This window comes from Podarcis vaucheri (genome assembly GCF_965113315.1).
Source record: "Podarcis vaucheri genome assembly, chromosome: 3".
In the NCBI taxonomy this organism is placed as follows: domain Eukaryota; kingdom Metazoa; phylum Chordata; class Lepidosauria; order Squamata; family Lacertidae; genus Podarcis; species Podarcis vaucheri.
Genome location: NC_138761.1, coordinates 50,656,739 through 50,713,098, shown reverse-complemented (window position 1 = coordinate 50,713,098; position 56,360 = coordinate 50,656,739). Strand labels below are relative to the sequence as shown.

At 42.7% G+C, this 56,360-nt stretch overlaps 1 protein-coding gene and 1 long non-coding RNA gene across 4 annotated transcripts; both read left to right on the top strand.

Moving 5' to 3' along the window:
- The first annotated feature begins 6,887 nt into the window (after positions 1-6,887).
- FAM120B (family with sequence similarity 120 member B) lies at positions 6,888-45,195 on the top strand. 3 transcript variants are annotated; one of them, XM_082217095.1, is made up of 11 exons: positions 6,888-6,949; positions 10,178-11,234; positions 11,502-11,679; positions 14,408-14,503; positions 19,359-19,531; positions 21,411-21,503; positions 35,783-35,989; positions 37,207-37,315; positions 37,709-37,849; positions 40,750-40,839; positions 42,019-45,195. In XM_082217095.1, the coding sequence occupies exons 2-10, from the start codon at positions 10,215-10,217 to the stop codon at positions 40,797-40,799; spliced, it is 2,067 nt and encodes a 688-aa protein (XP_082073221.1). In that variant the 5' UTR covers positions 6,888-6,949; positions 10,178-10,214; the 3' UTR covers positions 40,800-40,839; positions 42,019-45,195. The 3 variants fall into 3 exon arrangements, with proteins under 3 accessions (XP_082073221.1, XP_082073222.1, XP_082073220.1); XM_082217096.1 differs by having other exon boundaries at positions 6,930-6,949; positions 40,750-40,799; XM_082217094.1 differs by lacking the exon at positions 6,888-6,949 and adding an exon at positions 7,147-7,264 and having other exon boundaries at positions 40,750-40,799.
- An 8,609-nt stretch (positions 45,196-53,804) lies between these two features.
- On the top strand, positions 53,805-55,600 carry LOC309528619. The gene is made up of 2 exons (XR_014217851.1): positions 53,805-54,868; positions 54,907-55,600. It is a non-coding gene; the product is annotated as an uncharacterized lncRNA (long non-coding RNA).
- The last annotated feature ends 760 nt before the right edge of the window (positions 55,601-56,360 follow it).

The following is a 56,360-nucleotide window of genomic DNA, read 5'->3' as shown; positions in this document are numbered from 1 at the left end:
AGTTTATGTACACTAGTTTGGTACATATGTCAAAAGAAGTACATAAATCTTTTAGTAAGTAAAATGTCTAGGAATATTTTCTTAAGTAATAAAACGTCTCCGTCTCATTTCCAGCTAGACATCTGCCTTGAAACGCCAATTATTAATTGCATTCCAAAGTACTGTATTTTTCAGTGTATAAGACGCCCCCATGTATAAGCCACCCCCTATTTTGGGGGACTCCAAATTAAGAAAACACCCTTCAGCACTACCTGTGTATAAGACGAGCCCCAATTTTCAACCTAATTTTTTAGTAAAAAAAAACCCTATGTCTTATACATGGAAAAATATGGTATATTTACTGTATTACTATGGTTAACCACCATTCAAATTTCGTATCAGCTCTTTTAAGGCCTTGGATTTAATCGGCAGTTCAGAACACCTCAATCCTAAATAGATTTGCTTGAAAGCAAGTCCCACAGAGCCCAGTGGAACTGTTTGCAAAATAAGTGAATGCAGCATTGCAGCATTAGAAAAAGCCACGTATTTGCTGCTTATTATCTGCCGTGTCTCTTTTACAGCTCTATTCTGTTTCAAATATATTATTTCCTATTAAGCACTTCCTTCTTATCTCTCCCCCCCCCCCACATTTTACTTAAAGCAAGTATTTTCCAGAAAGTGGTTGTGAAAGAAGAGTTTGGGGATGAGGCAGATCTCCTACTTTTGAACCGGGCTCCCCCTTTTCCCCCTGCGAGCATCTGCCTGGGGAATAACAGATGTGGGCACCTGCGGTGGCAGGCTGCATATGTTCCATCCTATTCACAGGCATTCAGACGTGGTTACAATGGTAAGCCTTTGTGTACGCAAAGTCACTAAATATATTAATCTGTGTTCCCCAGAGCACTGCTCTGTTTAATTTTTTCCACTGGCAATAACATCTGATCTAATCCTCCAATTGGCTCCCCATCGAGCCCCCTTCCCTCCCCCCCCCCCGGAAAAAATATGTGAAGTTATTCAAGCTTCCACCTGTTGCCTATCGGATTGAAGTAGGTCATGTGATCGCCAGAGAACTTCAGAGAGGAGCTCATCATCCAGACTTATGGTGCATATATATGTGTCCGTGAGAGAGAAAGAGGGCATATTTTAGGCCCCGAACCAGCTAATTTTTTTTGGTAAACTTAGCATATGTGACTCACTGCTAAAGAAAAGCTACCGGTGCCCTTCTTCCTTGCAAAACACTTGCAAGGCCAGGAGGACAATGGTAAAGGAACAAAAAAAACCCCACTACCCTGGCTGCATCTTTTCTGCCTTTTGCAAATGATCATGAAAGTTCCCATGTGAGGCTTTGTTTATTAAACTCTAGTGGTTATTCGAAACACTGGTCAATAGGCCAAGCAGCAAAAAGGTAACATAAATCTCAGATGTAAGACTTCGATTTTGGGGACAATTTTGTTGCATGACTCTTTTCTCTGATCATTGCTTCTTCTGTTTTGATTTGTTTTCGGCCACAATACGTCCTTTAGTTCTATTGTAGCCAGCACAATGCCCATGGATATCAGGCTGTGAATGAAGACAGAAGCAGTTTAAACAAACCAGCCTCTTTCTTTCCTCTCTGCCCATTGTAATATGAATGGGCCTTCTGCATTCTGCTGCTAGGAAACCATCTTTTTAAAGCCCAACTCCAAGAAAGAGACACAGAGAAAAGATTCCCAATAAAAAAAGAAGCCGCAGAAGCAAAAATAGGGCAGTATTGTTGTTGTTGATGATGATGAAAAGAGGAGGGACATTTAAACAAATCTTTAAAAACAATTTCATTGAACATTTAAGGAGACACCTATAGTTTTAATAGTATTGCCCCACGTCCCCTGCCTTAGCAATTAGCAGACAGAAAGAAGACATTAAAAAGTTTGCCTTTGGACAGAAAAAGAAGCAAATTAGCATGAAGCGTGATTATTTGCGAACATTAACTATAGGGCACACTTGGTATTAAGGAATGACAACAGTAGACAATACTGCTTTTAATCAAGGATTAATCAAGGATGGAAAAATATGAAGATTTCTCTTTCATTTCAACTGGAGAGAAAACTCGCAGGGATAAATTAAGAGGGGTGTGAAACATATAGAAGATGAAAAAGATTTATGGGGCGGTATAAGTTGTAGGAGAGCATATGCAAGGACCCCTCAGTGTCAATTGCATGAAATAAACGAGAAACAATACGTACGCGGAAAGCCTCGCGTGAGATGGCCTTGTGCTCTTACTGAGGCAGCAAATGATAAATAAGCGGCACTGCAAAAGGAGGCTTCAAAGTTGCGCAAGTTGTGCGTATTACCAGCCTGTCCTGCGCAAGTTCTCTTTGCCATTCTCCTCCTCGTCTGCATCTACGATCCTAGCTGAGATTCCTGCATTGCAGGAGGTTGGACTAGATGACCCCTAGGGACCCTTCCCTTCCAGCTCTGCCATTCATTCTACGTTTCTAGGCTCCGCCTCTATTCCACGGCGAGGGCGGCGCCGACTTCGAGGAAGAGACTCCGGCCGCGGGAGGTCACGTGGTCGACTCCCGCACTTTTTCGGTCCGGGAAGAACCATAGAGATAAGAAAAAAAGGACGCGGCAGAAATCGCGAGCGCTCTCTCTCACCACGGTTTTCCCAAGCGGCGCCGGCGTTTTCGCAAAGAGATAGCTCATTAATGAAAGCGCTCCACGCAGCGCTCACTTCGGGCTGCCAGTAGACGCCGTCGAATTCCGAGCAAAGGAAGTAAACGGGGATTGTAGTAAAACTTTGGGGCAGAGAGAGAGAGGTGCTTTTCCGTTCCAGTGCTTTGGCAGAATTATACTCTACTCGGGAAGGAAGGGGGGGACGGACGAGATTCTGTATTTCCCTTGGTGAAATTGCTTCCCTCTCTGCCTGTCAGAATAGAACTCGAGGTGTTTTAGGTAGGAAAAAAGGCAGCCCGGCCTAGTGGTGAGAGGAGGAAGCTGGACAGGGAGGCAGCAGAGAAATTAAGAGTTGTTTTATCAACGAGAATTGAAGCATAAATCGTGATTTGGGCTCCTTCCTCTTCTCAGCTTCTGGAATAGTGCTGGGCAGGATTCCTCCATTGCAAGGGGTTGGACTAGATGACCCACAGGGTCCCTTCCAACTATACACTTCTATGATCCTATGAATGCTGATCAAATCAGTGGCCATGAGCCATGGCGGTTATTTTCCATGTCCACTTTCGGAGGAGGCTGTATGCTTCTAAATGCTGGTTGATGAGACTCCCAAGTGGGGAGGGAAGCTCCTTGCCGCACTCAGGTCCTCTTTGGGGTCTTCCTGTGGGCATCTTGTTGAGCCCTGAGAGAACAGAGGAGCCTTTGGTCTAACCCTGCAGAGATGGTCTTAAACAGTGGCAGAAGTGCCAGATCCTGTTGCTGCAATTGCATAGGGAGTAAGCCCCATCCAACGTAGCGGGCCTCACTTTGCTGCAGAAGGCTGCAGCCCTGTGTCCGCTCACAGCAGTCTTCTGAGTATCCATCTATTTATATATGGTGATACTTATATTCTCTATAGGGAGTCATGCATGCTTCTTTCTCCCCCCGCCCCAATTTCATCCGCACAGCATCCTTGCAAGGTAGTTTAGGTTGAGAGGCAGTGGCTGGTCCAAAGTCACTTGCTATGCTTCATGACTGAAGGTGGGATTTGAATGCTGCTTTCCCAGGCCCTATGCCTAATTAACAGTCTAACCGCTACACCAAATCGGCTCACATGGACTTTTAAACTTGCTTTTCCAGGGAACAAGCTCCATTGAACTTGGCGGATGTTCCTTGCATGTAAATATATGTATAGGATTGGGCTGCGTGGCTGTAATCCTCCGCACGCTTACCTGGGAGTAAACCCAGCCCTGTCAAGCCCTGTGGTGCTTACTTTGGAATACACGAGTGGGGTGTTTGATGCTGTGCCCTGTCAGCGGGTTCAAGGGATCGCCAGAAATGTGTTGGCCTAATGTGTTGGCATTATAGATCCAGAGTTGGGCTTGAACCAGGGAAAGATTTGCAATAATAATAATAATAATAATAATAATAATAATAATAATATGCTGCCCATCTGACTAGGATGTCCCCAGCCACTCTGGGCAGATCTCAACAGAATATTAAAAACATGATAAAACATCAAACATTTAAAAACTTCCCTAGACAGGACTGCCTTCAGATGTCTTCTAAAAGTCAGATAGTTGCTTATTTCCTTGACATCTGATGGGTGGGCGCCACTACCGAGATGGCCCTCTGCCTGGTTCCCTGTAAACTCACATCTCGCAGTGAGGGATCTGCCAGAAGGCCCTCAGCGCTGGACCTCAGTGTCTGCTTAGGCTTGCTACACATCGGGAAAATTCCTGACACGTCCTGGTTTTCGGGTGTAAAAAGGGCGTTGGGGGCAAAATGCCAGGAAAAACCCAGGTGTATGGCAAAGCAGTGGAGGTTTCCCCCAAGAAGCTCAACAATTTTGGGTTTGTTCCCAAAAAAAGCTCAACAGTTTTGGTGGGCCAAAGCTACTTAGGGCGTTACAGGTTCTGTCTTGGGCCCGGTCTTATTCAACATCTTTATCAACGACTTGCATGATGGACTCAAGGGCATCCTGATCAAATTTGCAGATGACACCAAACTGGGAGGGGTGGCTAACATCCCAGAGGACAGGATCACACTTCAAAACGACCTTGACAAATTAGAGAACTGGGCAAAAACAAACAAGATGAATTTTAACAGGGAGAAATGTAAAGTATTGCACTTGGGCAAAAAAAATGAGAGGCACAAATACAAGATGGGGGACACCTGGCTTGAGAGCAGTACATGTGAAAAGGATCTAGGAGTCTTGGTTGACCACAAACTTGACATGAGCCAACAGTGTGACGCGGCAGCTAAAAAAGCCAATGCAATTCTGGGCTGCATCAATAGGAGTATAGCATCTAGATCAAGGGAAGTAATAGTGCCACTGTATTCTGCTCTGGTCAGACCTCACCTGGAGTACTGTGTCCAGTTCTGGGCACCACAGTTCAAGAAGGACACTGACAAACTGGAACGTATCCAGAGGAGGGCAACCAAAATGGTCAAAGGCTTGGAAACGATGCCTTATGAGGAACGGCTAAGGGAGCTGGGCATGTTTAGCCTGGAGAAGAGGAGGTTAAGGGGTGATATGATAGCCATGTTCAAATATATAAAAGGATGTCACATAGAGGAGGGAGAAAGGTTGTTTTCTGCTGCTCCAGAGAAGCGGACACGGAGTAATGGATCCAAACTACAAGAAAGAAGATTCCACCTAAACATTAGGAAGAACTTCCTGACAGTAAGAGCTGTTCGACAGTGGAATTTGCTGCCAAGGAGTGTGGTGGAGTCTCCTACTTTGGAGGTCTTTAAGCAGAGGCTTGACAACCATATGTCAGGAGTGCTCTGATGGTGTTTCCTGCTTGGCAGGGGGTTGGACTCGATGGCCCTTGTGGTCTCTTCCAACTCTATGATTCTATGATTCTATGATTCTATTCTAGGTTAGCACCCACACTGCGACTTGTGCTTGGAAACGTACTGGGAGCCAGTGTAGATCCTTTAGGACTGTTGTTATATGGTCCCGGCGTCCGCTCCCAGTCTGCCGCATTCTCAAAATAAAAAAATTCCTTCCAGTAGCACCTTAAAGACCAACTAAGTTAGTTCTTGGTATGAGCTTTTGTGTGCATGCACACTTCTTCAGATACACTGAAACAGAAGTTGCCAGATCCTTCTATATAGTGAGAAGGTGGGGAGGGGTATTACTCAGAAGGGTGGTGGGAATGGGAGATTGGCAGATAGCTGAGATGAGCCTGTTGACGACTCTTAACGACTGCAATAGGTCTTACAGGAAAAGGCAAGGGGTGAGAAGGCAAAAAATGGCTTAGTCATGTATAATGAGATAAGAATCCAATGTCTTTGTTCAGACCAGGTCTCTCCATGGTTTTAAGTTTGGTAATGAGTTGCAATTCAGCAGCTTCTCTTTCCAGTCTATTTCTGAAATTCCTTTGTAGTAAAACAGCTACTTTGCCGCATTCTGGATTAGTTGTAGTTTCTGAGTCACCTTCAAATGTGGCCCCACATAGAGGGCATTGCAATAGTCCAGGGGTCAGCAAACTTTTTCAGCAGGGGGCCAGTCCGCTGTTCCGCAGACCTTGTGGGGGGCCGGACTATATTTTGAACAAAATAATAATGAGCAAATTCCTATGCCCCACAAATAACCCAGAGATGCATTTTAAATAAAAGCACTTTCTACTCATGTAAAAACATGCTGATTCCCAGACTGTTCGCGGGCGGATTGAGAAGGCGATTGGGCCTGATCCGGCCCCTGGGCCTTAGTTTGTCTACCCATGCAATAGTCCAAAGTGTTCGTTCCCAAGGCTGCACAAGATGCAGAAATACTACCCCACCCCTAAATTTGCATGGCTGGGGGGCAGAGGGGGCGTGTACCTGTTGCATGCCTGCCTGTCCCGCATTTCTGAACGCCAGCATGGGGTTCCTGTCCCACCCCATATAATTTTAACCCTGGATCGCTTGTTGTTGGCTTCTCTGTTTTTGGGGGCGACGTATGACCTGCACTGGAACCAAAGGGGAGGCGTATAGGTTACATTACTTTGAAATCCTGCGGGCAAAACCTTTCTCACAATTTACTTCTCTCGCCGGGATTTCTGTGAGGCGTAGATGAGGGGAACGCTCACGCCGAGGCTGAATAAAACGCCAGTGCCCTTTTATTTCACAGCGTATACCATCCCTCCCGTCTCGTAAAGGGTCCAGTTATTTTAAAGCACCGAGAGCCTCACCCCTTGCGAGGCTTTGCGTTAATTTCCGACGTCTTTCCTCCCCGCATATGGCTTCTGAGAAAGGCCACCGGGAACCGGAAGTTTTGCGAGAGGCGCGTGCAGCTCGTAGCCCCTTGGCGTGCGTGTACGAAAGGAAGCCGAGGCGGCCGTGGAGGCGGGTTAGTGGCGTTGTCAGCGCGAGGGCGAGGGCGGGCGGCTTCTCTCCTTAAGGCACAACGCAGGTGGTGGCCTGTATGCGCCCAGAAAAGGGCAAAGTCAGGTGGCCTGGTGAGCCTCTCAGACAAGGAATTCTGTTGTGAGGTTGTGCCACCTCCATTTAGGGGACTGGATGTTCATACAGTGGGGTCTTTGGTGGTGCCAGTTTGTCATAATATAGGCTGCTTTCACAGGTAGCAGCATCAAGAGCTCATCCATAACTGCTTAATGTGGATCAGGGCCGGATTTAGGGTTGATGAGGCCCTAAGCTACTGAAGGTAACTGGGCCCTTTGTATGTCCAGCTGTCCTTTGTCAACAACAAATTGCGGCTGTTTTTTTGTGTTGAATATATGGTAATTTATGGACCTAAAAGGTATCTAAAGCCATTTGCACATGCAGAATGTAGGCACCCTGTATATAGAAATGAGCAAACCAGTGATATCTTAGGGTAAGGGTACCAATTTTTTTCCAATGAATCCAGGGACCCTTTTCAACTTCCTAGTAAATACAGTCATACCTCGTGTTGCGTTTGGTTCATGTTGCGTCTTTTCGGCTTGCGAATGCGGCTTCACCACGTGTGTGTGCAGAAGCGTTCTGCGCGCTTCGCACATGCACAAAAGCACTCTATCGCACTCTGCGCTTCCTCAGAAGCGCCACTCCAGTTGCGGACTTTTTGGGGTGCGAGCGGCACCCCGGAACAGATTGTGCCCGCAACTGGAGGTACCACTGTAGATGAATTTTGTCAGGGGACTGATTTGTAAATCTTGGGACTGTCCCCGGGAAATGGGGATGTCTGGTAACCTTATTTTAGGGAGCAGGCTAGCAGGCAGGGCCTACTACATAGGAGCCTACACAACCCAAAACACTGTTGCTGTATGTAGGTTTTATTTTATTTGTGTTTTATCTTATATTTTGGAAATTTACATCCAGGGGGTTTTTTCCATTAATTTTTTTTGGGGGCCCCAAGAGAGGGGGGGCCTAAGCTATCGCTTGTTTAGCTTATACGTAAATCCGGCACTGGTGTGGATAGTAAGCTTCCTGTTGCCTCCATTAATTCTCCATCGTCCATAGGACATTCTCACTGCCTTCTCCCTCAATGTACATTTTTTTTCCTACCTGGGATCCTCCAAAAAGGAGAGGGTGTGAGAAAATTTGGGTTGAGGGAAGGGAGACAGGTGAGGAGGACAGTCAAACCTTCACTGTTTCAGGTCACTGGGAGTTATATGATAGTAGTTTCTGTAGGTATTTGAGACATTTTAGTGATGATGAGCTGAAATATTGGACACGGCTGTGTGAAGAGTTTAATTATGCCCGTTTTTAATTTCCAATCTCTTATGCACAAGGTTTCAGGCCTCAGTTAAGCCTGTTACAGCAAATCTTAGAATTGTCAGGGAGTGTTCATTTAACTGGGAAAGAAGCTACAGCGTCTGTTAGATAAATCTGTGCACCCGAGGAAGGGCATTCAGTATCATCTCTGAAAAAGTAATTTCATGTTAGTTTTAGATTGTGTTGGGCTGCAATCCTATACCTTCTTGCCTGGGAGAAAGTCCCACTGAACTCAGTGGGACTTAATTTTGAGTAGACATTGCACTGTTTTAGTAATATATTCTGGTGTCACAATGAATAGGAACTTGTAAATTGCACATGAAGGGCTGGGATTTTTGAACCATGAAGTTAGAAAGTAAACCCACTGTCAGCTTTTGAAATGGAAAATTAGCAATCCGCAATCACCTTATTTTAGTAGCATGTACTGAATATAACACTTCGTAGGTGCTTTGTAATTGAAAATGTGAGAAATCAGTCGTGCGAAAGATAGACACCAGCCTAATTAAAACTTGCAGTGTATTTCTTCACTGTTTGTGTTAGAAATAAGGGAAATTTCTTTTCAGTAATGTAAAAAAGGAAAAGAAAGTCTTGCATTATTAACTGTGTAATCCTGAGCATACTATTCAGAGGCAGTGCTTTTTTCGGGGGGGGGGGATGCAGGGGTACGCATACACCTAAACATTTGTGAATCTAAGTTTGGCCTCATTGAGAGGCAGTATTTCAATATGAGTAGGAAAATAAGAGTACCCCTAAACATTTTTTTAGAAAAAAAGCACATCTCAGAGGTAAGTCTCATTGAGCTCAGTTAGGCTTATTCCTTAGTAAGTATGGGTAGGATTGCAGATAAAAGTTCATTTTTAAGGGAGGTTCTTTTTATATCATGGCTAGTTCAAATTTCACTTTTCTGATTTCCCATATGCATTTTGGAAACAGTTCTTTCCTCCTGAATGATAGGAGACCGTACCTCTGGTATTTATACAATTACAGTACTTATATCATCTCATTGTGAGCCCATGAATTTAATCATGTAATTTAATTTATTTAAACATCTACAGTATCTGACTATTTAAAAGGCGCAGTGTGTAGGAAGTGTCAGTGAAAATCAGTTGTCTGTTTTTTTGTGAGTGGAAGCACTGCTTGCTTAATGCCATCATGGGGTACAACCCAAAAAGGCCATGGGCAGCTACCCCCCCCCCCGCCGCCAAATCAAGTAAATCAAAAGAATGTAACTAACTGAGGTTCTGTCACCCTATCATAAAGCCATAAAGCCTGCCTCCCAACATAAATCCTGGCTGCACCCATGGAAAAGGCTGTGTGCGCACCAGATTTAGCTTACATGTCAAATGTTAAAAGGTGAGGTGGGAAACTAGGTCTTACAGCTGAAGGGTGGTTTTCTACCTTCAGCTGGTGGCAAGGGTACATGGGGAGAAAGAAACCGAGATAGAGATACGATAAAGACATGGGCCAAGATCCAGAGAGCTACTTTTGCCATGCGAATCCTCCATGCCAAATCACCAAATTGCTTTCAAAAGTCCGACCAGTTTCAAAAGCTTCCACTTTCAAAAGTTAAGGAGGCCATTTGGGAAACACAAGTCTTAACCTTCTTTGGATATGTGGGGAAAGTTGGATGGTTCTTTGGACGCCAACTGTTATCGATGAAAGTTTGTTTCAGTCCCTTGTCTAAGGGATTCAGATGTGTTGCATCCACTGTGTGCCATGGAAGAGCAACGCTTTTGCCAATGGATCTCTTTTACAGTTCCGTGGATTTGTGTGGCGTTTCTTGCACCCTTCTTACGGTAGCCTTCCTTATTGAAATTGTCCCCAGAATGATTTGTCTTACTGTTTATGTGTTTCGTTTCTTTAGGTTCTTGAAGAAACCGAACTTTACGTATTGCTGCAATATGGGCGTTAAAGGCTTGTATTCATTTGTAACCAATGACTGTCCGGGTGTATGTACAGCGGTAAACCTGAAAGCAGTGGCAGAAGAGCACCGCAGCAAGTATCCTGGGTCTACACCTGTCCTTGTGGTAGATGCCATGTGTTGTATTAAAAAGTGGTACACAGCAGAATCGTGGGTTTGTGGTGGCCAGTGGCGCGAATATCTTTCTGTACTGGATCGTTTCATAAACACCTTTACAGCAGCTGGTATCAAACTTGTGTTTTATTTTGATGGTTTGGTGGAGCAGAAAAAGCGAAGTGAATGGGTTAGGCGGAGATTGGATAATGGCAAAGAAATAGCCAAGATCTTTCGGTTCATCAAGACCTATAAGCAGCAGCCCGGGAGAGAAATGTTCTTTATTCCATCTGGGTTGGCTACTTTTACACGCTCCGCCTTGAGGACCCTTGGTCAAGAGACAATATGTTCACTGCGAGAGGCAGACTATGAAGTGGCATCTTATGCACTGCATAACAACTGCATGGGGATTCTTGCAGAGGACACAGACTATCTGATTTTTGACACTGCTCCCTATTTTTCTGTCAAAGAGCTCCACTTGCACAGGCTAGATACAGTGATGTTCTCAAGGCAGAATCTCTGCAGCAGGTTGGGCCTCCATCCAACAGATCTCCCCCTTCTTGCCTGCATCCTTGGCACATACATAGTACCAGAAAAGGTTATGGGACGTTTTCGGAATCAATGCGTCGCTTCATACTGTGCAAAAAGCCAGGGCTCTAATCAAAGGAGTAGCATGATTCTAGCCGTGGCAAACTATATTTCATCTATTTCGCGTTCATATGGTAGTTTGATAGCTTTAGCAGAAACGTTGCCTTTGGAATCAGACAAATCCCTACTTTGCAGTGGGATAGAGTCTTATCTCCTGCCTGGGCAGCAGTCTCCATGGCTTCCTTGTGACTTCTCACATTGCTCAGTGGCATCAATCGAACAAGAAGTGCCCCTGTGTTTAGATCAGGAGATCCTGCAGGTAATTAAGCTCTTGAAGTTTCTTTTTGTATAGTTATGAATGCCCTGTTGTACCTTGGACTTAGGCACACGCGTGTGATACATGCATATTGTATTATTATCATTTGCTTTATTACCTCAAGACACTTGTTTTTTGGAGAGGAGCTCATTTGCCCTTCTCTTGTGCTAAATCTTTTGTGGCATCCTACTGCTGTAAAACAGAAAAGAATCACAAATACCAAGTGACAGCAGTGAAAGCAAATAATATATCTGGGTCTCTTGTGAACAGATAGCCAAAGAAAAATTTGTGAGAGCTGAAAGTCGTGCGTACGCTTTCATGTGCAGTGGAGAGGATGAATGCAGCAACACTTTGGAAGATGAAGATGATACAGAGCTTCCTGGACAGGCACTTATCTTTCTCCCTGCCCGTCAGCATATCTATTCTCTTCTGCTGGAGTCTGCAAAAGGTAAACGCTGTGCTGGAATTTCAGTGCAATGTAACTGGTCCTACTGGATAGGGCTGAAAGGAGTTCTGGTCCAAAACATATGAAGGGCACCAGATTGTGAGCTGGGTCGCATTTTTATTCGCAGGCTTCTCAAAATATTTTGTTGAAATGTGAAATCTCTACATCCATTTTTGAGAGGCTCACATCTGTATGAAATTTAGGCCTTGATGCTGTAGGCATTCTACATGCAATTAGTAAGGAGAAGGCCATTAGAAATAATAAGAATAAGAACAGGGTGTACTTACATGTTGGTGCATTTTTGAACCTTTTAAGGTGATTAGTTCCCCCCACTAGTGTGGTAATAAAACAGTCATGAAAGCTGTTAATGATCAGAAAGCAGAGCAAAACGGTTATGTTTAGACTAGCTTTGTAGGTTTTTTTAAAAAACACCACAGAAAGTTTGTGTTGTTTGGAAAAAAATGTGATGTTTTCTTCAGGGGTTGAAATAACTATTGTGAGTTAGGTTGGAGGATTGATCCCAAAGTGTTACCTCCTTTAAAAAAAAAAAAAAAACCAGTTATTCAGGCTGAACTGTAAGGTCATTGGCCAGTCAACACAGAAACAGAATTTGGAATATTCAAACCATTTATTTTTACTTAAAGCTTGCAATATATACATACATATATATATCAGCTTAAACAATTCCATATGTAAAACAATGTAAACATTTAAAAATACAGTGGTACCTTGGGTTGCATACGCTTCAGGTTACAGACTCCGCTAACCCAGAAATAGTACCTCGGGTTAAGAACATTGCTTCAGGAAGAGAACAGAAATTGTGCTACGGCAGCAGCAGGAGGCCCCATTAGCTAATGTGGTGCTTCAGGTTAAGAACAGTTTCAGGTTAAGAACAGACCTCCGGAACGAATTAAGTACTTAACCCGAGGTACCACTGTAATTCCAAATATAAAAACAGGGAAGGTTAGTTCCAGTACAGATACAGACTCTACAGTATATTGTTGCATCTGCCTGACCACTGTGGTTGGCCTGATCCTGCTAGGCTAGACAGTTGTTCTGTATCTCAGGGTGAGGAACCTTTCCTTGCCAGAGAGCCAGATCTTTATCTCCTCCACCCCTGCCAAGCCAAAGTTGGCAGGTGAGCAGGGCCGCCCACCTGTCAATCACTTGACAGAACGATGCCGGGTGTGGGGCAGGTGGTTGGGGCCTCCTGAAAACAGGATTGTGGGCCAAATGGAGAGGCCTGGAGGGCCACATTTGGTCTGTGGGCCAGAGGTTCTCCACCCTTGCTGTATTAGAAGGACTTCCTTCAAAGAATTGTCTCGTGCAGAAATATGAGAGTCTTGAAGACTTCATTTGTTTGCGGACAAATTGACAAAATATGCAAAATATGGGAGCAAGCAGGGAAAGCAGAACTGGGGCAATTTAACAATATGCTAACCTAAAGGCTTCAAAGCTACTATGAAACTTGGTTCAAACATCCACATTCAAAACATGGTTGTAAACTAGCATGGGATTGCAACTTCTATTTAACACTGTCACGATAGCTTACATGGCTTGCCGAGGTAGGTAAGTCAGTGCCTACTGCTGTCTGTCTTGTCATATCACATCTATGCGACGTACAGTGGTGCCTCGCAAGACGAAATTAATTCATTCCACAAGTCTCTTCGTCTTGCGAGTTTTTCGTCTTGCGATGCACGGTTTCCCATAGGAATGCATTGAAAATCAATTAATGCGTTCCTAGGGAAACCGCCTTCAGACCAGGTCCGGGGACAGTCTGTCCCCGGACCTCTTCTGAAGGCTGGGGGGGGGACAAGGGCTTTTCTTCCCACCCCCAGCATTTTAAAAAACCCTGGGACAGCGGAGGACTTCTCTGCTGTCCGGGGCGATTTAAAAGCCCCTGGGAAGGCAGGCAGGGGGGACAAAGACTTTCGCCCCCCCACCCGCCTTCAGAAGGTGTTCCCGCCACCCCCCCCGCCCGGCTTCGGAGCAGCGTTCCGAAGCCGGGCGGCGGGGGCAGGTGTTCCCGACCCCCCGCCCGGCTTCGGAGCAGCGTTCCAAAGCCCGGCAGCGGGGACAGGTGTTCCTGCCCCCCCGCCCGGCTTCGGAGCAGCGTTCCAAAGCCCGGCGGCGGGAGGAGGCGTTCCCGCCCCACCGCCCGGCTTCGGAGGAGGTCCGAGGACAGTGGGGAAGACGCGCTGCGCTTCCCCGCTGTCCCGGGTATTTCCCTATGGGCTGTCGTCTTGCGAAGCAAGCCCATAGGGAAATTTGTCTTGCAAAGCGCCTCCAAAACGGAAAACCCTTTCGTCTAGCGGGTTTTCCGTCTTGCGAGGCGTTCATCTTGCGAGGTACCACTGTATAGAATTAGGGTATTAAATACAGTGGTTCCTTGGATATGGGATTGCAGCCTTTATCTATACAGCGGTACCTCGGGTTACATACGCTTCAGGTTACATATGCTTCAGGTTACAGACTCCGCTAACCCAGAAATAGTACCTCGGGTTAAGAACTTTGCTTCAGGATGAGAACAGAAATCGCACGGCGGCAGCGGGAGGCCCCATTAGCTAAAGTGGTACTCTCAGGTTAAGAACAGTTTCAGGTTAAGAACGGACCTCCGGAACGAATTAAGTACTTAACCCAAGGTACCACTGTATATGCAAAGAGTAAATGCTTCCAATTGGAAAATGTCAGTTCTCTTATTGGTTCATTGATCCAATTCTCTTTTCCTTAGATGTCAATGGGACCTACCCTGTAGTAAAGGAGTGGTTTGTGTACGCTGGGAATTCTCTGAAACAACCGGACTTGGTACAACCCAAGGAACTCCCAGGTAAAATGAAATTTCATTTTGTATTGAAAATTGATAACTAAATACACAATACTGTATTTTTCGCCCCATCCCCAACCTCCAAACCAGGTCGGGGAATAGCGGGATGGCGGCGCTTCGCCTCCCCGCTGTCCCCTGAGCTTGTGGGGCTGCCCAATATCTGCCTGAACCCCGGGGTGCGCTCCGGAGCCTGCCCCGTGCTTCGCGCTGCAGGCTGCCGCCCGCAAGCCTTGCAAGCCCGGCGGGAACTCCTGCCGGGCTCACAAGGCTTGCGGATAGCTTCCTGAAGCCTGGAGAGCGAGAGGGGTCAGTGCGCACCGACCCCTCTCGCTCTCCAGGCTTCAGTGAAAGCCTGCATTCGCTCCATAGGACGCACACACATTTCCCCTTCATTTTTGGAGGGGAAAATGTGCGTCCTATAGGGCGAAAAATACGGTACTTTGCTTTCAAAAAAAGTGGTACCCCAGGTTACATACGCTTCAGGTTACAGACTCCGCTAACCCAGAAATAGTACCTTGGGTTAAGAACTTTCCTTCAGGATGAGAACAGAAATCGTGCAGCGGCAGCAGGAGGCCCCATTAGCTAAAGTGGTGCTTCAGGTTAAGAACACTTTCAGGTTAAGAACGGACCTCCGGAACGAATTAAGTACTTAACCCAAGGTACCACTGTATATGCAGTGTGGATTTAAATTATATTTAAGATGATTTTGTTTCAGAGAGCCAGACCGCTTGGATAAAGCCACCCTACGTAAATGCATTTATTTCAGAAAAATGTAGCTTGCCAGAATGGTTTGATAGGCCCTCAGGGAGGCTTTTGACATCTAAAAACAACAAACATCAACCATGAGAATTCAGCGGGTTAAAATACAGAAAAAAGGACTGCAATAAAATTTTAAAAAATGGCAACCAACACAGTTTCCAGAGAAAATGTGAAAAAAGACCCAGACAGAATCCACTGTGAGTAAAACTTTGTTTAATACCACCCCAAGTCATTGGGAAAGGACTGTAATGTAGAGCAGATGCTTTGTCTGTAGAAAGTTCAATCCCTGACATCTCCAGGCAGGGAAAGGCCCTGGAAAACTAGTACCAGCCAGCATTGAGAATATTGAGCTAGATGGATCAGTGGTTAGTTTTGCTGTTGGATGCTGCAGGTTGTTAAGTTGCCTTCTTAAATTATTAAATTTATAGTATTGGAATGTGGTTTTGGAGTATGTTATTATATATGCTATTGCTTTTGTGGTGTATGGTTGAAATGCATCACTTTTCCTTTGCTGCATGCCATTTTCAGCATTATTTTTGTATGTGGAAAAGCAGCATACAAATAAAAACAAATGAATGGTTGATTTGGTATGAGGCAGCCTCCTATGTTACGTTAAGGAATATAGAAAAAGACAGCATAGGCAGGCACATTCTTAACAAGAGTGAGTGAACTTCATACTTCATTCATTGATTGCATTCCTGCAAAGAGGTGGGAAGGGAAATATGAGGAATGATTACATGGTGCAGATGAGAAAGAAGCAAAATAAGCACTAGGAAAATAATATACTCCGGATGTGAATGCACCCCAGTGCCAAATTCTGCTCTAGCTGAATAATGTGGCTGAGACAGAAGAACTGTGCCTGTTTCTGCACTGCACTAGTATATTGTTGGGTTAGTTACATGTTAGATAGGTACAAATGCTGAAGAACCTGTGTGTCACCTGATCTGCAGGTGTGTACTGTTAGCTGTGCAGTCATCAAGTATCTCTACTGAATTTTGAGTGGGGTCAGGCATGGTGAAAGTGTAGAGTGGTTCCATCTCATTTTTCTCGCTTGCCAGCAGCACAGACGTAGAGTTGGGAGACAGAATTTTGCATCTCATAAGATGGAGGAGTTTCCTTCTTGGGCAGAGGCAGTGACATCAATCCATCTCTCTAAACTCGCTTGTAAAAAGGATTATTTGGGCTGAGTTTAAGTATGAGAAATTTCAGCCAAAAATGTCCTGGAAGCAAGGCTTTGTAATAGCACCATATTTGCTAGCAATTCAGTAATGAAAAGCTGTTTTATTTCAGTGCAGACTAGTAAGGAAGGAGAACTTACAAAGTTTATTTTCAGTGGTCTGTTCCAAAACAAATGTTTTTCTAAAAAAAATCAGCTGTCCATATTTGTATGCCTTACATTCTCTCATGTCGGTTTTATCTGCAGCATCAATCTGTAGCTCACCAAATAAGGAGGTTAGCAGTGTGTCACTTTCAAATCTAAAAATGCTTTGGTAGGAGGTTATTGACTGAAATGCAAAGTCAGGCTAGTAAAAACAAATGTCACATTCTGTTTACTTGTTTAAAGAGTATTTTTGGAACACATATAAATGTGCGCCTATGTATTTCATCTACATTTCTTTTTTAAGGAAAATAAAGATAGGTATGAAATCTTGCATGATTGAAATGAGTAATTTCACAGTTTTTACTCTGTTTACCTTTTCAGATCTTTTATAAATGTGTGAATTTTCTCCAAAAAGATTCAAGTATGTTTTCATTTGGATCTGTGTAGATGTTGGTAACTTATACTTGAAGGTTAAAACCTAGTCAAGAATGATTGAAGAATAGTATTTTTGAGAGATGCAGGAGTGCTTAGACTACCTACAAACGGATTAGTTGTGTTGACAGGGTGGTGGTCTATAGGCTGTCCTCCCCCCACCTCTTTCTCATTGCCTGCGCATGAGAATAAAACACATGTTTTGGAGCACCGTCTCCCTTCATGCTGTTGTCATGTTGGGAAAGCCACTACATCATGTGTGTGCTCTGAGATATCTGGCAATTCACTCTCCTTGGTAAAGAACCGTTTGTAGATCTTCACAATAGAGGACCGGAAGTCCACTCATCTAGAGGTTCAAACCATGGTAGTCACGCTTCAGGCACAGTGGGCTGAAGGGGAAGAGCTGTGTTTGACTCCCATAAGAATTCTGCTCTCTGCACACATATAAAGAGAAATGGATTGCAAGTTTAGAGAACATCACTGTTGCAGAACTGTAAACGATGTATTAGGGCTTTACTGGGAACAGGCATATTTACATCAACTTTTATTTATATTTAGGGAAATCCTTTGTATGTTTTATTGGAAGTAAGTTCTTACCATATTCACTAGGAAGTAAGCTCCACCGAGCTTATTAAAAGTTTGGAGTAAACATGCTTAGGATTGTATTATAAAACATTAAATGATTGCCGGCTTTACTCATTTCAATGGAAGTTTATCACACTGAGTCTTTATGGCGCTCTTTTCAGGTTTTTCCCTGGTCTGAGTAATATCCAGATAAGCTATGCAGAATACACCCATTGAACTCATTGAACTTTCATTATTTTTCTCATACAAGTCTAAGGGGGGGGGGTTGTCTAAAATAAGGTCAACAGCTTACAGGATTTCCTAAATAAAGCTCAACAATCTTGGGGGTTTTATTAAAATAGCTCATCAATTTTTGGGGTATCCGGAAATATGGCAGTGTGTGTATATATATATATATATATATATATATATATATATATATATATATATATATAGTAGGAGATTGAACTAGCAGACTACTCAATTTGTGGGCAATTGAAACTCTTCTAGAAAATTGCATTCAGTGGTATTGCTCAAGCACCAATTTTCTCCAAATTTGAGAAGCCATTCTTCAGAAATTTAACACTGAAAATATATGAAAGAAAACCAACATGAGGGTGATGGACAAAATATTTATTTTCTGTTTTGTCTCCCTGGGCAAAAGCACCATTTGGTTAGTGAGTTTTGTTGGCCAAATAAACAAACATTTATTTCACGCCCTGTTTGACACCTCAACACTATAGTCATTTATAGTGGCCATGTGGTTCACCCAAAGGAATGCAACTCCTGTTTGTAAGGAAAGGCAGATGTGTTACCATCTTAACTCATCTTAAAACTGACATCTTTGTCTATCTGAAAGGCCGGGCAAATAGTTTTATGGCAGGAATTTATCTAAATACAGCTTTCTAAACATTGTATTTGTATTTCAAACTTTATATAACTCACTTTGAAAGTTGAGGAACAGTAATGCAATAGCAATCAAGTTTTTGGTCACTGGCAATAAGATATAAGACAAGTGGCGTAAAAAGGAGTCTAGAAGTAATGCACACATCTTTATATGTTCACGGATGCATTATGACTTCGCATGCTTTCATTCTTGCCAGGGAATAAAATAATAAACCCTGTTGTCCTTCACTGTTAACATGATGCACAAATGAGTTTTCATTTCAAGAGACAGACCTTCCAGGTTGCAGCATGGTTTGAATAACAGCAGCACACCAAACACAGAGGTGACATGCTGGGAGGGGAGACATTTAAATGGGTCCTTTTGGGAGTGCTTGCATACTGTTTGGTGCTTGGGTTGGAGGAGCCTAACATTTTCAAGAAAAGGGAAGTGAAAGGATCATATCATTGTTGCTAAACATGCATCTTTGTTAAACTTGCAGCTGAGTGAAGTTTTTCACGTGTGCAAACAAATCCATTGTATAAATAGCACAGATTTTTCAGCCCTGTAATCCTGTACAACTGTAAGATGCAATTTCCCCCTCTATGAAATCTTACAGAGATCCAGGGCAGCTGTCGGGGTCAGAGTGGCAATATCTTTTATGTGTCGTAAATCTTGATTCTAGGTATAAGTCATTAATATTTGCATTATAGCTGAGGGGAGCGTTGTTTTTGTTTGTTATTTATGGTGCGTATTTTTATATTGCAAACCACGCTATGATCTTTGGAGAAAGGAATTTAACTAATTATAATAATAATCTCGAAAAGGTGAGTAATTCCTGTTAAAACTTAGTTACAGCTTTCTTCTACAGTGTTTGAAATAGTGGCCTTCTTTTCTAGGTGGCACTCCTAGTTTGAGATCCCTGTGGCTCAGCAGTGGACCCGAGACTGAAAAGCTACGCCATTGGACATTTCTGGCATGCTTTCAACTGCAAGAAATAGCAGAGGAGATCCAGGCTCTGGAAGCTTCTGTTGCTGTTGTCTGCTGCTTGTTACTGTACCTCTTCCTACAAGTAAAGAAAAACCTACTTTTGTGACTTTCCTTACTTCTGCCTGCAGCAGATCTATACGAATTGGTGAAGGGGTAGCCAACACGGTATCCTCGTGATGTGTGGACCACAATACGCAACATTGCTCACCACTGGCCATTCATGTAGGGGCTGATGCAAATTGTAGTCCACAACACTGCAAGGCTTTGGCTATCCATGGATTAGGACAAGTATGTTGCAAGGTTGATTTGTGGGGGGAGGAGAGAGAGAGACTGTTCCCAGGCCTTTGTGGGATTGATTTAACTGATGACAATGAAGTTCTTCTCTAGGAAGTCATTCTAATGGTCAAACTGCCATGGAAATAGATTGAGCTTTCATAACAAAAAAAAAGAGCAATTCTATGTCTTCCTGGAAGATAGTGATGGCAATCCAGAAAGCTACTTAAGGTTAAGCTTCCCTGGGTTTCCAGAGCAGCTTGACATGCAGTGTGAACAGAGGCTGCTATTTGAAAATTACTGAAGTACAGTAAACCCACATCTTACACACATTTAACCTACAGAATTTCAGCCAGATGTGGTTGAATGCAGGTTGGGGAGGGGAAAGCTCAGAGGTGGGACGAAGCTTGAAACCCCAAGTGGACGTGGCGCGAAAAGAGCTTTTAAGCTCTCGGCCATTCTTCCTGGGAAAGTCCAGCACAGCACTACTTAATTCCTAGGAAAAGTGATGCGAGGAGCTCTCCGATTGGAGGCACACTTTGTTGTCTGGAAATCCTTTTCCTTAATCACTGATGGCTCTGTGTGTGTAATAACTCAATGGGAAAAGAATGTACCCTTTACATGCTCAGAGGCACTGATTCTTCCCATCTTTCAGGGTGGGTCCTTACGTACAAGGCCTGACTCGCCTTAAGAAGTCGTTTTTATAGTAATAATTCAAAACTAACTTTAAAATAGACACAGATATCCATCAAAGCAGTTTCCCAACGGTATAAATCCCCGTAGCCTGCAGCGAAGAGGCAACTAAAGGAAATTGCTGTCACATGAGCTTTTGTTCCTTCCTTTGTCCCTCTCATTCAGATCCGATTGCTTAAATTTCATCGGCTTTCTATCCATGTTTCTATTAATTTAATCAAAACATTAAGGAAGTTATTAAGAAAAAGGTAAACCCCTTTCCCCTCAAGCTTCAGTGCGGCATTGCATGAAATAACTGTACTGATTAACAGAGCAAAGAAGCAGTCCTTTGTATAGTAGTTGTACAGTTGTTCATAAGTAGTATTTGATGGATTGCACCTAAAATGCTTGAAGCAAATTATTATAGCATAAGCATGCCATCTGTCTGCGAATTCCCAGAAACCACAAAAAAGCTTCAAGTCAAACTCAGAAACCCCCTTAAAGCCTGTAAGAGGTGATTTAGCTGTGATTCCTGCTTTGCAGGGGGTTGGACTAGATGACCCTATGGACCCTTTCCAACTCTACAGTTCAATGCTTCTATGATTCCATGCTTTATAATTGGCAAAGACACAGCAAGTGGTTTGTTAATTGCACCCAAGGATGTTTTCCCAACTTAAGTGCAAATCCTGTCTTTTCTCAAATGCAGGAATAGGAGAAAAGGCGCAGCATTACGGAAGGCAGTGGGAAGTGTGAATGTCTCTGTGGTTCATTATAAAATCATCAAAGAAGATGGGAGAGAGGGAACCTTTAAACTGATCCTTGAGCGCAGGGTGGTGAAGTTGGTGGAAGTAGGGCAGAGGAGCTGAAGTTGCGAAAGCAAATTGCAAATGGTGTTTCAAAGAACTACAGATGAATAAGGCCATGGTGCAAGACTGGCATTCCTGTAGCAAGGAATTTAGGTAATGGGGGAAAGTATGTACTTTTTACATAGCTCTGAGCTAAGCTTTTCCCCCTAGGTTGACAGCCTCTCCTTGGAAGACTTGAACGCATTTCTAGCTCAAACTCTGTGCCTGGAGGGGAAGTCGGCTGCTCAGCTTGCAAACTTGCAGGTACAGACATGACTCATTTACTAATGCAATACCAGTGGTAACCCCTAGATGAGCAGCACATCGCTTTCTCTTTGACCTTTACTCTCACTCAGTGGTATTGAGGAGATTAGATTTAAGGGGCAGGGTGCCATTCAGTTATCTTAGTTTATTTGCACTCTTTCGTTACATAGACAAGGATTCAAGCCCAAGCCCCTATTCCAAAGATTCAATGTGACCTGCCACATTTAAACCTTCAGCTTTTCTCTTTACTGCCATCCCAAAATAATTGCCTTTCGTCTGCTCATCCAGGATCTCATTCAAGCGCTCCCCCCCCCCATCAACTTGATGCTGCCTCCTTCTGCTTGCAGTCAAATTAGAGATGCCATGGAATATTCAGATCCCTTCATTTTCCTGGCTTGCCTAGCTCCTCATAAGCCTCTTAACGATGGTATAGTGATCTAAATGATGCTGATTATCTAGACCATATCACTGGGACATGGGATTGAGACTGCTTTGCTCACCTTGGCTGATAACCTACAATAGGAATTGGAGGGGGGGAGCGCATCCCTCTTAGTTAGTTCTCCTGGACCCTCTTGGTGGCTTTTGATGCCATCCACCATGGTAAATTTCTGGACCGCCTAGCTGGATTGGGCCTTGGGGCCTGTATTAAAATGGTTCTGTTATGGGACTGCAGTCCTTGGCATGCAGTTTCTCTCAGGGTTCTGCCTTGCTTCCAGTGTTATTTAATACCTATACAAAACCACTTGGGAGTTTTGGATTAACTTGTCATCAATACGCTGATGATATTCCACTTTATAGCTCCTTGCCGTCTATGGCCAAAGAAGTAGCTGGTATCCTTGAGCCCTGCCTAGATCTCTTAGTGAGCTGGAAGAGAATGAACAAGCTGAGATTTAATCCAGACTAGCTGGGCATACTGTTGGTCAGTGGAAAGTCTGACTTTGGAATTGGGATTCAGCTTGTTCTGGGAACGATTGCACTCGCCCTGAAAGATCAGCTTCCTAGCTCAGGGGTGCTTCTTTATCCTGTGCTATCCCTGGATTCCTGGGTTGTATTTGCACAGTTACATTCATCCCTTAGACCTATCACATTTAGACTACTTTAGTGTGTTCTATACAGGGCTGCCCTTGGAGATTGTCCAGAAGCTTCAGATGGTTAGGCTGCACAGTATCAGGAACATAGTACTCTGATACTGAAAGTGCAGCACTGGTTAGTGGTTACTGATTGTTTTTCAGGCTCCATTTCCCTCGGAGCAAGAATCTTTCCCTGCTCTGCAATTTGAAATGGCACAACTTTTTAATTTAATTTAAAATAGTGTAACTACTTGTAATGTTTTAAAGGCAGCTTTATTGTTGGTTCCATGTTCTTAGGCTATTTTTATTGTTTTTGACCTGTTGCACACTGCCCTGGTGGTTTACAGAAAGCGGGTATAAAAATATTAAGAATAAATAATGAAATTACGTTGAAGCCTTTGCCTTTAGTGTTCAAAGGAGGAAAAGAAGGGCAATCCTGTAGAGAGAGTACAGGCTTGGATTTGAACACTCAGTTCTTAATTTAGCCACGAAGCCTGTATCTCCATAAAAAGAAAAGTTACCCATGTTGACCCATAAGAAAGATTCCAGGAGCTTGCATGCTATTTTGTGATGTTTTGATTATCCCAATAAAAGTTACAGATAATATGGATTTTGGAATGTATCTCTATAGTTCTCAGTGAAATGACATAGTTTTGAGGAGAGTCACAAGCTCTTCCCTCCAATTCTGCTTAGCAACTACAGAGTGTTACACATTGTTCTCTTTTCCACTAGTCGGGTGGAAAGCCCCCTGCCACTGCCCTCTCTGTAAATAATGACAGGACCTTCCTTTTTTCAGTAATCAGCCTGGTGTATAAAGGAAGCAGCAAGAGACTTCTAGTCAAGTGACCATAGACTACTCCTGAATCAGCATTGCGATACTTAATATATTGGTTGTATAAACTTAAATGAAAAATCAGCTTCCTGTTAAAAAAACAAAACAACGTAATTGCAAGGAATGTGCATAGAGTATGATGTTGCTTGAAATTCAAGCAGTCTGTGCCATAGTTATTTAAAATTTTACCCAGGGCGCGTGGCTTTGTTTTATGGTAAACAAGCTGTGGTTTTTATCCCTGCCTCCTTAGCAGCTGCAGGCATATGCTGCATACAGGGGAAGGAAGTTTTAAACATGGGTGGGGCTCTTTACCGAACAGCCTCAAGTTGTGGAATTTAAGGTTGCTTTGAAGAGACACACAGGGCTATTTTAAATACTCCCTCTCTTGATAAAAAGGTAAATGAGCCACATGCAGGTCGTGTGTCTGTGGCATTTCCCATTGTTGGCTGGCGTATTTACACTGGAATTCCATGCATGCTCCTTCCTGCCTTCTGTGTCTTGTTGGTACCTGCCTTCTTCGCCCCAGCTAAAGAAACAGAATTTTGGTTTTTTTGGCATTTACGTCTTCTGCATTCATCAAAGTATTTTTGTGCCCTGCAGAATTTGCATTACATCTGCATAATGTAGGGGAGAAAGCAAACACTATAATTAAACCAGCGTAGCTGCTAGCTAAAGGGAAATATTTCTCTTTGTGGAAAAATATCACACACGAGCACAGGGTTTTCTGTTTCAGAATTTTGAAGGGCCTGGCTTCATGGCCTTATGCCATAAAAGACATAAAGCAAATGGACCACGAACATGAAATGCTGACATATTTTATAGATGTGTTTATGAGCACTTTTAAATAGATTTGTGGACGGATCTGAAGCAACGGTTATCTGAATGACTTTCTCTAGCTGTATGAGTGTTTGATGTCTTGTCTCACTTAGAGCAGAATATTATGTGAACAATCTCACTTTGGTGCTTACTATTTTGTTTGTTTGTGTGTCTGTGCACACACATGTTTCTGTGGGAACTTCTAGGCCAAAAAAATACCAATTTTAGGATATTCTTGTATGTTTGTCTCAATGTTCTGATGGCCCCCAAAGATGTCCATGTGCAAGGCTTATCATATCCCTGCTGGAAATACGATTTTAAAATTTTATTTTTTCAGTGCAAGGAACTAAACAAGATATTGTCTATTTTTATTGCACAATGTATTTTATGGATAAGTATTCAAGTTTAATAAATAATAATAGAAGAGAAATGAATATTTATGTAGCAAGTAGCTCAATAAATTCCATATAAATTACTAACTTGTATTAAAATAACATAAAAGTATTCACAATCTTTTTCTGTTTATGATAAATTTATTTGTTCTCCCCTTCTCTCTTTTCAAGTTTTTATTACAATTAAAAAGAAAAGTCAGAATGTATTGCAGACCATAGGATTTATTTTAGCTCTGCTTTTGTCTTGCTAGTAAGCTAGAAAAAGAAAGAAAGAGAATAGCCAGGTCTAGATGTACCAGAACTCAGTTAATCTTTTGTTCTGTCTTAGGTTGCAATCAACAGGACTTACTTCTGATAGTAGGGGAGCATTTTTTGGTGAGAAATTTGTGGTACAGTGTTGGGGTATGGTTATTCTTGAAGATGTTTCTCCTGTGGTTCAGAATCGACATGTTGTCACACCCACAAAAGCTGTGGGTTGGTGATGGTGGGCTATTTCAAAATGGTCACCATCTCACTCGGAAAATTGGCAATATCTTCCTCATGTGCTACTGGATTGTACAGAATCATTCATGAATCAGCCTTAATGCTGTTTGTAACTTTACAATGGGTTTTGAGGGATATAATCTGTTGTCAGTGCTTCCCCCCCACCCACCGAAAAATAGGCCCCAGTACTCACCATGAAGTTGTTATAGTAAGTGCCTCACTTTTAAACAATAACAAAAAGAGGTGCCAGTACAGCGTGCGCTTGAGTACCCCTGGAAAAAAAGCACTGTCTCTTGTTATGATGGTAAGTGCAAACATTAAAAAGGGGGCATAAATATCCCCAAGAAGAAATGTGTCCCGATGTCATGCCACAAACCTGCCACGGAACACATAAATCTAATCAATTGTTCCTTTACTAAACAGGCATGTACAGAATTGTTGCTGCAAATGAGTCAAATGACACCCATCAACATTGGTCAATGTAGTGCTTTTGATTTGAGCAATTCCAAGCTGTTGAATCTGCTGTTATTGATAGTAAATGTCAAAATGGTTGTTCTCCCCATGAAAATACACGCAAGCTTTATCACGTTTGTAAAAATAAAAATAAAAAAAGGAAGTCGAAATGGGTTCAGGAAAAGCAAAGCAGTAAACTCATAAATGTATCTCATAAAATGATCACTAGCTTCAAATGGAACTCTTCGGGGTTTTAAATGAGTTTTGCAGTGTGAACCTAAACCATAAAAAATGGTTGACACTCTTAAATCCCTTGGAAATTTATGAGACTGAAGCAGTTCTCTGTGCACAATTCCTTCTTGATTTTACTAAGGTTTAGGCGTGCTTTATTAAAGGCACTATTCAGAATGGTCCTAGTTGTCAAAAATAACCCTGTGAATACAGAATCAAATACAGCAGTAGTATTTTTAAATATCATGCTCTTGATCTAAAGAGTGGTGTAACAAGTGCATGGAGGTAATATTTTCTTCCTCACGATTCTGAAACCAGAGAATGAAACTGAATGGTGGGAGATTCAGGATAGACAAAAAGAAGCAGTTCTTTACACAGTGATTAGCTAACTGACATTTGCTTCCCTAAAATAATCATCACCAACTTAGGTGGCTTCAAAAGGAAATTAGACAAATTCATAGAGGATAAGGTTATCAGTGGCTACTTGTCATGGATGTAGCTTGAATGCTACATCCAGAATCAGAGACAACCTCACCTGTCACTGGGAACAACTGTGAAAGATGGCAATTGCCTTCTTGTCTGTTTATGGGCTTCCCATAGCATCTGGTTAGCCACCATAGGAAAGAGCACACTAGCAGTTTTTTTCAAACAGCACCCTCCCTTCCTATTCCTTGCTTGCTGTATAGCAAAACACTTTCAAAATCCAGAGAAGCTTCAGAAGCAGGTGTGACGCAAGAATTGCTGTTTTAAATAAACCAGACTATATGTATTAAACCTAAGCACACTGAAATAATCCCTTTCATGTCCTAGCCTATGTTTTATTTATTTTGCCTTAAAAAGAGAGAAGGGATCATTCTGAACAAATTATTAGCAAATTACAACTGTAGTCATTATGATTAGGAAGGTAAGTTGGGTGTGTAACTGTAGGCAATTTACTGTGCAGTCCTCTGCACTTCCATTGATAAACAAGTCCCATTGAGTTCAGCATAGCTCACTTCCAGATGAGTGAGTGTAAACTCCGAGAATGAGTCCCATTTGGCTCAGTGGGACTTGGAACAATTACCTGTTGGATTGCACAGTGATTCAAATGAGTGGAGCCCATTTCAGGTTTACTCCTTGCCAAATCCAGTGGCGAAAATAGGGGGAATGAGAGCTTCAGAAGGCTGCCCTACAAAGCCCCGATGGAGGAAACAAGCAACTGCAGGAGAGTTAACATTCCCTGTTAAATATTATCCTAACTTCTGGTGTGATTGGTATGTAATGGCTAGGTTGAAGAAATTCTGAAAAGCATTCTTTCTTCAGGTTAATCTGGTTAACAGAGCTAAGCCATGTCCTGTTTAAGAGGTGACCTGCACTCTTAAGTGGCAGGTGCTGCCTAGGCTTGGGTGTAGGATGGCAGCAGATGGGGGAGGGGTGGGGGAAAGGAGCCTGCAGTAAGGATGCCATGGCACTGGCACCTGCTTCTCAACTGCTCTGGTCGCTCCCCCACTCCCGTCTGCACCTGCTTGCCCATACTTTGTTACTGATGGAATGCATGTTCCTCTGCCTAGGGGTTCAGGTGGAAGGCCAGTAGTAAACTTGAAAAAGAATGAACAATATATGGGGCACAATCCATTTTTTAAAAAAATTCTCCTCCAGCACTGAGTGTACATACTCTCTGGGTGGCTTTCACAGTAGAACCCAACAAATAAAACAAGGAAATTGAAAGACACAATAGAATCATTTTCCCAGACAAAGGTCTGGGAAAATAAAAAGGCTTTTGGCTGGCACGGTAAAGGCAGTCAAGTGGATGGCATAGGACCTTTCCTGGGGAGAGGATTTCATAAATGGGGTGCCATCAATGGGAAGGCCCACTCCTCAGTTGTCATCCACCTTGCTTCTGATGATACCTGGAAGAGGGCCTTAGATGATGATCTCATTGGACAGGCAGGCATCTGAGGGTGAGGGTGAGGCAAAGGCGCTGAAGGCTTGAAGAGGCTGTTTTTTGAAGCTCATGGCTGATCTGTAGAAAGGTCACTTTGCTAGTACTAAGGTCACTTTGCTAGTACTAAGGACCACACTACGAACACAGAGCATGCTCACTCAAATATTATTTACAAGAAAGCAGTGTAGAAACTATTTGTGCACCGCATCCATACTAGCAAGTCAGCATTTGTGCTATGTGTGCTACAGTTTCCATACTGAAGTATATAGTGAGATAATCCCTGATGGTACTGAAAGCTGTAAAGCTATCCCATAGCCCTTTGGTGATTGTGTTTTCAAAGCATTCTGCCTAACTTTGACAAAGGGGGCACTGTAGACTCTATTTCTGTGTTTGGGGACAAAAATGGAATAGATCCCTGCGTCTATGAAGTTCCATACTTAGTGTTTGTTGTGTGCAAGTAGTTCAAGGATGCAAGCTGGATCTTCAGCACTATTCTAGGATGAGACATATATGAGTGGGGACAATAAGCCTTTCCATTATGAATAAAGGTAAAGGGACCCCTGACCGTTAGGTCTAGTCATGGACGACTCTGGGGTTGCAGCGCTCATCTCACTTTACTGGCCGAGGGAGCTGGTGTACAGCTTCCAGGTCATGTGGCCAGCATGACTAAGCCGCTTCTGGCAAACCAGAGCAGCGCACAGAACTGCCGTTTACCTTCCCACCAGAGCAGTACCTATTTATCTACTTGCACTTTGACTTGCTTTCAAACTGCTAGGTTGGCAGGAGCAGGGACCAAGCAACGGGAACTCACCCCGTCGTGGGGATTCGAACCGCCGACCTTCTGATCAGCAAGCCCTAGGCTCTGTGGTTTAGACCACAGCGCCACCCGTGTCCCAATTCCATTAGAGGACTATGAAAACCAGTGTGGTGTAGTGGTTAAGAGCGGCAGACTCGTAATCTGGTGAACCGGGTTCGCGTCTCCGCTCCTCCACCTGCAGCTGCTGGGTGACCTTGGGCCAGCCACACTTCTTTGAAGTCTCTCAGCCCCACTCACCTCACAGAGTGTTTGTTGTGGGGGAGGAAGGGAAAGGAGAATGTTAGCCACTTCGAGACTCCATAGGGTAGTGATAAAGCGGGATATCAAATCCAAACTCTTCTTCTTCATATGAAAGCTAAGTTTCATGCTCCCAGTGACTTGCTGAGATATTGACTAACATGAAGAACCCACCAAGTTGTAGTGATCTGAGATGCACTGCAGAGGTGCATCATACTTTTTCCAGGACATGCTTAGCTTGAGCTAGACACTTGTCTGTGATGTGTCAGAGAATTCAGATAGCTAGTCCCTGAGCCAAAAAGAAGAAAAAGCAGTGTTGAGAACTGATTCAAGAATTTTGAGTTCTTTCTGCTTTTAAAATAACATATTACAGTTTCATAAACAAAATCTAGTCCCCTTTTTAAAATAAATCCCATCTTTAAAATATTAACCTGTTGCTGTAATATCCCAGAACCAAACTGTTTCACAAAAGTAAACTAGTGCGCACTTAACTCCCACCACAAGCGATTAAAATTTCCCTTCACTGATTAATTTTGTTCAGTTCCAGATTTAGTTCATTGATCTATTGGTTAAACCAATTAGAGGTTGCAGCCTACAAAAATGTCACACAGGCCTGATTTGCATGGCACATTAAGCCAAACCTTGGCTTAGGGAGACTGTGCAAGCTCATGCTTAGGGACAAGGTAGCATAGCCACAAGTCCCCAGTTTGGACAGTCACCTTGGCCTGGCTCAGCCTGGCAGCAAAAAGGACCAGAGAGGAGTAAAGCTGCCAAAAGCTCTTCCCTGGAAGCCCACACAGTCATGTGGTCCCAGTAAGTCAAGCTTTGGCTTTAGGAATCTCTGTGGTGACTTTACCCTGTCATTCTCCACTCATCTGCCTTGACTGTATATTACCAGCAGAAGCTCTTATTTTTAGTGCTGAAGAGAAGAGCAGTGGGAGCCCACATATTTCGTGGCTTGTTTCTGTCTCTCTATCTGCTACAATTAATTTGAGAAAATTATTTAAGTGTGGCTTCTCAACCCCCAGCAAATGGCAATACATTTTAGTGTCCCCCTAGTACAGCATGATTCACGTACTAGAGTGCGGTGACTTAAAGGGACACCAATGCAGAGTATATTGCAGTGAAGATAAGATATTGCTCACAAACTCCCCCTTCTCACATACTTGCAGATGGTATCTTTTTAGTTCTAATTTTAGCTTTGTGAAATTAACAAAAGTGAAGGAGCCACCTGTGTGGACACTTTGAAAGTTATGGTTCAGGTTGCTATCGCGCCGCACAAACTTGCCAACACATAAAGCAGGCCCAAACAGACATTCAATTAAGGTGCTATGGGCAAGACTGGTCTCAAAAAAAATGGTGCCCCAGGCAAGGAGCACACCCAGATTTCCCCCTCCATTTAAATACCTTATTTCTTATTGTGTTTCTAGCCCATTTCACAACTCTGATCCACTATCTACGTCGTATAAGTCAATGAAAATGCAAGCTAGGACCTGTAAAACTGTATTTGTTCATGCCATATAAATTTTCTGTATTAGTTGTTTCAGCTGCTGAATGACTGCGCCTGGCCTTCTTGTCACCCAATATCCCAGGTGGTCGCCTGGCCCTAAATCTACCCATAAGCATATTGCAATCATGCCATGAATGGCTGCGTGTGAATGGTTTAATGATGAACGAGACCACCGTATAAGGACTTCCTGCATAACCCATACCTTCTAGCCTGATTTGAAAACATTTACACAGAAAGCATCTGTAGTACATACTCTATACAAAGTAAAAGAAAACTGTGACACTCTGAAGAGCTTTATTGTGATAGCTATTAGGAACTAATCACATGTATGAAATAAAGGGCCTTGCAGAGGTACTGCTACTAAAATAAAGCTAAAGTTCAAGGTGTATTTGGAACAAGATCTGCAACACTGCAATTATTTGCTTTCTTGTTAGCCTTAGTTCTTATCTTGTTTAATTTGATTTATGCTGCATTATATATGCCTGTTCTTTTTAATGCTTTATTTGTCAGGAAACACAGTACCACATCCGTCAAGAGCAAGGTATTGTTAAGTGTAAAATATTATTTCCTTTATTGGGTAACCCTTCTAGGTGTGTTGCACCTGAGCAGATGGTCAACTTGCTCAAGGTATTTTTGAGAGTTTGCATTAGTGTTTTATAGATATCTAAAGTGATGTGGACAGGTATTCTCTTTCATTTTAGACCCAGAGAAGTTTTACATGGAAAAGATTTTGCTTGTACTTTTCCTTGCAGGGCTGATCATTTTGTAATTTTGTAACTAATACGTTAACTTTAACCAATCATACTCAGTACCAGCAAACACCTGCCTGCCTCCTTCAGTTTATAATAAAACCACTTTACAATGTATATTCATTGTGACATTATGAAAACTGTAATGTTAGATACAGGTATAGACATAGACACTGTATATGTATGTAGGCCACATAGTCTGAAAACCACTTTTCATGCTACCTGTTTATACTTGAGTGTGCATACTCAAATGCAAATTATGTACATATCCAATCAGTGTAAACAGCATGCATGTTTGGTAGGAGAGGTGTGTCTTCTCAGAAGTGGAATTTGGTAATAGATAGCTGCTTTTGAGTTTCAAAAATCAGACTTTGCAGCATTTCACCCTTTGCAACAGCAATAATAGCAGTTGTCTAGCACTCTAGACATTTTCAGAGCATTTCGTTTCAGTATGCGCTGCAAAAAGCCAGATTAGCATTATCAGTCCCATATTTCAGATAGGGGTGTGCGGCTTTCTTGAGGCCACTTAGTAAAAGCTCATAGCAGAGATGAGATTTCAACCGGGGATTTCTTGTCCACACAGCCCAGTCTCTTAGCCTCAACCTCTCTTAGCTTGTGGGGTATGTGTGTATAAGGGAATGGCCCATAACAGCCTGAAAAGAGCCTGCTAGATCAGACCAATCACCCATCTACTCCAGCCTCCTGCTTTCACAATGGCCAGCCAGATGTTTGTGGGAAACCAGGGAGCAGATAATGAGCAAAAGAGCACTCTCCCCTCCCATAGTTTCCAGAAACTGGTATTTGGAAGCCTTGCTCCCTCCATCTGTGGCAGCTGACCATAGCCATTGTGGTTTTGCATATCTAATTCTCACAGTGTACGTGAGAAGGATGTTTTCCGCTTGTGCTGCTCATCAGCTGGTCCACACGGCAGGTGGCACAATCCATCCATCCTTTTTCCTTGCACAGTGCACTTCTCTGCAGTGCACTTACTACTCAGTGTCAAAACAGGAGTGCAGGAAACCGCTCTGTGGGGGGTGCCCCAAAATGAATCCCTTTGAGCTTTAGAAGTGAAATTAACTGATTTGGGTTTCGATTAATAAACAAGGCTTTGTTTGTTGTGAGTCTCTTGCTGTGTTTTTGATTTTCAGGGTTTTTTCATGGGATGCAAAAATGTAAAGCGATATTGAAATCTTTGTTTAGGTTCACTCCAGAGCCTTGGCTTACAGTAAATATCAGTTTTGTTCAACCAAAGTATCACTTTACACAAATCTCCCAATGAAGCACAGTAAACAAACTTTTCCGAGCATATATAAACCCCAAACTGCTGTTCTGTTTACTGTTAAATATTTACTGTGTGAAGCATTAGGGACATTTAAGAACTGGTTATTCTTGTTTTGTCCTTTCAACAGATATCTTAGCTGGTAAGACCCTCCTTTTCAACTGTATTGTGTTTGCTGCTGCCTTGACTAAGCAGGAAGGACTTAACTTAAGCTTTAGTCTTTTGGGTATAGCCTACCCTGGTTCCAAGGTGCACAAGACGGCATGTCCCCCCCCCCCAGAACTGTACAAAATAGGTTAAGCTGAGAGACGGTGAACTAGCCCAAGTCACCCTGTCAACCATCCCAGCCTGACATTAGTAATGCTCACAGTTCTGAAATCTTAGATATTCAAGCTGGAGGGTCACTTCTATAATGTTCATTCTGCCATCATGTGATCTGCTGATTTGCATGGATTGATTTATCTGACTGATATCTTATATTTACTGACACTTATATTTATCCTTGTCAACATTCGTTTAGCCTTTATTGGCATAATCCTTGTCAACATTTCCCTCATTGCAGGCAGAGGTAGGTGGATATGTGCCACTGTTCACACCAACGAGGTTCATACTTGATTTGGGAATAAGCCAAGTTGCCCTTCAGTTTTTTACTTAACAAACACTAACATCCATACAACCATCTGGCTGTAGCTATCAGTCATTTAATTAAAGCATCTACTGCACTTTCTTTTAAAGACATCTTTAACAGGTTTAAGATTACCATTTAAAGTCATTGAAAATAACCTGATCTACACATAGCTCATGCATAACAGTCTTAAACACCTTCTACATTTTCCACCAAACTGCTCTGTAGATACGCAACTGTGTTTGAAAAGATGAGTGCTCCTCCTCTTCCTCCTCTTCTCTTCCTCCTCCTCCATCATTGTTTTCCTTTTCCCAGTACCATGGAGTCAATGGATCTTCTTTACTCTTCCAAGGAAAGCATCCTTCAGCCACTTCTGCTGTGAAGCCATTCCATGCACTTGGGGCTGCATGACAATGATGGGGCCTATACCATGTTTTCCCCTGGGTGGGAAAATCCCATGTGGCTGTGAAGGGCACCACAAGTAGAGTAGAAACAGAAGCTGGTGTCTTTGCCCAGAGGTTGATTGTTTGCATTTAAAGCTAGGGTTCTGCTACCACATTGGTCTATGCAAGTATATGTGTATGAAGAAAAAAAGGTGCTATTACATTTTTTAAAAACCGATGATGGAAAGCTTGCCTAGGCATGGATAGTACCATATGGTCAGCTCAGATAGGCTATGAGTATGAGATGGGAGCAAGTTCCCCAGTCAGGTTCTCTCGGTTATTAAAGAAAGGGGGGACCAGAAACGTCCCTTCAGTAGGATCTACACTGCTGGAGTGGCACCTAAAATGAATGGGACTGCCTATCATCAGTAATTAAGTCATCCATCAAAGACAAAATGCACACACCTCACAGCAAGAGCTGCCAGGTGGGGCTGTGTCCTGGCTCTCCTCGTGCCATGGGCAAAGGGCTTTGACTCAGCTAGGCATTGCTGGAAAGCATTCAGGCAAAAGCAGCTTGTGTATAGGTAGCAGTAGGATCCCTCCTGCTCCACCGTCCCCACCATCCTTCCCCCTGTCCTTTGATTTCTCATTATGTGTTCCTGGGAGGCTGCTGCAGCTGGCACAGCCTCCTTGCCATTCAGGCAGCCCCACACTGAGTGCATTCTCAGGGTTGCACATGTTTGGTACTGCTGGGATGGTAAACTAACAGCAGGCCCGTAGCCGTGGGGGTGGAGGCAGCTGTGAGTCCCCCATGATATTCTAGGCTTCCCACCCCCCTAGCCTTTGCTTGTGGAGAGATAAAGAAAATATCCAGGCATTATTCCACCCAGTTGCTCAGTAAGAAGTAAATGGGCTCCTTCTCTTCCTGGGTTATTGGTGCGAAAGCAGTTGGACGTTAAAATTAATAACTAGTAAGTGGATTTAACCAGTTGCCTGTCTTTAAAACATCAAAAGGCTTATATATCTGGCATTTTGTTATTTGAATGTTTTGCTTATCCTCTGTGCCCTCCAATATATCCAGCACAAAATGTCTAGCTACAATATATCCAGCTACAAGCAGGTCTGACTACTTGTCGCATCTTCAAATCCAGTCACTTTTTTTGGGGGGGGGAGCGGGTGTCCAGTGGCCTTCTAACTTTGTGTGATGTACTCCAACAATACTTTCCCTCACTTTTCTAAGAATTAGATAGGTTTGTCTCTTATTTTCCCCTGTATTGGGGGGTAGTTGTAGCCACAGCATCTTCTGTATGACGGAGGAAGGCAATAAGACACATGACTACAGTTCGGAGCCATTCTTCCTTCCAGCTCCTGTTGAGGCATATGCAGTCAGTGCTTCATTTATCCCCATCTCATCCACTAAACATTGCTGTCAAAAATAGAGATACCGGCCGTGTTTGCATGTCACAATAAGCCAAGGCTGGGGGCTTTTCATATTTCATTGGGAATGAGTGGCATGCTTCATTCCTCCCCTGGCAGAAAGCAGGAAAGCTTGGTTTCTCATGGCATCTGAACCTGGGATCATGGTTTGTTTCCCCCTAACAAATCAGAATTGCAAAACATTCCTAAGCTATGGTTTGTTGTTGGCTTCTGAATTCTACATTGTTGGGGAGAAGCAAACAATGATCCTGGGTTCAGATGCCGTGGGAAGTCAAGTGTAATTACAGCTTCCTGGTTTATTTGTCCCCCTTGCATCACAAATATGGCCCTGGTACAAGTGAAGAGTGGAATGGAAAATTCTGGAATGTACTTCTGCTGTACCTATGTATGTATGTATGTATGTATGTATGCATGCATGTATGTATGTATGTATTTACTTCCCTTCTTCCTAATGGAGACAAGGGTAGCAAATAGGAAGCAAAAAAGCAAAAATATTTATTTAAAACATTTTAAAAACAATTCTAATAAAGATGGAGACGAGGCTTAAAAGACTGTTTGGAAGAGGGAGGCCTTCAGTAGGCATAGAAAAGACTGTAGGGATGGCACCTGTCTAAAGGGAAGATATTCTAAAGGGTATGCGCCACAACACTAAAGGCCCAATTCCGCCCAGAGTGGCTGGGAAAACTCAGCCAGATGGGCGGGGTATAAATAATAAATTATTATTATTATTACATTGCATGGAACAGACCTCCTAATAAGATGGTATAAGTCAGGCACAGGCAAACTCGGCCTTCCAGCTGTTTTGGGACTACAGTTCCCATCATCCCTGACCACTGGTCCTGTTAGCTAGGGATGATGGGAGTTGTAGTCCCAAGATATCTGGAGGGCTGAGTTTGCCTATGCCTGGTATAAGTTGTGTAGGGCTACACCGAAACAAGCACCTTGAGCTTAGCCCAATAGCTGATTGATATATTATTGTAACGGAATCATGGTAAGCACAGTCAACATCTTCTCTCTCTTCCCTTTTAAATGCTTTAACAGCTTCCTCAGGTTGATTCAAGAGGTGTCCAGCTTGGCTCTCTCTTCATACGAGGCCTAGCTCTGATGATTAAAGCCAATAATACCTGTGGCCTCCCCTTTAAAGCGGATGACATAATGGCGTGGAGTGTATTTGATGGAGACCTCTTTCACACGAAATACCTGCAAGCCCACAGAGGATGCTCTTTACATGATCTTTTGGAAGGCAATGTAAGTACATAAGCTTGGGGTAGGGGTTGTTTTGTTTAAAAGAAAAGCAAGCTTAGTTTGGGGATAATTTTTATTTTAGGAAAGCTAACCCTGTTTTCTTTGGAAAATAAAAGGTTTTCAGTAGTAGTACTTAACCTTTGCAAACTTTTGTGCTTTTCCAGCAGTGGAAATCTACCTTGTCAAATTGAAAAGAGATCCCACTTGCTAATTGTTTCTGTTGCTGATGTAATGAATAAAAATATAAATGCAACCATCGTCTTCATGTTTTATTTTGGTCTTGAGCTGAAAATCTAAAACTTACTTGTTTCTAGTTCCTTTGCCTTTTTCCATTCTGAGAGCCACATTCCCAGGCAGGGTGGGTAATGTTAATTATTATTAATTCATTAAATTTGTATACTGCTCTTCATCTGAAGAGTAGAGCAAAGTCCCTTATAGCCAGTGTCAGGATTTAAATCCAGATCAGGGCCCTGTGCCAGCAGTTCACAGCATTTCTGTGCTGGTTGGGGAGAAAGATAAACCTATCCTTCTGCAGGCAGATGACAATTATCCAGAGACTGAAGGAGATTCCCCATCCATTTGGGCCTTAAGTCATACATAGACAACTTGGTGAACCTGGAGGTGCTCATTGAAATCACACTGCACAAGTCTCTCTAGCAGCTCTGCAACATAACTAACCTGACTGGAAGCACACTGTGCTGAGCTAGAAGTGATGTATTGGCACGGATGTATTGGCACTGAGTCCCTAAAGTATAAAGTAAAGGTAAAGGGACCCCTGACCATTAGGTCCAGTTGTGGCCAACTCTGGGGTTGCGGCGCTCATCTCGCTTTATTGGCCGAGGGAGCCGCCGTTTGTCCGCAGACAGCTTCCAGGTCATGTGGCCAGCATGACTAAGCCGCTTCTGGCGAACCAGAGCAGCGCACGGAAATGCTGTTTACCTTCCCGCCGGAGCGGTACCTATTTATCTACTTGCACTTTGACATGCTTTCGAACTGCTAGGTTGGCAGGAGCAGGGACCGAGCAATGGGCGCCCACCCCGTCGCGGGGATTTGAACCGCCGACCTTCTGATCAGCAAATCTTAGGCCCTGTGGTTTAACCCACAGTGCCACCCGCATCCCTAAAGTATAGCCTAGATAAATGTTCTGGGGATTTTAGTGTGACTTCTCTGAAAACGAGAGGGAGAGGTTGCCATTGCTTTCATTATTTCCTTGTCTGCAGGAATCTTGGCTTGCCAAGTTTCAGGATCTGATGTCCCTTATTTGCAAAACTTGCTCAGCAAGAGGCAGGATAATTCAGAGCAGACAGCGACTGGACAGCTTCGTGACAGGTAGGTGCCATGTGAGTTCTTTTTACAAACCACTTTGAGGTGTGTGTGTTTGCATTAACAGACGGTTCGTGTGGCAAAAGAAACATATATGGCAATATACCTGCAAGGTGTGCATGGTTTCCTATACATATCTGTGCAGAAAACTCACCAAATATGAAGCTGTCCTACGCATGCCCACAATAAGGACCATGTTCATTACTTCTGTGCTTTTAAATTGCAGTAGTTAGTGATTTTCAAGTTTTGCTTAAAGCAGAATATCAATAATTATGTCAGCTGAAACTTTAAATTAATTTATATGCTATAACTTTCAGTTAGTTAGCTTTCAACTTGAGAACTCTGGATTTTATTTTGTTAGTGCGCTAGCAGTTTCAAGTGTCATAAATTCCTTTCCAGAGAGACGAGGAAGGGGAAGAGGTACTCACTTTCGGAATCCAAACAGAATTCCATCTCGTCCTTATCGTGATCAGGGCAGTGACTCTCTGTGGTGGAGAGACCGTCAGCCACCTGGCCATTCATATGAATCCCAGCCTCCAGGTAAAAAGAACGCAGCTTATAGATTAGCATTCAACTACATACTTGCAAAATCTTTCACTGCATCAATATTTTTGATATATGAAAGCATGTATTAAAAGACTTTAACTTAACCACTGACAAGCTGTTAGCTGACTTCATACAGTGAAATGTAGGAATAGGTGAGGAACCAGCTCATCTTAATTATGCATCAGTGACATTTTATAATAAGGTCACAAATAGATTATTGCCTCAATAATCACAACAAAATTAAGCATCTCCCTCCATCTATTCTAAATCTGCCCCACATATGCACGCAAAATTTTCCTGTTCAAGCAGAAGCTTTATGTCGTTTGTTTTATTCCAGTTTCTTAAGGAATTTCAGTGGCGTGTTGTGTCAATCGCTTGCAGTTTCAGATTCTAATTTGTTACCCAATTCAGTATGATTGAGCTTTTGTGCAGAATCTCTATTTAATGGGTCTTGGACATACTTGAAAGTGAGCTTGCAATTGCAATAAAGGGTTTTCCTCTTTCAAGCCTGAGATGTATTCAGTGTGATTAAAATATCACACTTAATTGTCTGTAATTTTCCTCCATCTCACCACCACAATTTGGCAGCCCTATATTAGTCCTCTTGTAAACATCAAGCTTAGAGCACCTGTTAATTTATCAGCTGAAACAATGCAAGTTTAATTTGCCACTTTAAACAACTGCCTCTCTAACAAAGTCTTATATCTCTGTATGTGACTGATTTTGGGGTAATTTGGAAGGATTATGACAGCACAGAGTATGGAACCAGGCCAAGCCTTCTCAAAGCTTGGGGTGAAAAAGGCCTGCATAGCCAATCCTCTTGCATCATCTGAGGTTGCCTGAGCAGAGAGGAGGCTGAGCACTTTCTCTGGAGTTCTGTACATTGGGGCAAATGGCCGCTGTTCCACCAACATCACCCAGCCTACAACCAATCCATGGCCCCTCAGCTTCCTCCTCCCTAGTGTCAGTGTTGCTCTTGCAGAACTCAGCAGGGAGGAGGATGGGAACAAAACTAGAATTACCGTATTTTTTGCACCATATCACTCACTTTTTTCCTCCTAAAAAGTAAGGGAAAATGTCTGTGCGTGTTATGGAGGGAATGCCTACGGGTGGCATGCCTACGGATTTTCCTCCTCTAAAAACTACGTGTGTGTTATGGTCGGGTGCGTGTTATAGAGCGAAAAATACGGTAGTTGGCTTTGTCTGTCGTTGGCTCTGGCTCCTCCTACTGGTGATCTCCCTGCAGTCTCAATGGGCACCGGCCATGACCTGGTTCTGTGTTGGGTATTTTGTTCTTCTCCCACCCCCAGAAGAAATTACAGAGAAAAACAACTAGTTGAGAATTCAGAGGTTGTGCCCCTTCTCACAGTGTCCACTGGCCAGAGAGGGAGGAAGCAGCGTGATTTGGATTTCCTAATAGGACAGCGAATTGTCCCTCTTGACTTGAATCCTTCATGGCATTCAATTAAAAGAGATAGGAATTCATCCTCTGAGAAAGTAGAAGCTGTACCTCTTTCTTCATAAAAGGCAGGCACCAGGAGAGGGGAGTGTGAGTTCCTCCAATCAAACCAAACACCCTCAAGAGCTGCCTTAGCAGGGTCTATTTTCTAATGTTTAATCTCACACAGTAAGAGAACACATCCAGTTTCCAAAGCTCTTACTGCTTTCCATGAATACACTGGTAGTTTTGAAGCAATGCACATTTGGGTTCAAATTTATGTTAGTATACCGTGGCAGGCAGTAACTGCTTCATGCAGTAAGCTAAGTATGGACTGTGAATTGAAGCGTCCTTCCATTCAAGTTGGTCTCAAATGTCTATAAAGTTACCTGAAACAGCCACTGTTGATAGATAATTCATAACTCCATTAGGGTGTAAATAAAGAGCCATGTTCTTCCAGCTTTTTATTCTGCCTCTTCTCCCCATCAGTCTGCATTCTGTATCCTACGTGGTCCCGCAGCATTCAGTCATGTCCCCTGTGACTTTACAAATCTACATGAAACCACTGAGTGGGTCAAGGTGCTTGTGGTTCACAAGCTGCATGAAAGTAGGAGCAAAAAGGGGAACGCTCAAGATGTGTGCACAAACCACTCATCTTGTCTTAGAATTATGGGTGAACATGAGAAATATAGGTTCAAAAATATTGTGTCACCCTGGGTGGGATATAAATTAAGCCTGTCTGGTCTCTTAAATCTGAGGGTGAATCCTTTTTCATGGTCCTCATAGAGGTATATTGGGTGGTAATACAGTGATTATGGTTTTCGGGCATCTTGGGAGTCAAATGTTTCAGCTTTCGAACGCCGAAAACCCGGAAGTAACTGCTTTGGTTTTCAAACGCTTTTCAGAAGCCAGATGTGCCACACTGCTTCCGTATTGAGTTTTCCAGATGTAAATTCTTCCGGAAATGTATGCTTTGGTTTTCGAACGTTTCAGAAATCAAATGGTCTTCTGGAACGGATTATGTTCAAAAACTGAGGTTCCACTGAACTATGAAAAGGGTGTTCTCTGCAGCGGTGCCAACATCATGAAATGCCCTCTCCAGGAAGTATGACTGGTGCCAGCTATGTTGATATGTCCCCCGTTTGCCTGAGCCTTCTCAGGGTTTTCTTATTGGTTTATATTGCTAGGTTGTTTTGAGTTGTGCTAGTTTAAAGGGATATTTTATGCTTGGCATTAAGGTTGAGTCTAGGGATTTTTTTATCTCCTTTGTTCATCTGTCTGATGGTTTAGCTTTCAACTGAATTGTATATTGCAAGTTGATAATCTACAATTATCAATAATAAAAGTGGGATAAAAGTGTACTGAACAAATAAATCCTAAAATGAATAAAATAATTTCTGAACTGTTACCAGGGATGCTCTTTGAACATTAAAAATAATCTTTTTCCCTCCATCAGGTCGAGGATATGGACCAAGACACCAACCTACCAGGGGACAAAGATTCTAGGTAAATAGCTGCAATAGTAATTAATGGAAAGAGATAGAAAGTGAGTTAATTAAAAGTTTTCTAAAGCTATTCTTAAAGATTTTTAGATGTATTTGTAAAATAAAATAAAATTCTTTTTGGCTCCCATTTACTTTTTTTTTAACATTTGAATTTGTACCTAGTATAAAACAAGTTTGAGAGTTTTGCCTCAATAAAGCTGTCAGACAAAGGCAGGACTAAGTAATATTGAGCCCCAGAGCTGTATCTACTCCCCAAGGGTTCCACCACCTGGCTTTCTGCCCCCTGTGGCAACAACGATAGGCCAGGCATTCCAAGGGAAGAGATAGTGGGGGAGCCTTTGTACTTCAGTTTATGAGGCCTATATAGCCTACATTTGAAAGTACTGGCCATACTATCTTTAAGGCTACTTCCTCTTGAATATTGACATTGCTGTCAAAACATGAGGACCAAATTCTCTAGTGTGGATGTTGACATTGGAGGCAATGGGTGAGGTCTTGATACAGTTGCTGTAGTTTTCTTTATTAATGTTTCTCCTGAATTCACTGATCCTCCCCCAAATAAATAGTTAAATAAATAAAGTTAAAATAATGTAAAACTGTGGTATCACAACATACATACATACATACATACATACATACACAGCACATTATAATTATTATTATCCCTCTCCCAATGTCTTCCTATTCTCTTAATAAATGGTTTCAGAATTGCAGCCCAGAGGCAGTTCAACTTTACATCTAGGTGGTCTATAAACCAAGCTATCAACACGGGCATCATAGTTTTATAACATTTGTCCATAACCAGCAGGGAATGCCCCTCAGGTTTTTAGGGTTGTTGTTGTTGTTGTTATTGTTTTTGCTGCGTAACATGGTGTAGTCTATTTTAAAGAGCTGAAAGCACCGAAGCACATATATATCTGTTGTTCTTCTTGTAGTGCATGGTCCGAGATCCTTGTCTGAGGTATAGAATTGACTGTTGCATAGACAGAATTAAAAATAATTATCACAGCAAATCAACATTCACCTACAATTGTCTGTTATCAGCTAGAGAGTTATAAAGATCAGGAGGGGCTTATTTATGTAGTTCCAAACTGTTGTTTGAAACAAAAGTTTCATTTCATTTTGTATTGCCACACAAACATGGCAAATGTTCTTCTTTTCTGTGAATATATAGAGTAGTTGCTTACTTTAGCTCCATGACTGTTTGTTTGTGTTTTTAGGTGGCCCCAGATGATTCTCCTCCTGGGTGGAACTGGAGGGAGGAAGAGTGAGAGAGGAAAAGGGGGTCTGATAATGTATGGAAAATTATTCATTATTAATCATTAAAACCAATTGACTGATTTATATTGCTGGAAGAGCAATTAAGCACATTCTAGCTTTTAAAAAATGAGCTGTGTAATGTAGCTTGCTTTGACCTGAAGAGCTTTGCTTAAAGCACAGCAAAACTTATTATAGTGAAAGGGAAAAACTTCAAAATGGGGTGTGGGCAATCTTTGATGTTTCCAGCTCTTACTGATATGGGTGCTTTTGTGCCAATAAAAAATAATGATTTTATTAGCAGTCAGTTATTCGTACCCACAATGTATATTGGTATATCTCTTTGATAGAACTGCATCCTTTTTTTCAAGCAGAGTTCCCAAAGCAGTTCACAGCATACGTAAGACATAATTGAAGCATCAGAGTGAATTGTATTTTAATATTCTAACATAAACACACTTGAAATCTGATTATGGGAGAAATTTAATTCTGGACAAACTAGGAGAGATAAAGGGGCGTGGGTGGCGCTGTGGGTTAAACCACAGAGCCTAGGACGTGCTGATCAGAAGGTCAGTGGTTCGAATCCCTGCAACGGGGTGAGCTCCCGTTGTTCGGTCCCTGCACCTGCCAACCTAGCAGTTCGAAAGCACGTCAAAGTGCAAGTAGATAAATAGGTACCGCTCCGGCGGGAAGGTAAACAGTGTTTCCGTACGCTGCTCTGGTTCATCAGAAGCGGCTTAGTCATGCTGGCCACATGACCCAGAAGCTGTACGCCGGCTCCCTCGGCCAATAAAGCGAGATGAGCACCGCAACCCCAGAGTCAGTCACAACTGGACCTAATGGTCAGGGGTCCCTTTACCTTTTTTAGGAGAGATAAAGATTATAGATTTGCTATATTTTGGTGAGTGTACTATGTTTGCATTTAATAAAGAAAATGGCGGCAATGAGTGTGTAATGCAGCTTCCCCAAATAAAATTAACCCAATGCTATATCATCATACTATTGTGCTTATACATATGTAGGTGTGAAAAGCAGAGAATATAATACAGAATACTATTCAGTTAACAGGCTAACAAGGTGAGAGAGTGGCTGGCCCCTCAACTCCAACCAGTTTTGGATGATGCTCATTGCTTGGATCCATTCTTTTTGGCCAGCTCCCCTGCTACAGCAGGCAGAGAGATTGCCATCTCATTTTTAAACCTCTGAGATCAGCAGTGAGTATCCAGGAAGTTCTTTCAGCACAGAGAGCCTAATTCAATCCCTTGTGGGAGAAAGGTGATAGCTAACATTACAGGAGCACATCTCGCCGGCAGAAAATGTATGAATGAAGCAGAGTTTATCACATCACTAGGGATCTCTTTTTTAAAATATATATTCAAAATGTGGCGTTTCAAATAGCTCTCATAGAAGGTTCATACAAAGCGAGATAATTTTTTAGCTCTGGTTCATCTTCCCAACTGTAGAAGACACGCCAAAATTTGCATGGCACCTGGTGACTCATATAAAGGTTTAAGATAAGTCCTTTCATACCCTGGGGGAACCTGAAATAGGTATTTTCTTCTGGTTCTATTTCCTAATCAGTGCTTCCTTCCAACAAACAGTCATACACAATTGATCTTTTAGTAGTAATATCTCCATTTCTTTTCACTAGGACTTTCGGGAATGGCTCAGCCATTTGTAAATAGCCACACAATATATACATACTTTCACATACACAGAAAGCATCTTGAATGCATGTCCAGTGGTCAAAATGATGCAGTGTGTGACTATTGTTAGTTTTCTTCTGGCATAATCATAGCTATACTTTTGCAAAATTCCAATTCAGGTAGCACTTCCTTGTGGATTGTACCCTATCTCCTGAATTTAAGCTTGATATATGGTCCCTGTCTCACAATCTTCATGCAAAAGCAGGCCCTTTAAAAAAAAGTGCACATAAAAATCAAACTTCTGTTGAACCAAACTGTAGACTGAAAACAAGGTAATTATGGAGTGCACTGGCTTAGCTGATAAAAAAATCATTTTGCTCAAGAAGTTTATGATTGGAGTCAGTGCTGGCTGTATTTATATTCTAAGTAGATTTCATGTTCATTTATATCTTAAAATTTTGCTCATCTAGGATGGACTTAAATGAGGATTTGAATATCATTTGATATTCACCATTACCTTATCCTACGGCTTTATTGTTCACTAATTCCCTTTCTTATCGTCTCTCTGTCTCACCTATAGTTTTATTATTTGTGGCATTCTTGCATTAATCCTGCATTTCCATGGTATATGCCTTCCAGGTACATGATGTTTAATTTGTGTTATTTGCTGTGTGTATCAATGGCATCTTATTATTCTTAGACTTCCTGGTTCTTCTTATTTTTAAGTAACCTTCACAATTTTTAGGATCGATATACTATTTCTTTGTTGATCATTGAGGCTTTTGTTTCTCTCCCTCTTAATCTTCTTTCAATTTTGGGTTCAAGGTTGCTTTTGACAAAATGTACCATGGCTTGGACCCTAATTTCTGTTCTGTAAATAGAACTCCCCACCTCCCATCCTTTCATCCTCTACCAGCTTCCTGCTGAGAGTTAGGAACCTCCGAAAAGCGTATGATGTAGGGGATGGGCTGCAGTGGGACAAGGGAATCCCCCCTCCCCCCCAAAAAAAGAATCCATACATCTTCATATACGTATGGGCCATCTTTGCTGTGAGGCCCACAATATCCACTCCCTGCTTTGCTGGCCTATTTCCACCTGGCCTGGGAGGGTGGGGCCCAGACTGACTCTTGCTTCAAAAGCTCCTGCTATTGCAGAAGGAGCCAGAGGCCATCTTACAAGACCTGTTGCTCAGGAGGTACCAGGGGCCAGGAGGTGGGGAGCTTTTGTTGGGATCACGAGTTTAATTTTGGAGAGTCTTAATTTTTGCTGTTACTGGTATTGTGTTTTTGTATCTTTATTCTTACACTGTATTATGAACTATGTGGGGATTTTTCAGTTTTATTGTATCCTTATTGAGATATTTTCATTTATTGTTTATGACTTAAATTTAGTTTTAGTTTTTTTGTAATTTTGTAATTCATTTCATGTTGTAAGCTGCCTTGAGCCCGTTATATCTATGGAAAGGTGGCATGCAAATAAATGATAACTGTTGAAGGCTTGTTGTTCTTTCCATAATTGTAATTTATGTTATCCTCCAAAATCACTTTATTATTATTATTATTATAGGGTGATATACTTCATAGTGGTTCCCAAGATACCATAGAACTTCATTCAATACACTGTGATCACACATAGTCTTGTAAAAGGTAAAAATAACAGTTACTCAGAATACGTCTTGAAGAGTAATAAGACACAGCTGCTTCATTCAGGCAGGCTTAACATGGTAATTGAGTTACTAAGACGTACTTAAGTCTAGGTTAAAAATGGAGCCTGAGCTGGAGCTCAGACTTGCAATGACCTCACGTTGTAGGCATGGTGGAGATGAGCAGAGCAAGAGGGTGACCTGGCAAGGAGGAGCATAAATGGCTACGCCTTCTTGCCATCTGGGCACAGAGAGGAGGGATCTTACAGAGTTCTCTCTAACGAGTTTACAGGAAAGCTCTTTGAGCCCTGGTCCCTTCATGTGCCTATCTGGCAAAACGGAAATTGTTGGTTTGACTACAATTAAATATCCCACACAGCCTGCACAAGCATTTCAGCTTGCAGATAGAACAATCCTCTCTCTCCTTCCACTGTGCACTGTTCTTCCGATCCTACAGATCCAATTTTAATGGGAAGGAGAGGGAAAGCTCCATTGCACAAGCGGAAGTCCTTCCTTCCACTAACCAGGTGTATTAAGTGAATCCTAACTTAGGTTTTACATATTGACATTGTGGCTCTTTGCCATTGTTTTGTTTTTGAAGAAAAATGTTCTGTTTATTGCTTTGGACATAATCTTGCAGGGAAACAGCATACAAATGCACTGATAGTAATATGATTTCCCCAATTATATGATTATATTTCAGATCTGTATGTTCAACTCCCTGGTTCACAAAAAACAACAGTGTGGTCCTGGTTCACCTGCACTTGAGAGGCTGCGGGTGGCGCTGTGGCCTAAACAACTGAGTCTCTTGGGCTTGCCGATCAGAAGGTCAGCAGTTCGAATCCGTGCAACGGAGTGAGCTCCCATTGCTCAGTCTCAGCTCCTGCCAACCTAGCAGTTCAAACGCAAGTCAAAGTGCAAGTAGATAAATAGGTACCGCTCCGATGGGAAGGTAAATGGTGTTTCCGTGTGCTCTGGTTTCCACCACGGTGTTCCGTTGTGCCATAAGTGGTTTAGTCATGCTGGCCACATGATCCAGAAAGCTGCCTATGGACAAACGCTGGCTCCCTCGGCCTGAAAGTGAGATGAGCACTGCAACCCCATAGTCGCCTTTGACTGGACTTAACCGTCCAGGGGTCCCTTACCTACCTGTACTTGAGAGGGCATTACTGTGGGCCTAAATATTTTAACTGATATTATGGTTCCGCCACCATTTGCAAGTGGAATTTATTCATTTTTACCTCACCCTTCCTCCCTTAGCAGCACAGGGCAACTTAAAGCATGACTGCTATGTGCCCGCTTTCAAACAAAGCCAAACAGCTGTGATAGCACAGTTTACTCAACCTTGGGGATTTATTAAGAACAAGCTTGGACGTCAAATAAGGTGTGCTAGTTTCATTGTTGATACGAAGGAACACTGAAAAGTGAAAACGCCAGTCGTGGACTTAAGTCAGTGCCTTGGGGCAGCATGTGATATTTTTTTTTTTTTTGTCGTCGTTCAAAACACAGACTCAGTTACCTAGGAGCTGAGAGAAGCAATGCATTTGGAGACCACTTGCTTTGTGAAAAATCAACACATACAATAACACGATCAGACCATGATTAGAAATCGTACAGAGGGGCTGTGATTGCTTAAAAGCCAGTCTTGGGAAACACTGTGCTTAGACGTTTTGAAACCCCTTCTGTGGCCCTAGAAAGCGCAGCTGGCCCATGGTCTTTATCTTGAAAAGCAAAGGATCATTCCCATTTTGCAGTAAGGCTTCCACTTATCAGGGCCTACCAGTAGCAATTTGCAACAATAGAGGAACAAAGATGCCATTTGACCTAGAATACAATTTTCAACTAATTAATAAAGTGACCATTAGTTCCTGAGGGGATAATAACAGGAGTAAGAGCAAATTACTGTGCTAACTAATGCTTGCTAAGGGGGTGCAAAGGAGACACGGTCATTGTATTGCAAATGTATTGAGGCTCTATTCTCCCCACCCCCCACCCCCACCCCACTAATACTCTTAAAGTGCTCCCACTCAACACTTGCTCCTTCTAGGACCCTTGCAAAACATGTAAGAATTAGCCCTTCAAAGATCAATCAGGATCTAATTGTTGCTAACAAAGTGCCACCTGGTGAGAAATGTTACAATATACCTTCATTACAAATCATTCAGTCTCTTAGCCCTACAACTACAGTAAAGGGGGAGTGAGACTCTGTTTCCCCCTGTTATTTCCAGGCACCTGCAATGCTTATAAAAGGCTTCAAGGCAAAGGAAAATGTGCACTTTGCACTGCAAGGCCAGAGCTGGTTCTGTTATGTTTGCAGTATCTAAGAACGGCTATTTACAATGCCCAGACGTAAAGTACTCTGTTTTACACCAGCAGTTCTCCAGTGGTATCTCAAAAAAAAAATAAAAAAAATGCCTGGACCTCGTCTAGTAGAAGACAAACAGTTTCTGGCATTCAGTGTTATTCTTTCCTTTGGGGCAAACTGTTCAAAAGAAGTCCATCAAAATAGACAGGTTATCACAGCAATGTCAGCTGATATGGCAGGTACATAAAAGGGATGGGGAGTTGTATCACAAAGGAGAAAATATATTCCGAAATGCACAGTCAGATAACAAAATAAAATATATTTGCATTGAGATCAAATCACAAATATACACGCGCACACATACATGTACATAGACGAAACAAAAAAATAAATCAGAACCACATCAAAGTGGTTATAGCACATTAATAAATATATACCTAAGAATACTATGCCTAGGGCAGGTTGTATTTTAATATACTTTTTGTACAATGTGCATTGTGTTATATGTACTTTAGATATGATTATTAAGTGCTTTTGATCAGAAAAGCAGGATAATTGTATATATTCACTGCGGACGACAAATGGGGCAATATAATTTGCCTGCTATGGCAATGGCTAGCTTGCAGTGGCTTAATGTCAGCATGGCTTACCTTAGTTGGGATCCTGTGGTCTCCCAGCCACCAAGGTGAGAACCAAACAACAATAGCCCACACAGGATATGTGTGGCTGGGAGCCACCTCTCCATTGACCATGGCAACCATGTGGACTCCCACCAATGAGGGAAGGGCATCCCAAATGGCACTTCCACATCAGCCTAACATGCCAGGGTAATTAATGGATTCCCCTTGCTCTGGCAAGTGAATGAGGTAAAAATAAGCCTTTCAAGTTTGTGACAGATTATCATAGAGAAAAAAATGACAAAAATAAGCAGAGGCTGGATGCTTCTTTCCTATTCTTTGATAGGGTTTAAATAGTAACAATTCTTTGCCCATTCATTTGCATGTTGGATTAAAACTCGAGGTTGAATTTGAGCTGCCTGAAGATCCCTTGTTAAAGCTCCGTGTGTTTTACCTACACAGTTGAACCTATGCAGTCAGAAAATAACACCACATAGTTCAGTGAAGCTGACACTCATGAAATTATGGACAGGATTGCAGTTAGGCTGATCCTAATAAGATGGGTTTTAATGGCTGGCCCTATCATTAGGCTGGGTAAGTGGTCTTCCTCAGGCAGTAGACGGGGTCAGTGGTGCTACCAGCCATTCCCCTCTGTTGGAGGACTGAGATGTGTGTACTATTTGGCCTGCCCTGTGCCTCACTGAGGTGCAGTGGAGGGTTGCTGTGTTTTTGCCAGTGAAGAATCAGCTGCTAGTCGGGTTGACTTCTGTGTTCAAAATGAGGGCATCAACTTCGCCCCAGGCATCAATAAAGCTGCCTGAGCTTCTGGTCTCTCCTTGGGGCTGTGGCTACTGGGGAGGTCAGGATGAGCTCCCACACTTCAATTTTACTGTCACACCATGACACCAGCTCATACACATAGCAGAACAACTTGCAAGAGGAGCAAGAGCTGCACCCTTCCAGGAGCTTATAGTTCACTGGATAGGTAAAGGTAAAGGGACCCCTGACCATTAGGTCCAGTCGTGGCCGACTCTGCGGTTGCGGCTCTCATCTCGCTTTATTGGTCGAGGGAGCCGGCGTACAGCTTCCGGGTCATGTGGCCAGCATGACTAAGCCGCTTCTGGTGAACCAGAGCAGCGCACGGAAATGCTGTTTACCTTCCCGCTGGAACGGTACCTATTTATCTACTTGCACTTTGACGTGCTTTTGAACTGCTAGGTGGGCAGGAGCAGGGACCAAGCAATGGGAGCTCACCCCATCGCGGGGATTCAAACCGCTGACCTTCTGATCGGCAAGTCCTAGGCTCTGTGGTTTAACCCACAGCACCACACGCGTCCCTTAGTTCACTGGATAGGCCACTGCAATAGGAAACAGACAGTGCCAGTTCAAGCCCCATCAGGAGTAACGTTAGAAAGGACAGATTTGCCTTTTGCATGTCTGGTTAGCAACATCCATGTCAAAGACAAAAGAGAGGAAGCAAGCAGCCCACTCTGCAGAGCAGCTCTATTAACCATTGGGATCTAGCATCGGGGAGGAAAAGGGCACATCAAGGGCACATCAGACCCAGGTATACATGTCAGGATCAACAAAGGATGCACAAGGAGCCCTATAGGGTTCCCTTACATATAGTCCCATGTTCAGTCTTTGGGCAAATCCATGTACAGTTTCCAGCATAAGGTTCACCAAACTTTTGTTTTTGTTCAGATGTGGGTGGCGCTGCGGTCTGAACCACTGAGCCTCTTGGGCTTGCTGATCAGAAAGTTGGCGATTCGAATCTCCGCAGCAGAGTGCGCTCCTGTTGCTCTGTCCCAGCTCCTGCCAACCTAGCAGTTTGAAAGCACGCCAGTGCAAGTAGATAAATAGGTACTGCTGTGGCAGGAAGCTAAACAGTGTTTCCATGTGCTCTGGTTTCTGTCACGGTGTCCCATTGTGCCAGAAGCGGTTTAGTCATGTTGGCCACATGACCTGGAAAGATGTCTGTAGACAAATGCTGGCTTCCTCGGCCTGAAAGCTAGATGAGCGCCACACCCCATAGTCACCTTTGACTGGACTTAACCGTCCAGGGGTCCTTTACCTTTACGTTATTGTTCAGAATATAAACTTATCCAGAGGGTAATGCTCAGTTGTATCACAAATGAAGCAACATTTCCCCAATAAGTTGTTCTCCAGTTTGGTGTGTTCACAGTTCTTCTGACCATGAGCCAGCCAGCTGAGATGTGTCATTTTTATAGCATTTGAATGCTCCATAGAATTTTTAGGAAATTCCTGGAAATGATTACTGTGTACACGCTCCCATCCAGTCTGTACCCAGTGCTTGCTTCTCTAATGCCACATAACCCTTTCTGACAATGGGGAGCTTCTGCTACCCTCCCCCTCCTCTGGGTGTATTGTCTTTAAATGGGCTGGTGATTCTGGCGGAGCACTTTACATGCTTTACCTAGTCCCTCTCTGTGCCCTTGGAAGACCTTTTTTTCATTTTAGGAAGACTTATTTCCACTTAAAACAGCTACCACTTCACAAGCCCCCTTTCAGGTTGTCAATATCAGCCCAGTGCTGTCGATTCTGTTTGGTGTTCATTTGGTAACTGCAGAGTAAGATAGGAACAGTGTAGTGGACACAGGTATGGGCAGTCACTCCTGGCTTGCAGAGTGTCTGCCCATATCTGTCGACTGTCTTACCATGTTGGTCCTCAAGGGATTAATGAATTCACCCCAAGGCGGCCCCACATTGGCCCATTACTAGACTGTGTGAAAGTGCCTTAGGTCTGTTCTCCTACTGACATGCAGAAGATGGATGGAGATCCAAGTCTCATTAGCATGAGAGAGAAGCGCCTGTGAAAATCTCTCATGCATCATTGGGAGAAAGGCACCACATACTTTTATAGCATATCAGGGGCAAGCTATGTGTGAATATTTCAGTTATCCTTTTTTACAAACATTTCTTAGCTTACTCCAGTTTTTTTTTAGGAGGAGGGGAAGTGCCTGTCTAGATGGCAACCTACTTTGATATTCAATGATGTTTTGGTATTAGAAAAGTGTTGAGCATATAAGTTATATCATTTCTAAAATGTCTGTGCTACTTGAATTGTCATTCCCCTGACCTTCAGTATCAAGGAATATGTGGTCTGGGGTGGGTGGGTGTGTTTTCCCCTGTAGTTTCCCTGTAGTTGTGAGTTTGGGGTTTTATAATTTTATTTACAATTTATTGTTCACCTCTTCTCCCATACATAAAAGTCTTAAAAAAAAAAAAAACCACCACGCAAAATCATAATGTAAAATTTATAGGAATATTTATGTGCAGGAGATGGGTGTTGGGGTGGTGAAACCCTGAGGTTATTTCTGGTTGCACTCATCTTAAAATGATGATTTTGGTAGTTTTATATTAAGAATTTTTAATATATGCCACGATGAAACTGGAAGTCACAGCAAACAATCAACACATCTTCCCATCTCTTAGTTTTCAAAAGTGTGGCTGGTTTTTAATATTTATCCAGGAAACCGAAATATTTATACAAATAATGTTGCTGTGGTTGTGTTTTTTTTTGTTTTTTTTAAGAGTAATCAATAAAACTGGAAAGATCAGGACACCTAGGACTTGGCAATCCCTGTTAATTAGTGTTCTTGGGAAAACCTGCCTGTGATGAAAATAAAGCCCCTGTCATTAAAACCCACTGCATTTCCTTTTGTGCAGCTGAATGTTGTTAACAATGTTGCATTCTGGTTAAGTAAAAATCTAAAACTGCACTGAAGTGTTAATAATTGGTTCTTGAGCAGATTCCCTAATGCTATTCACTTTTCCCTGCTAATCTTCCTGTGTGAGCTATAACAATGCAGCACCAAGTGAGAAGGAAATGTCAGGTTATGTTACAGGGCCAGCCTCCTGCCCACCCTCCATCTGTGCTGATGTCAGTGCTTATTGGAACATATGCTGCCTGTTGCTCACTGGCCATCTGTTAGCTGAGCTGATGAAGTGTTCCAGTTACTGTGGCAACGGAACCCTTGATTGCTAGTGGCACCACAAACATTTTCTGCTCGGGTTTCACTTTTATCCCTGCTCAGGAATGGCAGGAAAGGGAAGGGTGTGCGTTACAACTGCCCGGCCGGTCCACCTCTTCCAGATCCCAGGTTAAAATAGTTATTAGGGCAGGAATTTAAGGCACAGGTTTGTAAGGTGCACTGCAAACCTTGGAGCCATTAAGCTGGTTTTTAAAAGCAAGGTGTTTATATTTCTTGCTTTCCTAGTTGCAGTTATCACCCAAGAAGCGTCACAGTCATTGTAATGGAAAGATACCCGCTGGCCTCCAGTTCATCAAAGGCCTTCCACCCATGGAAAGTGGTTTCTACGCACAGAGTGATGCTCCTTTCGGATTCAAGACCACTCATATAAAAGGGTGCTGTGCAATATATATATCCTTGGGGAAGGCACATGATCCTTCCAACTCCCCACATATATCACAAAACAGATGGCACCTGTTTCTTTCTCCCTGAACAGGTGATCGTTGCTGACAATGCCAATCACTGGTTCATTGGGAGAACCCTGTGTGTCCAGTTGTTGTCTTTTTGGTTCTGTGACCAATATTTTTCATGTTTAATGTATGGAGGAAACAGTTACAAAAGACGTGATTCTTTGCGGGATCTGTTTTGTTCACCAGACTTTTGAGAAAGTAACTGGGTCCCATGTTTTGGCTTCACTACTCTGACACTTCGTAATGTACAAAGGCCTTCTCTCCTTTTTCTCATAGTAACCCTAGGTAAACCAAGATCTACAGTAGCTATCACAGCTTGCTCATGGCTACCCAAGGCCATGTTCCAGTATGACAAAGAGGCAAAAATTCTAAATACCATAAAGGAATTTAGGATGGAACTGGCTGGATGAGTACACACCCTGGACCTGCAACAAGATGTAAGTGTTGTTGAACTGACTGGGAACAGTGACCACAGTACTGTCAGATTTGGCATATCTTTAAGTAGGCATTTGCCAAGGAAATCCAACACAAGTGCATTTGACTTCCAAAGAGGAAACTTCTCCAAAATAAGAAGATTGTTAAAAAGGGAAGTTGAAAGGCAAAGTCAAGAGGGGCATATCTCTCAAAAATGCTCAGGAGTTGTTTAAAAGCAGAATATTAAAAGCTCAGCTAGAATGCATGCCAGAGATCAAGAAAGGTACCACTAGGGCCAAGAGGTTACTTAAGATTAAAATCAAGGGGAACAGCTGTATCCAACAGTGTGGCTCTCTTGCCAGCCTCCCCCACCCAAGCACCCTCGAAATCAGTTCTGGAGGGCTAGGGGAACACCGGAGCAGATTTTAGAGCTATAGCTCTAAGCCGGGCATGGCCAAACCTGGCCCTCCAACTGTTTTGGGACTACAATTTCCCTGACCACTGGTCCTGTTAGCTAGGGATGATGGGAGTTGTAGTCTCAAAACAGCTGGAGGGCCAAGGTTGGCCATGCCTGCTCTAAGCTGTTTTAGAGCTATTTTTGTGTGTGTTGGAAGCCACCCAGAGTGGCTTGGGAATAATAATAATAATAATAATAATAATAATAATAATAATAATAATAATAATGCTGCGCAGGGAGGAGAGGAAAAAGAAGTCCTGTTGCATAAACATTGGGTGCACCCCCAAATCTCCCCATCCCTGTGTTTGGAGGGATTACCTCTTAGTTAAATATGTTTGGAAGTGAAGCCTAAATTCTGTTATTGCTGTTGTTATTTTGCAAGCGTATCATACCAATCCCCCATTATGCACATTGTACTCGAATGGTCTAAAGAACAGACAGTACTCCTTTCTTTATCTTTAGAGCTCTCATTGGCACCAAAATTGGGTGCTTCAAGCAAATATTAGATAGAATGCAAGTCCTCCGTTGTTTCAATACGACAACACGGAAAAGAAGAGAGGGGCACGTCCTGATTAATGAACCTTGCTTATTGACCCAGGTGATTGTGCTAGACGATAACTTTCCATTTACTCTCTGCTGGTGCTCCTCACTGCTCGGTTCACAGTTCTTCCCCTTTCCCTTCTGCACTCCTGCCCTTTGCATGACCTCATCTGCTCCGATGATCTTTCGTGCCACCACCACTTGATACTCCTTGCTCTCTTCCTCGCTTCCCCCTCCCGGCAATCACTTCTTGAATGGCTTGCTCCTTTCTCCTGCTGCGTTCACGTACAAGGTGCTCAATTTTATTCCTAGTCCTCCTCCCTACCCCACCCCATTCAGGAGAAACCATTTGCTACTAGGCTAAACGCTCCCAATACTCATCTTGTATGGAACCGAGCAAGATTGGGCACCTGTGGCAGTTCAGCTAAAGCAGTATGTAAGTTGGCAATTGCATGGGAGTTTCTACAGGATCAGAAGTCACAACTGAGATTCAAACACATGATCATTTATATTTGATTATAGCAGTCCTACCACTGGAGTGAAGGTAATGAATTGGGCACTGTGTTATATCTGACCGCTGTGAAGTAAGTGGTTCATTTCCTAACCCAGGGTTTCCCAAAGTCAGCCCTCCAGATGTTTTGGGACTACAACTCCCATCATCCCTAGCTTTCAGGACCACTGGTCAGGGATGATGAGAATTGTAGTCTCAAAACATCTGGAGGGCTGAGTTTGCCTATGCCTGTCTTAAAAGAGCTGGAGTCCAAGTTTGGGAAACCCTGTCCCAACCAATGGTTTGTCTTCAACAGAACCCCCTAGACAAGGGGTAAGGAGGAAATGTGCCCCCCCCGCCTTCTCCTTTTAGCTCTGACAATGGGCATTCATTGTGATCTGCTTGCAGGGTGTTAATATGCCTTTCTGTTAATCATTCATTCATCCCATACTTTCATTTCCCCCATCACTTTCCTAGCCGCAAAGAAGTCTGTGTTTGCTTTGTTTTTAAGTGGATCTATCGTACTAGGGCAACAGAACACTTTAATCCACTTGAATTGCACAAACCTACATTTCCAGCATGAGGCTGAATTCCTTTTGTAAAATAGTGGCAGTCTGGAGGCACCCCAAGTAAGCCTGAAAGCCATGCCTGTATTTAGAAAACGGTTACTACAGCTGCAGGTCATATTTAGAAGGCAGCACATATCATCTGGAAATCAACCCTGCCTGCTATCTCCTTTTTATTTCTAATTTAGTAGCAGCTATGCTTTCTCACTGGCTTAGATATAAGGGCAAAGGTCCCAGTTCACTGATCAGGGAGATCACCTTATTTGACTATAAACCAAGTGTACATTTGGAGAGCTGTCATGAAGTTGATTATAAATATAACAGAAGTTTTTTTTATTCACATTTTTGTTCATTGTTTCTGAGCAATGTGTTTAAATGCAATAAGTAGACTACTTGAAAGGCCTTTCTAAAGATCAATGGATGTTCATTAGTGTTTATAATAAGTTTGTTTTTATGTGGATATTAGTTTTTATTGGTGTTGTTGTTACAGAATATGACCCATAGGGTGTTGTTAATGGATGGTTAATGAATGTCAAAATGAATACATTAAAAAGGATTCATTTGGGAGCAAATCTTGGATTTGTTGACATCACTGAGTCCATTAGCATTCATTACAAGTACAAAAATTTTCTCAGTATTGCCTGATGTAGGAGTGGCAGACAGATTGCTCAAACCCCAATGACTTCATCATAAACACATTGTGAACTGGTAAGTTACAACTAAATTGTTTAGTCTGGTCCTTGTAATTAACAAGGTTTGCATAACATTTTCATGTTCTTGTTATGGCAGCCTGCTGTTGGTGAACATACCCCTAGGCTGCAGTCTCAGGTAATCCTAAACCTACCTGGGCATAAACCCGGTTAAATTCAGTGGGACTTAGGGTCAGAATTAATCATAATGATAATATTTTTTTATTTATACCCCACCCTTCCCAGTTCAGAAACCCGGGCTCAGGGCGGCTAACAACAAATTTAAAACACTAAATTGTAATACAACATAACAGCAGCGTAAAATACAGTATAAAAGCATGAATAACAATAAAATTCAAAGTTCAAAAATCAATTTGAGGGAAATCCATCCAATAAACATTAGATAGTCACCAGGAATTCTGAACATCCTTACCAGGATGCAAGTCCCATTAAGCCCAATGGATCTTACTTCTG

Excerpts from the sequence above, each read along its gene's own strand:
- FAM120B (XM_082217095.1), top strand. The coding sequence starts at position 10,215 with ATGGGCGTTAAAGGCTTGTATTCATTTGTAACCAATGACTGTCCGGGT. Across the intron at positions 14,504-19,358 it reads ACAACCCAAGGAACTCCCAG|GTGGCACTCCTAGTTTGAGA; the intron begins GTAAAATGAAAT and ends CTTCTTTTCTAG. Across the intron at positions 37,316-37,708 it reads ACTGGACAGCTTCGTGACAG|AGAGACGAGGAAGGGGAAGA; the intron begins GTAGGTGCCATG and ends ATTCCTTTCCAG.